At 42.9% G+C, this 71,812-nt stretch overlaps 5 protein-coding genes across 7 annotated transcripts; 3 read left to right on the top strand and 2 right to left on the bottom strand.

The window, feature by feature from the left end:
- Positions 1-15,455: 15,455 nt before the first annotated feature.
- LOC121600902 lies at positions 15,456-21,054 on the top strand. Its single transcript, XM_041929673.1, has 3 exons — positions 15,456-15,777; positions 17,040-17,716; positions 17,857-21,054. Exons 1-3 carry the CDS (start codon positions 15,456-15,458, stop codon positions 21,052-21,054), a joined length of 4,197 nt encoding a protein of 1,398 aa, XP_041785607.1.
- Positions 21,055-24,686: 3,632 nt separating this feature from the next.
- LOC121589978 (uncharacterized protein K02A2.6-like) lies at positions 24,687-42,570 on the bottom strand. Of its 2 annotated transcripts, XM_041909284.1 has the most exons (3): positions 42,123-42,570; positions 41,624-42,050; positions 38,025-41,500 (listed from the first exon to the last, which is right to left on the bottom strand). In XM_041909284.1, the coding sequence occupies exon 3, from the start codon at positions 40,809-40,811 to the stop codon at positions 39,594-39,596; it is 1,218 nt and encodes a 405-aa protein (XP_041765218.1). In that variant the 5' UTR covers positions 40,812-41,500; positions 41,624-42,050; positions 42,123-42,570; the 3' UTR covers positions 38,025-39,593. The 2 variants fall into 2 exon arrangements, with proteins under 2 accessions (XP_041765219.1, XP_041765218.1); XM_041909285.1 differs by lacking the exons at positions 38,025-41,500; positions 41,624-42,050 and adding an exon at positions 24,687-26,014.
- A 5,200-nt stretch (positions 42,571-47,770) lies between these two features.
- LOC121589754 lies at positions 47,771-48,570 on the top strand. The gene is made up of 2 exons (XM_041908868.1): positions 47,771-47,793; positions 47,888-48,570. Exon 2 carries the CDS (start codon positions 47,934-47,936, stop codon positions 48,462-48,464), a length of 531 nt encoding a protein of 176 aa, XP_041764802.1. The 5' UTR covers positions 47,771-47,793; positions 47,888-47,933; the 3' UTR covers positions 48,465-48,570.
- Positions 48,571-52,083: 3,513 nt separating this feature from the next.
- LOC121588961 lies at positions 52,084-53,152 on the bottom strand. Of its 2 annotated transcripts, none has more exons than XM_041907442.1 (3): positions 52,797-53,152; positions 52,298-52,724; positions 52,084-52,174 (listed from the first exon to the last, which is right to left on the bottom strand). In XM_041907442.1, exons 1-2 carry the CDS (start codon positions 52,975-52,977, stop codon positions 52,354-52,356), a joined length of 552 nt encoding a protein of 183 aa, XP_041763376.1. In that variant the 5' UTR covers positions 52,978-53,152; the 3' UTR covers positions 52,084-52,174; positions 52,298-52,353. The 2 variants fall into 2 exon arrangements, with proteins under 2 accessions (XP_041763376.1, XP_041763377.1); XM_041907443.1 differs by having other exon boundaries at positions 52,298-52,721.
- A 3,322-nt stretch (positions 53,153-56,474) lies between these two features.
- LOC121589698 lies at positions 56,475-57,462 on the top strand. Its single transcript, XM_041908788.1, has 2 exons — positions 56,475-56,497; positions 56,592-57,462. The coding sequence occupies exon 2, from the start codon at positions 56,638-56,640 to the stop codon at positions 57,166-57,168; it is 531 nt and encodes a 176-aa protein (XP_041764722.1). The 5' UTR covers positions 56,475-56,497; positions 56,592-56,637; the 3' UTR covers positions 57,169-57,462.
- The last annotated feature ends 14,350 nt before the right edge of the window (positions 57,463-71,812 follow it).

Raw genomic sequence — 71,812 nt, 5'->3', positions numbered from 1 at the left:
AAACTCTATCCGTAATATATGCGTTGAAAAGGTTCCACTCGTACGTCCATGAATTACCCTTAAAGATAACCACGGATTGCAATTCTCTTGTACAAACGCTGAAAAATCGTAACGCTTCTGCGAAGATTGCCCGGGGGTCCCTATTCCTCGAAAATTATGACTATACTATTCAGCACCGCTCAGGTTCCTCTATGGCGTGGATGCTCTGAGCCGGACTGAAGCAATTGGTGCTATAAGCGAACTTGATATTGACTTCCAACTACAGCTAGCCCAATCTCGTGATCCTACTATTGAAGGCATTAAGTCCCAACTAGAACTGGAAAATTTACCTGGATATGTTTTGCAAGATGGTTTCGTTAATCATGAGTCACCCTCAAAAGAGCTTCAGTTTTATGTCCCCCGCGAGATGGTAGAAAATATCATCCGCCACACACATGAGAAAATAGGTCATTTATCGGTTGACAAAACAATTTCAGAAATTAGCTGTCATTGGGGCCCTTCACGATTCTAGTCAGTTTTTTGTATGGAGTTTGACAGTTGGAGGCTGAAATGATGTAAACACTCCATACAAAACCACACAAAAAACTAGCCTGCAACTTTCAGTCTAGAAAATTCTAGCCTCAAAGCTAGAATTAGATTCGAGTACCTGCTCGAAAACATGGTGTTGTTTACATTTACCCCAGGGTGCACTAAAGAGATTACGTGGTGGAATCTAGAATCAAAGTGTATGTAGTCCAGGTGGTCTCATAGTATGTTTTTTAAAACCAAATTTGAATATCACTTTTTGACAGGATGGGTGAAAACTTTTGTTCAAACAAGCTTTCTTGAGGCTTGACGAATACTCAAAACACTCTTAATATTTTCATTCAGAAGCAGAAGCGATAAAAATCAGCCTTCTAAATTCATACACCTTGGGATAAGTCCATCTGTATATTATACTCACTTAGATAGCTGCTCAAAAACTGCTATACAATGCAAACAGCTGAGGCTGCGCTCTGGCACCAATCGAACACGACATCCGACTCGAACAAACCCATATAATCATATGGAGGTGCACTATCAGACACAAACGAACAAACAAGACAAACATGTCAAATCCCATACATTTTTCATGTTCGATGTCGTGTTCGATTGGTGCTAGAGCGCCGGGTGACAGCCTGAAATTTCAGCCTTCGAACTTGTCATAACCAGCACTTACAGCAAGTTATCGTATGAGCCAACCTGACAGGAGATAGCTGTCAAGAACCGTCAAACGGGGGAATGGGAGAAAAGTGCGCCAAGAAAAGCAGCGTCACTTTGCACACACGAAGAACGTTTGTAAGCAGAATACCACGGAAATAAAAGTTTATACATCATAATTACGATAAATTGGCGACGAGGAAGAACGAGCATTACGCGTGCTACATTGCTCATAGAACAAAGCCGTACAAATCGAAACTGTACTGTGTTTGTATTCATGGCATCTCCACCAAGGGAAGCTGGTTCTGCTGCTTATTCAATCATCACCCGCTCCGCTGCAAAGGCTGTTGATGCTGATAACTCTACAGAAACTCTTCCGCCGATAAATCCAGCGGGCATTGGTTGTTCTTTTGCTGCTGCTGCGGCTGCTGCTGTTGCTACTGCTACTGTTGATCCTTCTAATACTGGTCTTACAAGATCCGACAATACTGCTGAAATTACAACTGCTACTGCTACAAAGAAGATGTCGGGAATGTTCGTGTTTGAACCATTCGACCCAACAAACTGCAAAATCCAAAGATGGCTAGAAAGACTACAGATTGCTTTCAAAATTCATCGTGTTCCCGAAGAAGACAAACGCGATTACCTCCTCCATTACATGGGTAGTACGACGTACGATGTATTGTGCAACAAGCTAAAGAATGATGAACCGCAAACAAAAACGTTCGAAGAAATTGTTGCCATCCTCAAAGAGCATTTTAATCCAAATCCATTGGAAATTTTGGAAAATTTCAAGTTTGCAAACCGAAAACAACGCGAAAATGAATCACTGAGCACATATTTGATGGAATTAGAAAAGCTTGCTCAAACTTGTAGTTTTGGCGATTACCTTGACAGAGCCTTGCGAAATCAATTCGTGTTCGGACTTCAAAACCGTGCGATACAATCGCGGCTGCTCGAGATACGTGACCTGACATTGGCTAAAGCAAAGGGCATAGCTTTCGGCATGGAAATGTCTAACCGAGGTACAGATGAGATACAAGGCACCGTTACTCCATATCCAGTTCAGCACATCATTGCTGCGAATAAAAAGAAAAGCAAGCCGGCGTCAACTCAACGGAAAGTAACTTGCTATCGGTGTGGGGATGGAGACCATCTTGCGGACAAGTGCCGACACTTGAAGACAATTTGCAATCATTGCAATAAGATGGGGCATCTTGCAAAAGTATGCCGGACAAAAGTAAATCGTTCGAGTGTACACACACTAGAATGCAGCTCTGAGCTTCCCGCAGACGATGACGCCAACATCGTGGACGTGTTCAACATGAGAACAATACAAAATATGGCTGGTAAGTTTTTGCTAGAAATGGAGATTTCCGACAGAAAACTTATTTTTGAGGTGGACACTGGCTCTCCAGTATCCCTTATTAGTAACAGGGATAGATTAAATTATTTTCCTAACATAATAACAAAAAAAAGTAACGTCAAATTGAAAAGTTATTGTGATGGTGTGATAAATGTGCTAGGTGAAATCAAGGTAAAGGCTATAATTAATAGTGTAGAAACTTTTTTTACCACTACTTGTTACGGAATCAGAAAGGAATCCTCTGCTTGGGCGTAACTGGATAAAGACTATAAATTTAAACCTAAACGAATTTCTAAAAACCAACTATGAAGTATCCTATTGCTCCTCGGAAAAATCTACTACAAGCTCAAATTTAGAAAACCTATTCAACAAATATCCCAAAGTCTTTAGTTCAGGATTAGGAAAAATTGAAAATTTACAAGCTTCATTAGCTCTACGTCAAGATGCAAAGCCAGTTTTCTTCAAGGCTAGGCCTGTCGCATTTGCGGTGCGGGATGCTGTGAGCAAAGAAATTGATAAACTAGTTTCAGAAAATGTCCTGGAAAAAGTGGATCATTCCGAATGGGCTACTCCTATTGTCCCAGTAAAAAAATCGGGAGGGAATGTTAGATTATGCGGGGATTATAAAATCACAGTAAACCCAAATTTAATAATTGACGAACACCCGCTTCCGACTGTAGAAGAATTATTTGCAAATGTGGCCGGGGGAGACAAATTTTCAAAAATAGATCTCTCCCAAGCTTATCTTCAATTGGAGGTAAACCCTTGTTGTCGCGAAATATTAACATTATCGACACATAAAGGACTATTTCGCCCCACTAGATTGATGTATGGAGTAGCATCGGCTCCAGCAATATTTCAAAGGTTGATTGAGCAAATCCTCCAAGGCATACCAGGGTGACTGCATTCATTGATGATATTCGGATTACAGGCCCAAATGACGAAATGCATTTACAAAGATTGGAAGAAGTTGTGAAAAGATTGGAAAAATACAATTTAAGAGTAAATAAATCAAAATGTTGCTTTTTCGAAGACCAGATAGAATATTGCGGATATGTAGTAGATAAGCATGGCATACATAAACTGAATACGAAAATTAAAGCCATACAAGATATGCCTATCCCAAGAAACAAAGATCAGTTACGTTCATTCCTGGGATTAATTAACTATTATGGTCGTTTCTTCCCACATTTAAGTACAGTTATTTATCCTCTGAATAATCTCTTAAAGGATGAAATACCTTATGTTTGGGACGAGCATTGCAATAAAGCATTTACCCATGTGAAAAAGGAAATGCAAACTGAAAGAGTGTTAGTTCATTATAACCCTGATCTTCCTATCGTATTAGCTACAGATGCATCACCTTATGGAGTGGGTGCTGTGTTAAGCCATCAATTCCCTGATGGATCTGAAAGACCCTTGCAATACGCTTCCCAAACCTTAAATAAAACACAACAACGTTATTCACAAATTGATAAAGAGGCATACGCAATCATGTTTGGAGTCCGTAAATTTCACCAATACTTATATGGATGGAAATTTACACTCATAACCGACAACAAGCCGTTGGCACAAATCTTTGCAGAAAATAAAGGATTGCCAACGATGTCAGCAATGAGAATGCAGCATTACGCAGTTTTTTTGCAAGGATTCGAATACAATATTCGCCATCGTAAATCAGCAAACCACTACAACGCAGATGCGTTTTCAAGGCTGCCCTTACCATTAGTGGACTCGGACACCAAAATAGAAGAGTCTGATGTAGTGGAGATAAACACTATTCAAACATTACCACTTACAGTGCTCGAATTAGGAAAGGCTACGACAACCGATGCAGAAGTTGAAGAGCTATTACGAGCTCTCAGAACGGGAAAAACCATCCTTCCAAAGTATTGTTTTGGCATTGATCAAAAAGAATTTTCCTTACAGAGCGACTGTATAATGCGAGGCAGTAGAGTGTATATACCCCCCATTTTAAGGGAGAAAGTATTACAGGAACTTCATTTCTCTCATTTTGGAATATCGAGAATAAAGTCATTAGCAAGAAGTTATTGCTGGTGGCCTAATATAGATAAGGACATAGAAAATATGGTTATCAACTGCCAATCTTGTCAAGAAACAAGAGCAAACCCACCCAAAGTACCGATCCATTGTTGGGAGAAAGCTGAAGGTCCTTTTCAAAGAGTGCATGTAGATTATGCAGGTCCTTTCATGGGAAGCTATTTTTTTATACTAGTAGACGCATTTTCAAAATGGCCTGAAGTCCGAATAGTAAATAACATCACAACCGAAACCACGATTAATACATGCAGGGACATATTTAGTACTTTCGGAGTTCCTATAATTTTGGTGAGTGATAATGGCACTCAATTTTCATCAACAGAATTTGCTCACTTCTTAAAGTTTAACGGCGTAATTCATAAATTTAGCGCCCCATACCATCCCGCCACAAATGGACAAGCCGAGCGATTCATTCAAACATTTAAAGCAAAGCTGAAAGCTATGAAGTGTAGTCGTTTAGAAATTCCAGAAGTATTGAGCAATATTTTAATGTCTTATCGAAAAATGATACACCCAAGTACGGGATTCTCACCGTCCATGTTAGTTTTTGGACGGCAAATACGAAGTCGTATCGACTTGATGATTCCATCAACGAGTACAACTTCCAAAGAAGTGACCTTAAAAATCAAAGAATTTCAAAATGGTCAAAGGGTAGCAGCCAGAGAGTACATTAAAGATAATAAGTGGGAATTTGGTAAAGTAAAGAAAGGTTAGGCAAATTACACTACTTGATAGAATTAGATGATGGAAGAACTTGGAAACGTCACATTGATCAAATGCGATCCGTAGGTAATAACCCAAACAGTACCAATGATTTGTATATTTTTGGCAAAGGTAAAGATTCACATAATTTGCTATCGGAAAAAGCTATCAAACAAAACAACATTTCACAAAAAGTAACTAAAGATTCATCATCTAGGTCAATAGAAAAATCACTATCCAACCCAACACCTCCAAGTTTTCGGTCGGAGCCTCCATGTCTAGCAGAAATAATACCAGATGCAGAGTTGCGGCGATCTACGAGGACGATAAAACCAGTAAAACGTCTAGATATATAGAGTGATTAATAAAAACTATTTTCGGGGGGAAGAGCTGTCATAACCAGCACTTACAGCAAGTTATCGTATGAGCCAACCTGACAGGAGATAGCTGTCAAGAACCGTCAAACGGGGGAATGGGAGAAAAGTGCGCCAAGAAAAGCAGCGTCACTTTGCACACACGAAGAACGTTTGTAAGCAGAATACCACGGAAATAAAAGTTCATACATCATAATTACGATAGAACTTATAACGGAAAGGGCCCCATTATTGGTTTCCTTCTATGCGCAATAGAGTTGAGTCTTTCATCAAGAATTGTTTGAAATGTATCATATTTTCAGCTCCCACTAGAACTAGTAATCAGAACATCCACAGTATACCGAAAGCTCCCCAACCTTTTGACACACTTCACATTGATCACCTGGGACCACTACCTCTGACTGTTGGGAGCCACCCTGTACAAGCCTTGACAGAGTTCGTCATGCGCCCGATGTTAGGCGACCGTGTGCGTGAAAGCACGATCGACGCGCTTCGGGATAAAGAGATCGTTCTCTTCTCTCCCGACCGGCTAAGGCAAAGAACGTATCGTATGGTCCGTGTATACAATATTATTTAATATTAATAAAAGCTATTGTTATAGATCCAAGATACAAAAGTAGCGACGAGAATAATTCTGGCGAGCTGTTTTCCGTGATTTATCGATTTAATTTGCATTTTACCCGTTTTCTGTGTAAACGGAGGATCCGTGTCTTTGACCTGATGGAACGAAATGGTGAACCATCGCCATCGCGGAGCCTTCGAATGCCTTCATCCAAGACATATTTAAGCAGCAGCAGGAAATTCTCCATCAGCAACAACAGTCCTTCTTGCAACAACAGGAGCAGCTAATTACTAAAGTATTAGCTACAATTGGATCGCGACATCCAGTGGGAAATGAACATATTATTGATGCCCTAGCAAAACACATACAAGAGTTCCACTATGATCCGGAGGATGCTGTTACATTCAGTGCTTGGTTTGCGCGATACGAAGATCTCTTCGAAAGGGATGCGGAACGTTTGGACGATGCCGCGCGAGTGCGTCTTTTGTTGCGGAAGCTGGGTGCAGCGGAACACGAGCGATATGTAAGTCACATTCTTCCAGCTAAACTAAATGATTTCGATTTTAGATCGACGACTGGCAAGCTGATAAAACTATTCGGTTCTCCTGAATCCGTCATCGCCAAACGGTACCGATGCTTGCAGATGTGTAAATTAAAGGAAGAAGACTACATGACTTACTCGTGCCGCGTGAACAAGGCTGTTATAGAATCCGAGCTGGGAAAGTTATCGGAAGAGGAACTAAAATGTCTAATTTTTGTATGTGGTCTGAAAGACGACAATTATTCCGAGATTCGCATAAGGCTCCTAAATCGACTAGAGGAGAAAAGCGATAAAACGGTAACGGATATGGCAGAAGAGTTTAAACGGATGGTGAACTTGAAGCGTGATACGGCAATGATAGGCGAGGGAGAGAAGAGTGTGAGCATCGTTCGTGGATCCCGTGAGAAATACCATAAGAAGGAGCACCAAGCGTGGAAACAGTCGAATAAGCCAAATGCAATAAAATGCTGGCTGTGTGGCGAAGGGCACCATGCGCGAAAGTGTTTCCACAAGTCCTATAAGTGCAATAATTGCCATAGATACGGACACAAGGAAGGGTACTGCGAGTCAGCTTTGAGATGGGCCAATGGAAAGAAGCGATGCGTGAAATCGGTGATCGTTAACAGGGTGAATAGTGCTAGCCGTGGCCGTGTAAATTTGTTTTAGAATAACACCCAGATCCCGATGATGGTAGATACCGGAGCCGATATAAGCATAATTTCGAGCAAGCAGTGGCACGCGATCGGTAGCCCTGCATTAATTCCTGCAAGCGTGAAAGCGAGGACGGCGTCTGGTGATCCTTTACACATTTTGGGCGAGTTCCAATGTGATATAACAATTGGCCAGCAGTGCAAGTGTTGTACAACACGGGTGACAGAAGCTCATCTAATGTTGCTGGGAGCGGATTTAATGGACACATTTGGCCTTTGGAATGTTCCTTTGGCATCGGTATGCAGTGGGATAAGTGTCGTAGAAGCAAGCGAGAATACGAAGACCCTGCAAAAAGCTTTCCTCTCTGATGCATTTTTACAGGTAGAGGTGGATGAAGAGCATCGCGGACTTTCAACGGTCAACACGCATCGAGGTTTATTCCGATATAACCGTTTACCACCCGGAGTCAAGGCAGCGCCGGGAGCGTTCCAGCAGTTAATCGACACAATGCTAGCTAGCTTGGATGGTGTCGCAGCATATATGGACGACATCGTAGTTGGAGGCAAGGACATGGCAACCCATAATAGCAACCTGCGAGCGGTTTTGGAGAAGCTACAAGAGTATGGATTTACCATACGCGCAAGTAAGTGCACTTTTTACAAATCCCAGATTAAATACTTGGGCCATCTATTAGATGCAAAAGGGTTACGTCCAGATCCGGACAAGATTAAGGCCATTACAAAGTTGCTACCCCCTACTGATGTGCCGGGAGTGCGGTCATTCCTAGGAGCCATAAATTTTTACGGCAAATTTGTCCATAATATGCGAATGCTGCGACATCCTCTTGATGAGTTGCTCAAGGAAGGAAAGGTTTTTTGCTGGACGCCACAATGTCAGCATGCCTTTGAGCAATTTAAGAAGATTTTATCTTCAGATTTGTTACTAACGCGGGGGGTGGGTTATAATCCACGTCTCGACATAATTGTTTCGGCAGACGCTTCATCGATAGAAGTAGGAGCTACTATATCGCATAGGTGGCCGGATGGAAAAATAAAAGTAGTCCAACACGCATCGCGAGCACTTACAGCAGCTGAGCAGCGTTATAACCAACCTGATCGTGAAGGGCTAGCGATTATTTTTGCCCTTACTAAATTTCACCGTATGCTGTTTGGGCGACATTTTCTACTCCAAACAGACCATCAACCATTGCTCCGAATCTTTGGCTCGAAAAAGGGTATACCTATATACACCGCAAACCGTCTACAGCGTTTCGCTTTGACATTACTGCTTTACGATTTTGAAATAGAGTACGTACCTACTGAGAAGTTCGGAAATGCAGATGTGCTGTCCCGGTTGATGGATAAACACGAGAAACCGGAACAAGATTTTATAATTGCCAGTATTGATCTAGATAATGATGTCAGAGCCCTTGTGAAAAATGCAGCGAAGAGTTTACCGCTGGCATTTGAAGATGTAGCGCGCGAGTCGCATAAAGACCCTTTGCTTCAGGTCGTGTATAACTACATACAAAAGGGGTGTCCAAAGAATATAGCTAATGTGGAATTGAAATACTTCTACGCGAGGCGAGAGTCCCTTTCAACAATTGAGAATTGTATTTGTTTTGGAGAGCGGTTAGTGATTCCTGCGTCGCAGCGTCGGCGGGTGCTAGACATGATGCACCGTGGTCATCCAGGAATCGATCGTATGAAAGCTATAGCACGAAGTTATGTTTATTGGCCAATGATAGACGCGGATGTTGAGAAACTTGTGAAGTCATGCAAATCGTGTGCTTTAGCAGCTAAATCGCCAATTCATAGCTCTCCAATATCATGGCCGAAAACTGATGCACCTTGGCAGCGTGTTCATATAGATTACGCTGCACCTATAAATGGTGTCTACTTTCTTCTGGTGATTGATTCCTTTTCTAAGTGGCCTGAAATTATTTCGACTTCAAGTATATCCGCTACTGCAACCGTCACTATGTTGAGAGGATTATGTGTTAGATTTGGCATGCCTAACACGATAGTGAGTGACAATGGTAGGCAGTTTACCAGTACAATTTTTGCCGATTTTTGCAACACTAATGGAATCGAGCATATTAAGACTGCCCCATATCGCCCTCAGTCGAATGGGCAAGCAGAATGGTTTGTTGATTCCTTTAAAAGAGCACTCAAAAAGATTATGGTGGGGAAGGTGTCATTACAGGAAGCCTTAGACACGTTTCTCCTGACCTACAGAAGTACACCGAACAAGCAGCTAGAAGGAATGCGTACTCCACCAGAGGTCATGTTAGAACGAAAAATCCGTACTTGCTTGGAACTGCTGCGTCCCCCAGTACAAGTTTAACCAACTAGCAGGCAGATGCCACCCAGAATGTTCAACGTTTGTGAAACGGTTTATGCTAAGGAGTATCGTAATAATTCCTGGAGTTGGGTACCTGGTGAGATCACCAAACGGCGTGGAAACGTGATGTATGAAGTACAGAACGCAGCCGGAAAGAAGTGGCGTTCACACATCAACCAGCTACGACCACGACTGAATATTGGTAAACATACCGTCCAGCTAGACGCTACAGAAACTTCGATGGCTTTGGACATTTTATTGGATGAATGTCGAACCACTGTTAGTGACAGCTTTACCTCGGCGGTGTTACCTCCTGTGATTTCTGTGCCAGCGTCATCGTCATCGTCTTCATCACCGTCGTATTCGTCTTCGACGTCGTCTCCGTCGTCTTCATCGTCATCCCCGTCACTGTCACCTTTTATGTCTGAATCGTCTCCGTCCCTTTTGTTATCTTCAAATAATACGGATGTTCTAAGTTCTCCAGATTTCGCTACAGCTGACAGTGTATCATCGCCTTCACCGGTGTAGCCCCTACGTCGTTCTACGCGGACTCGAAGATCGCCACAGTGGATGCGGTCGTACCAAAGAAATTGAAGAGGAGGGATGTTGGGAGCCACCCTGTACAAGCCTTGACAGAGTTCGTCATGCGTCCGATGTTAGGCGACCGTGTGCGTGAAAGCACTATCGACGCGCTTCGGGATAAAGAGATCGTTCTCTTCTCTCCCGACCGGCTAAGGCAAAGGACGTATCGTATGGTCCGTGTATACAATATTATTTAATATTAATAAAAGCAATTGTTATAGATCCAAGATACAAAACTTACGATATCCAAAAAGAAGTATATATTAGTTGTGATAGACGCATTTACGAAATTTACTAAGCTATACGCGACTCGTTCCACTGGAAGTCAGGAACTATGCAATGCTCTCAAACAATACATTTCTTATTACAGCCGACCCAAACGGATAATTAGTGACCGAGGCACCTGCTTCACGTCCAACCAGTTCGAAAATTTCCTTAGATCAAATGAGGTACAGCATGTACTCAACGCTACTGGTTCACCACAAGCAAACGGACAAGTCGAAAGGGTTAACCGCGTACTTCGACCCATCCTCAGCAAACTTTCGGACTTTTATGATCACGATGATTGGAATTTGCATTTACTGGATGCTGAATATGCGATGTATAATTCAAAGCACGCCAGTACGAAGTTTTCACCCTCAGTTCTCCTGTTTGGTATTGAACAACGGGGTCATTTAATTGATGAACTAACGGAGTTTTTAGACGAGCGTCGTGGAAGTACACTAAATGATTTAAGCAACATTCGCGCTGAAGCATCGGCAAATATAATTAAATCTCAGCTTACCAGTGAGGCATATTTTTGTATAAATCATAAACCAGTAGCTAAATATGAAGTTGGAGATTATGTAGTAATGCGAAACATTTATAGCAGCACTGAGCAGAATAACAAGTTGATTCCTAAATATAAAGGTCCGTACATTGTCCATAAGGTATTGCCTAACGATCGCTATGTCATAAGGGACATTGAGGGCTGTCCAATAACTCAGATGCCATATTAGATTCAAACAAGTTGAAGAAATGGAGTGAGCCGTATGAAACCGTTCACGAAATTTGAATTACTAATATATTTACACATAAATTGAGGTCAATTTGTTGGTTAGGATGGCCGAGCTGTAGTATCCTGGAGATTTGATCCCTAATTAGACCATAGTGCCGGATCGGAATATGACCATCACCGCGACAACTGTGCGATAATCTGAATGTCAAAAATAAAGATCATTCGTTTAAGGATCGTTAAAGGACCGTAAAGATATCACACCAGCAGCACCAGTGTAAAAATTCAGGCTCACCCGAGTGTCATCTGAGCCCTCACTGTGAGCGTGGAGTGAGTGTGGAAAAACAGTCCAAATTGACATTCATAACGACGGGCGGGGGAGCGCTTGCTGTCAAAAATGTGGGTGAAAGAAGCCCTATTTGACTGTGGATCGTTTGGCGAAAAAAAAGTAGGTGATATTGTCCCCCAACACTTGTGTGCCATTTCATTTCGTGTTGTTGTGTGCTCCCGTTGTGTGCCACTGCGTGTTGTGTGTATTGGTGTGCCATCGTGTACTTTCTTACTCTTTTGATACTTGGCCTGTGTGAGAGAAGATAAGAGAGTGGTTAGATTTTTTTTTAATTAATTTTACCGTGCACTGCTGGTACTCGATTCATCGACGATATCAAGTAGGGCCTTTCGCTACAGTCGGCGTTCTCATTGGTCTGGATCAAATACGAGTGTGTTACGTTGCTACATATACAAATTAATATTGTGTTTACCACTTTCATGATGTGATGGTAATGTTTCATTTTTGTTCACAGATATGGTAAGCGACCCTTAAGCATGCTAAGAAGTTTTGAAGAAGAAGAAACAACACTTGGTATGTATTTCAATGTTATAGTTCGATGGACCGGTCTGGTGGTACAGTCGTCAACTCGTACGACTTAACAACACGCCCGTCATGGGTTCAAGCCCCGAATAGACCGTGCCCCCGTACGTAGGACTGACTATCCTGCTATGGTAACAATAAGTCACTGAAAGCCAAGCTCACTTCACTAGTGGGTTCAAGCAGGCCTTGACCGACAGCGGTTGTTGTGCCAAACAAGAAGAAGTTCGATTTTCATCATTCTTAAACTTTGTACTTAATTTATATTATGTTGCTTGGATGTTGCTTTTATACTAGTGATGCGCGTTGCGTTCCGAACCTGGCAGGTGCGATCCGTTCCAGCATGCAAGCATCCGGACCGCGATCCTCATTTTTAAGCCAAGCAGGTTCAAACTGAACCTGTAGCTCCCACCGTTCTTAGCGATCCGACCTGAACCGACTGTTATGAACGATCTTATCGATCCGATCTGAACCGGCTGCTCTCAGCGTTCTCGGCGATCTGTGCTGGGCCAGTTGCTCTCAGTGCTTATTGCGATCCGGCCTAGAACGCACGACATTCTACTCTCTTTGTATTGATGAGCCGGTTTGCTGTAAACAAATCATCCAGGTTCAATTTAAACTGGTTTCTCTCAGCATTCTTTTCGATCCAGTCTGGAACGCACGATCATCTGCTCTCTTTTAACCGATGGGCCGATTTGGTACGTACAAAGGAAGCAGGTAAAATCTGAACCTGTTTCTCTCAGCGTTCTTTTCGTTCTGGTTAAGAACGGCGTTCTCTTCTCTTTTGCTTCTTTCAAGTATGAACACACACACATTCTGTCTATGTGAGTGATAACAGCGCAAGCCATACTCTCTCAGTCAAAGAGATAACGGTACAACACCTGAGCCATGAAGCCAAAAAAGGATAGAGATTTGTGATTGGTGGGAAGTTAATTACCAAAATTTAAAGAGACAATCCTGCACTAGCGGACAATTAAAGTGCACTATCAGACACTTTCGCACCGGTAGTTCACCGTACAGTATAATGGCAACCCTACAGAAACAACTTAACAATCTAGGTATTTTATATAAACCAATGTTATTCGATGCTATCTGCTTCTATTAAGAAATATTAATTAAATCAGTGTAGTGTAATTTAATCCATACGAAATTTAAAAAGCCGATTAAACTTGTAAGCTTTTTGATTTTGCATCAAAATTTCATCTGCGTTGCAACAAATTTCTGATTTATTTCTTTATTTAGAAGTATAGGGAAAAGGGAATAATGATTAAGTTTAGTAAAAACTAAAACAACAATATGGCTTAACCTGTTAATGAAAAAGGAACTGTATAGCGGGCTACTTCAGTTAGGCGTTTATATTTTAGTAGAAGAATAGTTTTACACATTCGGTAAACTATTATTTAGCTTTGTTTTAATTGAAACTGTGTGATTACTGAACAAAAAATATAATACACAATATTCAATAAATACTTTCAAGTTAACCATATATAAAGAGAGCAACTGAAAAAAGCGTAACCATGGCAGGTCATCTTGAACCTGCGTTCCGCGTTCCGTTCTTTATCTACAGATTGGCAGGTTCGTTCCGTTCCTCGATTTTCGGAACTATTCTCATCACTATTTTATACAGATTCTGGAAACGCTAAAAAGCAGCAACAAGAGCAACCATCTGGGACAGTTAATAATTATATTGTTTTTCCAAATGGACAACAATTAGAAATTCGTGGCACTATTTGTGGTGAGTGTAATTGAGAATTCGTTAGTTCAAGATCCTTTATGTTACTTCGTTATTCACAGTACTTTTTTTCTTACAGGCTCCACACAAACACAGCAAACTATTTTTTTAAAGACTGCTGGAGCTACTCCAAGTGAGGTACATGAACACCCTTCCCTCAACCTTTTTAATAATCATTATCTTTTTTGCAGGTACTAGAAAACCTGTACAACAGCTATTAAATGTTAAAAGGTCTGCTGGAAAACCAAATCCTATCACACAAACACAGTAAACTATGTTTTTAAATACCGCTAGAGCTACGCCGAGTAAGTTTTATTTTAACCAATTTCGTACGCTTTGTAATGACCATATTCTTCCTGCATAGGTCATAGTAAATCAATCCAGCAAACGGGTAAGCCTTACTCCGGGTAAGCCAATTGAAACATGGTTTAATTATAATTGAGATAATCTATCTCATTTTATAGATCCGAGCAAACCGAGTCTGCAAATGGTTATACCGAACTATCTGGTGGTTTGATTGGTGAGTGAAAGTGAATTAAAATTTATTTCATAGACCTAAGCAACTTGTTGTACAGCAGCCAATACAACTCATTATGAGCAAACATTTTCAGAGCGTGGAAACGAAAAACCAAATAAAGCATGTGTTATATATGTTTGGTTTATTTTTTATATTTGGTTTGTTCTTTCATCTTTATTTCAGATTCCGACGATACTTCATTCTTAATCACCAAGAACATAATACGACAGCTTATTCGTGGTACTTATATGGGTCCGAAGGGTGACTTGAATATATGGTAATTTGTTTTTTATTTGTGATTTTAGATGAAGTTACTTGCATATTCCAGGAATAAAGGGATAGTTTCATGGAACCAATCTTTCGACGCATGGCCGGAATGGAAGCGACTTTTGCTTCACTGTATAATCAAATCTCGTCACAGACCAGTCAAACGAATGTTGATCCAAAAGTGTTGGAAAATTTCGAGTTTGATACCATCGACAGTGGCGAAGCATTGACTGAACTTGACGAGCGACTTAAAAACGATGATCAGTACAAATATACGTTTGTTGCATGGGTTCAAAAGTACATTAATGTTCCAATAAATACAAAAAGGATGTCGAAACTGCTTGTTCGAGCAGCTACGCGAATCGTGCAGATTTGAACTGCGGATCGTATCACATCCGCGCCCGTTGATGTACACATCTCTATCGATGTTAAATTAATAAATAGAGGGCGAAAAGGCTTTTTCTCTCTCTTCATCACCAGCAATTTCTTACAACGGCTTCGGTAATTATTAGCAGCAAAAACCAAAGAAAGAAAAGGAAACTTTATCCGAAAACTATTCGCGACGAAACATTGGTGCCGTGACCAGGATTGTGCCGATATCCTGAATATTCGCAATGTTTTCGATAAAGTGCTAAACGCCCTTGCCTTTCACTGCCCGACCGTTACACTGCACTTTACACTACACTCACGTACACCATAATCGCAGTTTTAGTAAGATGCCAGCTCAACCGCTTATTTTGTCGTCGAGACGAACGATTTTGATTGCCATTTTGGCCCGTTACGAAGAGTTTCTTCAAAACTACCAGCCCGATAGGGATTCTATCGAGGTGGAAACTCGTATGGCCAAATTTGACCAAATATGCAAGGATTTGGAGAGCCTTCAACAGCAGCTGGAGGACAGTGCAACCACTGCTGAAGAGATGACACACAATGCCGCCCTTAGGGAGGATTTTGAACGGCGCTTGATTCGCGTTCAATCGGCATTGAAAGCGAAATATAGAGAAATTCCGCGCAGCGAAGTGTCGCAGCAAGGAGCTGGTAGGAACCCGCTACAAGGCATAAAACTGCCCACCATCGCTCTGCCGGAGTTTGACGGCGATTATATGCAATGGCTGACCTTTAGGGATACCTTTGAGTGTTTGATTCACGATAATGTTGATTTGCCGCCAATTCAAAAATTCCATTATCTACGCGCAGCCCTAAAAGGTGAAGCAGCGCAAGTGATCGAGGCGATTACAATAAGCGCCTCCAGCTATGAATTAGCTTGGAAAACACTCGCTGAGCGATATTCGAATGAATATCTGCTGAAAAAGCGCCACTTGCAAGCGATGTTCGGCATCACACCAGCGAAGAGGGAAAGTGCGACAACCCTGCACCAGTTAGTGGACGAGTTCGAGCGTCACAAAAAACCCTAAATCACTTGGGAGAGAAAACTGACGGCTGGAGCAGCATATTAAAGCATTTACTTTGCACAAAATTGCCCTCTAACACATTGCGCGATTGGGAAGAATTTGCTTCGACCAATGACAATCCGAGCTACGATTCGTTGATTGCCTTTTTGCACCGCCGTATGCGCGTACTCGAGACGCTATTGGTAAACAAACCCGAACCATCACCTATAGAAGCACCGATACCACCAAGACGCACTAATTTTCCGCGCACTGCTAGTTTTGCTACCACTGACCGCGATGTTATTAAATGCCCGTTGTGGAATATGCCGCACACCATAACAAAATGCCAGCGATTTAATGCCATGAATCCTGCCCAGCGGTACCGTAAGGTACTTGATGCTCGCTTGTGTTTGAATTGTCTGCGAGACAATCACCGTGCTCGCGATTGCTCCTCACAGTACAAGTGTCGTCATTGCAACTTGGCGCATCACACAATGATTCACACTGAAAGCACTCCAGGCACATCTTCCACTACATTTCCAATGCTAGCTGCGCAAGATGAACCTTCACACACACCACACGCCACTGATGATCACACGGCTAACATACAACGCAGCTACGCAGCTGCAATAAAACAAGCACCTTCACAAATATTACTACAAACTGCACTTCTAAATGTAACCGATGCACACGGCATCCTGCATCCTGTGCGTGCACTCTTAGACAGCGCATCACAGCCCAATTTGATGAGCAATCGCCTTGCTCAGAGGTTGGCTTTGAAAGGTAGCTCGGTTAACATAACCCTCAAAGGAGCAGGACTATCCACCAGAACGGTGAGGAGGTCTGTTCGAACTCAAATTGCTTCACGTGTTGAACATTTTGACTTGGATGTCGATTTTCTGATAGTAGACAAGGTGATCGCTGATCTGCCGGCGCATGATGTTTCCACTCGTGGCTGGAACATTCCTTCGGAATTTGTTTTGGCTGACCCGCAGTTCGATAAATCAGCCCCGATTGATATCATCCTTGGTGCTCGTCATTACGCTTCCTTCTTTACGAACGTAAAATCGCACGAGCTTGCTCCGAACCTTCCAACTATGCTGAACAGCGTCTTTGGGTGGGTCATGATTGGTCCCACCTTTCCTCAGAATCCTGCATCTACGACCGATTGCACCGCCGCGTCCACAATCGTCTGCATGGCATCCCTGGAGGAGTCTCTCGAACGCTTTTGGAAGCTGGAAGAGTTAAGCGTCAATGATTCGTACTCACCTGATGAGCGGCGATGCGAAACATTGTATAAAGAAACCACTCAGCGCGACGAATCGGGTCGCTATATTGTACGATTGCCCAAACAGACCGACTTCACGGAAAAGCTTGGCCTGTCTAAAACTACTGCTTTGAGACGCTTCGAGCTGCTGGAGAGGAGGCTAGAACGCAACCCACAGCTCAAGGAAGACTATCATGCCTTCATGAAGGAGTATTTGGAGCTGGGGCACATGTCGCTCATGAACAAAGATAGTGGGGATGAACAGGCGTACTACCTACCGCACCATCCCGTATTTAAAGCCTCCAGTACCACCACGAAAGTAAGGGTCGTGTTCGACGGATCTGCAAAAACAAGCACCGGTTATTCCTTGAATGACATTCTATGTGTTGGTCCAATCGTGCAGGACGAGCTGCTTGATATTGTGTTGCGATTCCGCACCTACCAAATAGCACTTAACAGACCGACTTCACGGAAAAGCTTGGCCTGTCTAAAACTACTGCTTTGAGACGCTTCGAGCTGCTGGAGAGGAGGCTAGAACGCAACCCACAGCTCAAGGAAGACTATCATGCCTTCATGAAGGAGTATTTGGAGCTGGGGCACATGTCGCTCATGAACAAAGATAGTGGGGATGAACAGGCGTACTACCTACCGCACCATCCCGTATTTAAAGCCTCCAGTACCACCACGAAAGTAAGGGTCGTGTTCGACGGATCTGCAAAAACAAGCACCGGTTATTCCTTGAATGACATTCTATGTGTTGGTCCAATCGTGCAGGACGAGCTGCTTGATATTGTGTTGCGATTCCGCACCTACCAAATAGCACTTGTGGGAGATATAGCTAAAATGTACCGACAAATATTGCTGCATTCTGATGATCGTCGATTGGTGCGCATATTCTTTCGATTTTCGCTGCAAGCTCCGATCCAAGTATATGAGCTCAACACCGTTACATACGGACTAGCACCTTCCTCGTTTCTGGCTACACGCACACTTATCCAACTAGCAGATGATGAAGAGACTGAGTATGCGCTTGCACCTGCGGCCCTGAAACGAAACTTTTACGTGGACGACTTCATTGGTGGTGCAATTAACGTTCGCGAAGCTGTTCAGCTGCGTAAGGAGTTATCAGCGCTACTTGCCAAAGGTGGGTTTGAGTTGCGCAAGTGGACATCAAACAATCTGAGCGTGCTCTCCGGCTTAAGCACCGAGTATATCGGCACACACTCATCGCTGCATTTTATACCCAACGAGACGGTCAAAGCACTCGGCATCTCGTGGAAGCCGGAATCGAATGAGCTGTGTTTTGAATCCAACACTGAGGCTGATGAAGCCACGTCGACCAAGCGATCTATTTTGTCGAGCATTGCCAAAATGTACGATCCGCTCGGATTGATAGCACCGGTGATCGTGCGTGCTAAGATGCTGATGCAGGAGCTATGGCTACTCAAATCCGGCTGGGATGAACCTGTTCCTAATCACATCTGTAAAAAATGGAAGGCGATTCAGAGCGACTGGAAAACGTTATCCGAGTATAGGACTAACCGTTACGCTCTGTTACCAGATGCAACAGTAGAATTTCACACATTTACCGATGCTTCTGAGGCCGCCTACGGAGCATGTGTCTACGCTCGTTGTGAAAACGCGGCGGGAGAAGTCCGCATCAGCCTATTAGCTTCGAAGTCTCGAGTGGCACCACTGAAGCGCGTCACGTTGCCGAGGCTTGAACTAAGCGCAGCTGTCCTGGGCGCCCATCTGCATCATCGCGTCAAGGAGGCAATGCAGATCGTGTGCGCCGAATCGTTTTTCTGGTCCGACTCAACTGTTACGCTAAAATGGATTGCGTCACCTCCCAACTCCTGGAAGACGTTCGTGGCAAATCGCGTAGCTGAGGTGCAACACTACTCTCATCCAAGGCAATGGAGGCACGTTCCTGGCACATCCAATCCTGCTGACTTGGTTTCCCGAGGCATGTCGGCAGCACACTTCACGCAGAATCAGCTTTGGAATAACGGTCCAGATTGGCTTGTGCAACCTTCGTCCCATTGGCCCAGCTCAGATCCAGAACCAAGCGATGAGGCGGACCTAGAAACACGCCAGGTGAGTGCCGCTTTAGTTTGTACACAAACTCATCCATGGTTTGGCATTTCTTCATCCTTCACTAGAATGGTACGCATCATTGCATACTGCATACGGTTTGTGCGCAACACCAAGCAGAAGGCGCGATCACAGCGACCGATACCGCACACCAATGCATCCAAAACGATCACGCCCAAGTACGTGGATGCTGCAAAAACTGTGCTTTGCAGACTAGCCCAGCAAGATGCATTTTCCGCGGAAATCAAGCAGCTAAAAAAGGGAGAAGCATTGATGAAACAATCACCTTTACGAAAACTTACCTCATTCCTGGATACAGAAGAGGTAATACGGGTGGGAGGACGATTGAACTTGTCGCAACTACCGTATCAGTCCAAGCATCCAGCTGTTCTACCGAAGAACCACAAATTCACTCGTCTACTTGCGGAAGATTATCATGAAGAGATGAAACATGCTAGTGGAAGGCTATTGCTATCCCGCATTAGAGAGCTGTATTGGCCATTGGACGGACGTCGCTTGGTAAAAAGCATCGCAAGGAACTGCTTCCGCTGTATTCGGCAAGATCCCATACTCGCCCGGCAGCCGGTTGGCCAGCTTCCACCATCCCGCATCACACCGAGCCGACCTTTTTCTGTAACCGGAGTGGACTACGCCGGTCCATTCTACTTGAAGCCAGCGCACCGGAAGGCAGCAGCTACTATGAGCTATCTGTGCGTTTTCGTGTGTTTCGCTACGAAAACTGTGCACTTGGAACTCGTAGGAGACCTTAGCATCTCGGGATTCTTAGCAGCGCTACGCCGATTCACATCACGACGCGGAGTGCCAGCCCACATCCATTCTGATAATGGGAAAAACTTCGAAGGCGCAGAACGTGAACTGAAGGAGCTTTTTGAGCTGTTCAACGACGAACAACACCGCAACACCGTGGCTACCAGATGCGCTGACCGGGGAATCACTTGCCATTTTAACCCACCAAAGGCTCCACACTTCGGCGGATTATGGGAAGCAGCAGTAAAAACGGCGAAGCGACACCTCTATCGTCACCTGGGCAATACGCGGCTGTCGTACGAAGGCTACTGCACTGTGCTCCACCAAATCGAAGCAGCGATGAATTCCCGTCCGCTGTTGCCTTTGTCCGACGATCCCAACGAGCTAGCTGCACTCACACCGGCACACTTCCTTATTGGCACATCGATGTTCGCCGTGCCTGAACCGGACTACACCCAGCTGAAATCCTGCACGCTGGATGATCTTCAGAAGTGGCAGCTTTTGGTTCAGCGTTTTTGGAAGCATTGGGCCACTGAGTATCTACAAGAAATGCAAAAAAGTTATGCAAGTGGTGGCAGCAACAACAGCAACATACTTCCCGGCAGGTTAGTGATCCTCATGGACGAATCGTTACCCACCACTCGTTGGCCTCTCGCGCGTATCGTTGAAATCCATCCCGGTGAAGACAAGATAGTACGCGTCGTTACGCTTAAGACAGTTAAGGGAATAATTACGCGACCGATCACGAAAATATGCGTTTTACCGCTCAGAACTGATAGCGAAAACCACGTGTAGTCTAGAATGCAACTTTTTGTTGACATTCGTCAAGGTGGGGAGGATGTTCGAGCAGCTACGCGAATCGTGCAGATTTGAACTGCGGATCGTATCACATCCGCGCCCGTTGATGTACACATCTCTATCGATGTTAAATTAATAAATAGAGGGCGAAAAGGCTTTTTCTCTCTCTTCATCACCAGCAATTTCTTACAACGGCTTCGGTAATTATTAGCAGCAAAAACCAAAGAAAGAAAAGGAAACTTTATCCGAAAACTATTCGCGACGAAACACTGCTCAAAGCGTTATTTACACCCAAATTTCTTTGCCTTTTGACATAGAGTAGAAGAGGAAAAAGAGCAATGTACACTCTGTCAAATTATAAAGGAATAATACTTACTTACTTACTTACTTATCCGGCACTACAACCGCTTTGCGGTCTTGGCCTGCCTAAGGAGTGTCCGAAACCGCTCACGGTCTCGCGCCTTCGTTTGCCAGTCCGTTATCCCGGCCGTAATGGCGGACGCCTCCACGCCATCTTGCCACCTCAATTTGGGCCTACCACGCCTCCTCTGTCCTTGTGGACGGCCTAAAAAGACTTAACGGGCTGGGTCGTCCGTTTCCATGCGTATAACATGGCCAGCCCACCGGAGCCTAGCGAGCTTTATACGCTGTACGACAGTGAGGTCGCCATACATCTCGTATACCTCGTCATTATAGCGGCTCCTCCATTGTACTTCCACACATACGGGGCCAAGTATCCTTCTGAGCATCTTCCTCTCGAACGCGGCTAAGAGGGTTTCGTCAGATTTGGACAGTGTCCATGTCTCAGAGGCGTATGTGAGTACTGGTACTATATAGGTACTATATAGTCCCAGCTTCGTCCGTCGCGACAGGTTCTTTGAGGTGAACTGATTTTTCAGGCTGTAGAATGACCGGTTCACAGCCAGCATCCTTGCGCGCAACTCAGCTTCCATGCTGTTGTCGTTGCTAACCTTTGACCCCAGATAGGTGAATTCTGGGACGACTTCAAAGGTGCGTTCACCTATCTGCACGTCACGCCTACGTAGATTCTGATTATTTATTGGTAGGCTTGTTGATGTTGCCACCATCAGTTTGGTCTTTCCCTCGTTTATCTGCAATCCGAGGTTCTCTGCCGCCTGCTCGATCCCTTGGTAGGCTTCTGCTACATAGGAGAGCCGCAGACCAATGATGTCTATATCATCAGCGTATGCCAGGATCTGGGTTGACTTATAGAAGATGGTTCCCTTAGTCTCCACCCTCGAGTCACGGATGGCCCCCTCTAGCGCCAGGTTGAATAAGAGACAAGCAAGCCCGTCCCCCTGGCGCAGACCCTTGGTGGTAGCAAAAGGTCCTGAGAGTTTTCCATCCACCCTCACCTGGCATGTGACGTTGGTCATAGTCATTCTAACTAGCCTTATCAGTTTGGCCGGGATTCCAAATGAGCTCATAGCGTCATACAGTTTTACCCTGGCTATGCTATCGTATGCGGCTTTGAAGTCTATGAAGAGATGGTATGTGTCGTTTCTGTATTCAGCCATCTTCTCCAAGATCTGCCGCATGGTGAAGATCTGGTCAGTGGTTGATTTTACGTTTCGGAATCCTCTTTGATAGTTTCCGACTATCTCTTCGACGTGCGGGACAAGGCGATCCTGAAGGATCAGGGAGAATATTTTATAGGCGGTATTCAACACCGTAATACCCCTGTAGTTGTTGCAGTCCAACCTGTCTCCCTTCTTGTATATGGGGTAGATGATGCCGAGATTCCAATCACAAGGCATCGATTCGCTATCCCACACCTCAGTAACAATTTGATGAATCTCGTTTTCTAGTCGTGCACCTCCATTCTCGACCAGTTCAGCTGTAATTCCGTCGGTTCCGGGTGCCTTGTTATTTTTCAGCCGACGGATAGCCTTTCGTGTTTCTTCTATGCTAGGTGGCCGTAGCATGTCACCATCTGCTAGTGGCGCTTCTAGCTGTTCGTTAAACTGGTCTTTGAGTAATTCATCAAAATACTGAGCCCACCGCGAAAGGACCTCTGGCTGGTTACTAACCAGATCTCCATCCTTGTTGCGACAGCAGGTTACCTTAGGTACAACGTTGTTTCGGTGACCTGCTATCGCTTGGTAAAACTTTCGTGTCGGTTCTTACGCCTCTCTGGTTTGCTCGAGTTCCCGCATGTTTTGCTCTTCCAAAGCATGCTTCTTGGAGCGGTGAACTCTTTTCTCTTCGCGTCTGAGCCTTGAATATTCCTCTGCGCATGCCCGCGTTCTATGCCGTTGTTGCATTGCTCGGTATGCAGTATTCTTACGTTCGGTCACTTGTCTGCATTCATCGTCGAACCAGCCAGATTTGGTGTTGCCACGACGTGGTGAGAGTATATTTCTTGCACATTTTATTATTTTTGTTTTTAGAGCGTTCCACCTCTCGCTCGTAGTTTCATGTCTGTTTTCTGGTAGTAGAGACTCGTCTAAAGCGGCTTTGAATTCCTGTTGGACAGTAATGTCCCTTAGAGAGTCCGTGTTGAGCCGAGGCTGCGTGTTTTCTCCACCCCCATTGTCGCGGGGGCGGGCGATTCTACAACGTATCACTAAGCCAACCAAGTAGTGATCGGAATCGATATTGGCTCCTCGATATGTTCTGACATTTAACAGACTCGACTGTCGTCGGCGGCTTATTAACACGTGGTCGATCTGGTTGAAGAATTCCGGGTGCGCCCACGTCATTTTGTGGATGTCCCTCCGCGCAAATTTGGTACTTCCTACAACCAGATTGTTCGCTGCGGCGAACTGGACCAATCTACTACCATTATCGTTACTGTGCTCATGCAGACTGTGACAGCCAGTGTATTGGCGGTACATTGGCTCCCTACCGACTTTTGCGTTGAAGTCCCCCAGGATGATTTTGAGGTCATGCCTGGGGCACGCATCTACGATTCTACGATAGCGAGGCGGTCGTAAAAAAGGTCCTTCTCTTCTTCCTCTTTATCTTCGGTAGGGGCGTGGACGTTTATGAGGCTTATATTGAAGAATTTGCCTCGCATGCGTAGGGTGCATAGCCTATCGTTTATAGAATTGAAATCCATGATTACGGGTTTCAACCGGGGACCTACGGCGAAACCCGTTCCGAGCACGCGGTGGCGGTCGTGGCAGCTGTAGTAAATGTCTTAGCAATGCTTACCACGCCTGTTCTGCACACCGTCCCCTAGCCACCGAATCTCTTGTAGAGCTACGAGGTCCATGCTCAGTGTGGCTAGGGCGTCATCAAGTTTTTTCAAGGCTCCGGCTTCGCTTAGAGTCGCTTAGAGTTAGAGTAAAGGAATAATAGACTTGTTTAAAACTATAGGAAGTACTGAACTATCCAAAGTAGGGACCGTGAAGTTGCAGATTTCTTCATACTTAAATTGAGATACGCTACATACTGTCTAAGCCGGCAGGAATGCAACCAAACAAATAGTTGATTTAAGAATCTTTAAGTTTAATTGAGGTTTAAAAGCTTTTGACTTAAAACTTCATTGACTTTCGCCTCTTAATTCATGTGATATCTTAGAACTCTTATATACAATACAATGCAGTACAAAATAAATGAAATCGATATTTTGTTAACAAGTTACAATGGTTTTTATTATTCACTTATCAAGTTATTTTGTATTGGTCATTAAGTGTATTTAATAATGGAAATAATACCATATCTCCTTCAGCTTCTTATATAGTTCTAGCAAATTTATGTTTGACATCGGAGCATTCTAATACAACCTCGTCATTTTTCAAATCATCTTTATAAACAGAGTATATATGTAGCTTTGTGGAAGAAATGTGCTCGTCAAAATATTCGAAAATACGGGGAAACATTTTTCCAAATATCATCAACTTGTCTTCCTCTTGTCTTACTGTAACAAATTTGAAAATTACGTTTTTGGTGGTCATAAACATATCGTTGGCATCATCATTTCGCAGCTTTAAATTTTTCCTTACATTCATAGTAATAGTTTGCCCTCTTTGCGTATAAAACGGCTGACGAAATGGTTGATCGTTTTGTTGAGCTCCTGTAAAATTTTCAATTTCCGATATTCTACGAATTTCCTGTTCTAAACATCTACAATTAGTTCTAATGAGCCTGTTTTTTATATTTCCTAGCTTGCGTTCATATGCATATGTTGAGTGATAGTCAACAGGACCAAACCACTCTACTTCTTCTTCGAGGAGGATTAGACTATGTACATTGGACGTAACAGCTTTTTTATGATATACATCGGCAAATGTTTCTACAAAAGTTTTTAGCATAGTACCAGCAGCTTTCCAGTTTTCTTTATGTTCGGTTGATGAAAGTATCGTTATAGCACAGAAATGAAGCATAAAATGCTTATATTCCTACTCACTCAACAATCCTTCCAATACTACGGGAGCCGCGTAATGGAGAAACGTTTTGCAATCTGATCCTTTCTAATAAATTCGACACAAGCCGGAATTTTGGTAGTTCTTGTTTAGTTCTATTTCGTCTCAAGCGTTGTTCCCGAATCATCGTTCAGTGGCCAAACGTCACATGAATCGCGCCCCGCATTGGCGTGCCATAAGCCCCCTATACACTGTTGTGCATATCTGTCATAACCCTTGTGACAAGATGATGGAATGTGACATCTCCCTGGTTTAAGACAGCACGTAGGGCTGGAATCGCGCTGGTAGGCGAATTGTGCGACCATGTGATGACCGTTGTCGTACTGGAATCTGACTCGGTGCCGGTTGAGCTGCCGTAACCCCTGTTGCCGGTCGTTGGGAAGTAGCCTCCGAATCAGCTTGAGTGTCAGGGCCTCGATCCAGTTTGGGAAGGTTGAACTCATCGAGTAGAACATCCAGTGATAGTTGATCTTGACGTCCTTCATCGATATCACCTTCGTCTGATGTAGATTCGTGTCGAGCTCGAAGTTGGTTTAGGTGCGATCTGATGAGTATTCCTTTTTGATCTAAAAATACATTGTAATTAACTGTACCAACCCGTTCAATTACTCGACCCGATTCCCAATGCCAGGAGTTCCCCTTGTATACTTTTGTGTATACATTGTCGTTGGGACAAAATTGTCGCTTCTGCTTGTTGTGCTGCGGTTTGTCTGTTTCAGGACTCTTGTAAGGACGCAGTAGGTCGAGTGTAGTCCGCATGTTCCAAGAAAACATCATTTCACTTGGTGTTCTTTGTCCTATTGTAGCGTTTGGTGTCGACCGATACGATGCCAAGAATGTGTCCAATGTTTCCTGCATAGGCTATCCCTTGTTAATTTTCTTTAGGGCTCTCTTCATGGTGTCTACAAACCGTTCCACTTGTCCATTGGATTGTGGATGATAGGGAGCGGTTCGTATGTGAATGATGCCGTTGGACTTGCAGAAATTATTGAATTCATCTCCCGTGAATGCCCTCGCATTGTCGGAGACAATCACATTCGGTAATCCAAACCGCGCAAAGCAGCTTCTAAGGAATTGTATTGTGACCGTCGCTGTTGTGGTTGATGTTGCGAAGATTTCTGGCCAACGAGAATAAGCATCAACTACGAGGAAAAAGTATTGACCTGTTGGCCAAGACTCTGGTGGAGCGTGCGGTGGAGATTTTGAAGCTGATGCACAACTCTTACACTGTTTTACTTCATCCTCAATCTGCTTGTCAATGTTGGGCCAGTAAACAATACTTCTTGTGAGACTTTTCATTCTTACAATGCCTGGATGCCCTTGATGTAGCATTTTCAGAACACGCTTTTGGAAGACTGATGGTATGACCACGCGTTCTCCAAACAGAATGCATCCTTGAGTTAGAGTCAGCCCTTCTTTGCGTAGATAGAAAGATGAATCTCCTGGATGTTCGCATTCTTTTGCGCTAGTTGGCCAACCATTGAGTATGTATTCAATGATACGGTTTAACATTTCATCGTGTTGTGTGGCTTTAGCGATCATATTTGATGTGATTGGCATTTTGTCGGCCGAATCTTGCAGAACAGCTGTCATCTCCTCTTCCAATTGCACTGATGCAATTATGTACTCCTCTTCTACCTTGTTTGCTGTATTGATGAGTCTGGAGAGGAAATCAGCATAGCCAAATTTTGTTGTTGAAATGTATCGCAGTTCGAAATCATAACACATTAGTGTTAATCCAAACCGCGGCAATCTGTTCGATGTGTGTGTTGGGATGCCTTTATGCCAGGGTGGCCACTCAACCGGGAAAACCGGGAAAACCGGGAATCAGCCGGGAATTTTATTTATCCGGGAAAAACCGGGAAAAACCGGGAATTTCGCTAAAAAAAACGGGAATATATCACAGCTCTCGTGTACCAAGTGTATTTTCAGCCACCTGCTTTCTTATGTGTTTTTTTCCCAACCTACCGCGGGCTTACCTACATCGTCGCACCAATGTCTATGGAAAACACAGTCTGTTTCATCGTCATATGGTACGAATTGATTGTACTTCTCATTCGCACTGGTGCAAACTTTACGTTCGCCGAATCGGGTACACGCTATTCCGTGCGTCTGTATTTTGTTCAACACACCGTAGGTTGTGGCAGTGGCGGATTTAACGGTGGGTGGAGTGGGCGATCCACATTACGCCCCGTATTTGTCCAGGCGATATGTATTATTTTTTGGGAACTTGTTATCCTCCCTCCCCCTTAAACAATTTCAACGTACCAACCACATTGGAATTTTACGTTTCGGTTTGGATGGTCTTTACCATCATTCCGCCCGATTGTGTGGAGTCCCAGAAATCGTGCGCGCACGTTGATCTGCCTTTTCTCCCACAGTCCAATTGTTGCTCTTTTGTTTTCACGGGGTTTTGCTCTAGCCTATGCAGAATGGGTGCTCTAGTAGTATGGATGAGTCTTGCGTCGTTTCCGTTCCCGAGAATCGAAGAACAACCGTTTCGATAGCGCAGCCGTGATCGTGTAATGGTATGTGTATAGAATGAAATCAAAAGCTTAAGCTGCAACAGAATAAATGATGGAGTAAGTAAGAGTGGGTGGGGGGGGGGGGTTCGAATCGCTGGCTAGTTGGAGGCTTCGATTGTCGTGGTTGTGGACACTTTTAGTTCATTTTGCGGTTTGAGTTGAACAGAACAGCATCGAATGTGATGTGATAAGATTTAAAATTGGATTCTCAAAGTGCAAGTGCAAATCACGGTATCGTTTGAATTGGTTGATATTCAGTTTATTGAAGTGTGTTTTTCAAATTACTTAATTTGCTATCAGGTAAGTTTTATACAGCACTGGCTGCAAATTGGTTGATTTATTAATTATTAATAATAGTCTCCCATAGATTGTCTGCTATGCCTACCACATACAATCCAAACTATGAAAATTCATTTCCATGGTGTTCTCCTGACCCGAAGGACGTATATGCAGCGGTTTGCAAATGGTGTAACAAAAAAATAAAAATCAACACTATGGGTAGAGTGGCTTTGTTAAGTCATGAAAAAAGCAAAGCACATCATCATCAAGTGTTGGTTCGAAAAACTAACCTTCCAATCAGCCATTTTTTACCAAGTAAGTAAATAACCGTTTGGCGGTAGTTACATTTTTAATGTTTGGTTTTTGGTATGTGTAAAAGTTATAACCTGTTTATAATTTTAAAGTAGCAAAGTTAGGATGGTGTTCTATACAGAAGTATTAAAAAGAGTGTTTGTAGTAGATTAACCCTTTCCGACCGATGCTGATTTTTATTAACTTTCCGTTCCGCTGGCATCACCAACGCAAGCAGTTGATTTTGAACCAAATATGCTGCAGCAAAATTGAGTTTTTTTTTGTATTACGATTTAAACTCTTCAAAGTACATCAATACTGTTATGTGTGCGATGAGATTTTGGCCAACCGCAATAATTCTTAGAAAAACATTCTTTGATCTGCGCTTCGCTGCTATTCTTGTGAGTAGAGTACAGTTGTTGACGATGATTGTTGTTACTCCCGCAAAACGCTAATGCCGGTCACCAAGGAAAGGACCACCAGTAATCATTTCCGTATGCCGTTGGCATTCTTGGAAGTTTTGATTGTTTTGAGAATACAAACCAAAATGTGCAAAAAGGTTTTCAAAAATTATTTAAAAACTGCCTTACCCATAAAGTGAATATAGATTCAAAGCTAATCCGATCAGACAAAAGCTAGATCAGATTACAAAAACCTCAACAACGTAATGATTTTAATCATAACCTGATTTTTTTTTTCATCTCACTACCCACTTCATCTAGACCGCTATTAAGACGCCCACAGCCGGCCGTGTTTAAAGTTTCTTTGTGTATTAACAATGTATTTTATGAGTATAAATAATAGCTGGATGTTGGTGATATTTTATTTACAAGTATTAATAAAGTATTTGTGATATTGGTTGTAGTACTGATATGCGGCATAAAATATTCTGCAAATCATATAGTTACAGCAGTGCTCTCTAACTATTTTAGCATCGCTGACCACTTGGCTTTGGAAATATATTTCATAACTATATATATATATATATATATATATATATATATATATATATATATATATATATATATATATATATATATATATATATATATATATATATATATATATATATATATATATATATATATATATATATATATATATATATATATATATATATATATATATATATATATATATATATATATATATATATATATATATATATATATATATATATATATATATATATATATATATATATATATTCATATAACTATATTTCATTTAATATTCATGAGAATATGGCCTATCACACTCCAAAAGAAAGAATATTCAATTCCCCAACTTTTTCGACTGTTAAATATTCAAATGTAGAATTAAATACATTTCGTTATGATTCTCCGCTGACCATTATTGTTTCACCGTGAACAAATCTGGGAGTTACAATGAAAAGCATTAGATTATTAATTCAATATGATTTCTAGTCTAGATACTTGGGGAATTTAATTTCCTTTCTTTTGGTGTAGAATAAGCCATATTCTAATAAAAAAATTATGCAATATAGTCGAAAACCCCAAAATTTCACGTTCAATTTCACTTTATTCTATACGTAACTGTTGTAAATTTTATCTTGATGATGTGAAAACAATTGAACTATGTGTATGGTAATAAGCAATTCTTAGAAAAACATTTTTTTTTCGCGAACCGTTAATGCAGCGGATCACAGGTTGGAGATCACTAATTTACAGTTATGGTAGTTGGTGTATTACCCGATAACTAGCAATTAATTTACACTTTCACGAATTCTGTAACTTCAGCTTAATGATTAAATTTATGTAGTGTTATATAATGGTAGTGCTATGCACGCAAAAATATGGTTATTGATTTTTAAGAGAGTTCCTTTCTTCTTTTTTACAGATCAAATCGTTGGTAATAACCTGTTGTCGTCATCTCCGTCACTTTCTTCAATTTCCACTGCAATGGCTACCCAAATCTCAGCTTCAGATTCTTCCACGAACACTGATAATCAACACTCTAAGGCTTCCAACGTCTTGAATAGATTCATGCTAAACGAGCAAGTTACAAGTGCTGAAATTGTGTGGGCTCTGGAAACTATTGCCACTCATAACTCCTATCGCAGTGCTGGGGCTAACACTAATTTGTTCAAAACTATGTTTCCGGACAGCCAAATTGCCGCCAAGCTCGAGATGGGACGCACAAAACTTGCGTATCTAATAACTTTTGGTCTGGCACCTTATTTCACAAACGAAATATTTAAGCAACTTGATGTATGTTCCGAAATAGTAATTGGTTTCGATGAAACATTGAACAAAGTTTCACAACGCCAACAGATGGATGTTAGTGTGAGATTTTGGAATGAAAATAAGGAACAGGTAGAATGTCGATACATTGGATCAGCGTTTTTAGATTCTTCTCGTGCAGTTGATCTCCTTAACGGATTGAAACAGTGCACAGAAAGAAAGCCTGCTCTACTGAATAACGTGATTCAGCTAAGCATGGACGGACCGAATGTAAATTGGCGTTTAATGAAGGACTTATGCGAAGAACTTCGAAATCTGCGTGGGGTACCATCTTTTGATTTATTAAACATAGGTAGTTGCGGCTTACATGCTATTCATAATGCTTTTAAAAATGGTATGAAGCACACTGAATGGAACATTGACGAGTTTTTGACATCCCTCTATTATTTGTTCAAAGACTTTCCGTTGCGCCGTGCAGATTATAAAGAAACTACCGGATCCAATTTATTCCCACTGAAATTTTGTCCTATTCGATGGGTTGAAAATTTGAATGTGGCTGAGCGTGCATCTAAAATGATTCCTTATTTGAAAGTCTATGTGGCTGCGGTCAAAAACCAACGTGACAAAAAACTCAAGGAAGGTCACCATTCTTTCAAAAGGAGTTTTGCTGCAGTTGCTCAGTCTAGGCCATTCGCTTTAATAGAAAAGACCATTTCTGATGAAATGTTGAGCCCAAAACTTGCCTTTTTTATTTCCTCAGCTGGATGTGTGGAACCCTTTTTGCGAGAATTTCAATGTGATGCTCCTATGGCGCCATTTTTGTTTGATGAGTTAACTTCAATTACCCATTCTATAATGAGTAAGGTTTTAAAATCGGAATGCTTAAATGTAAAAGCTAAAGCGATTACCAATATTGAGCTCAAAGATAACAACACACTACCGACATCGCAAGTTGATATAGGCTTTGGAGTCAAAGCGGCAATTAAAACAATAATGACAAGTGGAAAAATATCTGAAAAGGTGATCCTTCAGTTTAAGAACGATTGTAAAGCTTATTATATCGCATTTTTAACAAAAATTTGTGACCGTTCTCCACTGTCACACAGTTTTACACGATATATCTCATGTATCAATCCAGAGACCATCACAAAATCGCTTGATATTGCCTTGAAAAGGTTGGAGTACTGCCTAGATTACATGGTCCAAAGAGACCATTTAGGGGGTAATGTAGCGGACAAAGTTCGTCAGGAATTCACAAATGCGGTAGAAATTTCTAGCATAAAGTCATCTCTAGCTGCCTACAAGCGACATGAATGTCGACTAGATAATTTTTGGTTTAAAGTTCTTGCGGATTCGAGAAAAGAATTCTCAAACTTAAGAATTTTTTTAAAAAAATTTTAATTCTATCACATGGCAATGCAACACTAGAGCGAGGATTTTCTATAAACAAAGAGTGTCTGATAGTTAATTTAATCGACGAAAGCTTAGTGGCGCAGCGAATAGTATACGACGCTATTTTGAACGCCGGTGGTGTTTTAGGGGTAGACATAAATAAATCACTCATCCAGTACGCCCGAAACGCGCATGGACGATACGTCGAGAGCCTGGAGCAAAAGAAGAAGGAAAGGGCACAAAAGGACGATGCCAGTGCTAGAAAAAAGACAACGAATCAAGCACTTAAGGAATTAGAATTAGTTAAATCCAAAATTCTCGCAGATGCTCAGAAAGAAGTAGCCTTGATCGAAGAGAAAATGAGTAATTTGAATAAATAAGCTGTTTCAGCAATCTTATAAAAAACGTTTATAATGCTTAATAGTTTTATTTTTAAATAATAGTTTAAGGTTATTTTATTTAATTCTTGTTACATCGATAACATGCAGCTTTGCACTGTCATACTAATTATAGACGAAGTTATAAATACTATTAGAGTTACCTATAACATTGTCAAAAAAATGCTTTGAAATTTTAGTATCGCATAAGGCAATCAACTACGGGCAAATGAAGTGTAATAAACCGGGAAAACCCCTAAAAAATCCGGGAAAAACCGGGAAAAAACCGGGAATTTCAAATCCTGATTCGAGTGGCCACCCTGCTTTATGCGAGCCGAAAATGCGAAGTAGCGGTTGGTGATCTGTTTCCAACACAAACCGTCTGCCAAGAATCATGCGGTGAAATTTAGTCACTGCATAAACCAGAGCCAATGCTTCTTTGTCAATTTGACCATATTTTTGTTCCGCTGGTGTTAATGATCGTGATGCGTGCTGAATGATCTTTTCACTGTTGTCAGGGAACCTGTGTCTAATTGTAGCACCGATACCACTGTTGGATGCGTCTGCGGCTACAATTATTTCTAGCTCTGGATTGAAGTGTGTAAGCATAAGGTCTGACTGTAGAAGCTCTTTGAATCGATCAAACGATTTTTGGCAGTTGTCGTTCCAGTTCCATGCTACATTTTGTTTCAGCAGTTCATCTAGTGGTTTGCGCAATGTGTGCATTTCCCGAATGAATCTTGCATAGTAATTCACTGCTCCTAGAAATGATTGTAGCTCTGATATATTCTTCGGAACTGGCATCTTTGCTATGGATGCTACTTTCTCCGGATCTGTAGACACACCTTTCCCGCTGATAATATGGCCTAGGTATTTGACTTGTGTCATTCGAAATTTGCATTTCTCTGCCTTCAATTTGAACCCGTACTCTTGGATTTTTGTTAGTGTTTGTTCCAAGTTTCTGTCATGCTCTATACGTGTTCGTCCAAATACCAAAATATCATCAAGGAAGGATTGGGCACCTTCTAAGTCGCTGAGCATGTTGTCAACTACCTTTTGGAAGGCCCCTGGAGCTGATTTTACGCCTGGTGGGAGACGCTTGTACTTGAACAGTCCTTTGTGTGTGTTTATTGTGAGGACTTTTTGTGATTGTTCTTCCACCTCGATCTGCAAATAGGCGTCGGATAAGTCAATTGTACTGAAATATTGACTTCCTGCTAGTTTAGCAATGATCTCATCTGGTGTGGGTAGCGGATATTTGTTTGCTTCTAGCCTTTCATTCAACCCTGTCGAATAGTCTGCACATATGCGTACTACAGGATCGCCGTCAGCATCTGTTTGAGCCTTTCGCACAACCACGATTGGTGCAGCCCAGTCTGAATATTCGATTGGCTCGATTACATTCAAACGTTGAAGTCTTAGCAACTCCTTCTCTACCAGTCTTTGTGAGTGATACGGAACTGGTCGCTTGGGTTTGAAAACAGGAGTCGCTCCGTCTACCAAAAACAGTTTCACCTTTGTTTTGATGCTTCGTCCCAATCCATCTTCAAATAAAGTTGGAAATTTTCCTACCAGGTTGTTAATGGTGGTAGTTTCTGATGGTCCGGTAACTTGTTTACAATATTCATTGATTGGAATATCAAATAGACCGAACGCTTCCATCAGTTCGCTACCTAATACATTGAATCCAACCACGATTCAATGTACCTAATACATTGAATCCATCCTCTTCTGCCTTGCTTTTATGTGCCTTTGTGATACGTTCAACGTTTAATTCAAATTGAAAGAAATACGAGGTTTTACAAATTGCAGGCGGTCCCCGAGATACACGGTACCTCTTATACGCGGATTCGGAGATACGCGGTTTTCCAAATTTGACAGTTCTTTGAGCAAATTGTACTGATTTGACACATCCATTGTGAAATACCAAATAATTTCCGTATTAAATTAATGTAAAATACTATTTAAAAAGGTTTAAAATTGTTCAATTAAGTAGAAACATATCAAATAATTAATTTGCTGACAAAAACCACCCCCTACTTGCAAAATTGCACGAAAATTAGAGATATTTTGGCTGGAAATCCCGAGATTCGACTTACGCGGAAATTCGAGATACGCGGTATTTTGCGGTCGTTTTCGGTCCCCATTAACCGTGTATCTCGGGGACCGCCTGTATTTGTCTTGAAAATATAATTCCAAGTTTTATATTCTCAAATTCATATCTGATTATATTTTTGGAAATTCATGAAAAAGCATAATTTATCTATAAAAATATAATCTAAGACTAGAGAAAATATATAATAATCAAGATAAAGCAACAACCACAAACATACAATAACCACAAACATGTTCCAATGTTCCAACAACCAATTTCCAAGTAACAAACCATAACCGCTCTGAATATGAAATTGTTTTCATTTTTGAGCAAACGTCAAATTTTGTCACTTTTTGTCAACTTTTGTCAACTTTTTTTCCTGGCTGCTACAGGGTACAAAATTTGGACAAAAGCTCAAAAAAGTGACAAGAGCTCACATTTTGAAAAATTTGTCAGCATTTTGTCACTCCCATGGCCTTTCGCTTTGAATAGATATTGGAAGATGCGGAGAAATGTTGCCCAGCGCTTTGTATGAGTGACGATTTGTCCAGCAACAATTAACGGCCTACTTTGTTGCAATTTATGGGGGTTTATCAACATTTCAAACGGCATACAAGTAGCCGAAACTTGATGATACACCAAGTATGAATAATGTTGACACATACACAGTGCTGCAAAATGTCACTATCAATGTCATAAAAAATATGACTGAAACAAAATCCATATCAGCGTCACGTACCCAATTGTGATAATCAGAAGTAATACTCAGAACGGTTGGTGTGACCAAAACATGCTTATGACATGTTTGCGACCATCGCTGGGTCAGTCACTATGTCACGGCTTTTTTTTGCTGTGATCAGTTTTGGGAAATGTCACTGACATAGTCATGACAAATTCCGGCTGAAACTAAATCATCTCAGCGTTACGAGCTCTACTGTAATGATCAGAGGCGAGTTTCAAACAGTTGGTGCGACCATCACATGCTTGGTGACATTGTGTGCAACCAACTCTTGGTCAGTCGCTTGGTCGCGACATTTTCAGTCGGTGATCATCGCGATGGTCATGCGAGATATGCGATGCGTGATAGTGGTTCCAAGAAACAAAATGAGCAAGTTTTCTCGCTGTTTGACCTAACAGATAATCAAAGCAGGCAGAGGGAGAAAGCATGCTTATTTTGTTGTTAGAGCCCACGCCAAGTATATTCCGAGAATGTCCTGATTATCGCCGACAACAATGTGCCGACAACAGTGAGTGACCAAGAGTAGGGTGTTAGTCAAAATGTCACCAAGCATATGATTGATCCTCGAACTGTTTGAGTATAGTCACTGATCATCTCAGTTGTGTACGTGATCTGATTTTTTCGTTTCGTTTCAGTCATGAGTGTTTATGACTGAAAAAGTGGCATTTAACACCACTGTTCACAGCCAGAAAAAAATCATGATTATGCTTGCGCCGGCATTAAGCTAAGCTTGTCAGTCAGAGTTGGACTCAAGAACTCGCATGTCGTGTTCAGCATGTCATGACAAACTTTTATTGATTATCAGTGTGGTGTTTGGCAGCCCTGCACTTCAATCAGTGACGTGCAGGTTCAGACAGCTCCGACAACGCTAATCTGTCAAAGCGACAAACCGCATGGAGGAGAAATAAACGGGCATTAGACAGAAGACAACCAAACGGCGTGGTTATCATTTCTATATCACAATCCAAGGTGTGTTTATTTAGAAGGTGAATTATTAGCGCGTTTGCCGGGCGCCATCGTTGAGTATTGTTATGTCAAATCGCATACAATTTTCTATACCCCCCTCGAGCCCTTCCCGATTTTAATACCGGAGCACGCAGTATTGTTATGTCAAGTCGTGAAATGTCAATTTGCTCTGAAGCACTTCACCTCCTAATATCCATACACCTTGATCACAATCAGCAATGAGCATCAAGCTACCACGGATATGTTCATTGTTTTCGTTGGTGAAAATCTCGTGATACTCATGACATTTTGCAGCACTGCACATAAATTATACCGACATCTAGCATGCACTGGTCGTCGCCAACTGCGCTAGTGCAAATTAAAAATACACTAGCGAGTACGGACAATGTCCCCCGGCCTTTCTACAGTCTGTCGCTGGCGGTTACAATAATTAGCTTACTAGTTCGTGACAGCCATCCGCTCGATCAAATGATCGAAGACGGTTTGGCTACGCTAGCTCGAAAATAAATAAATAAAATAATAATAAACAATGCTGCGAGCACGCGCACGATCAGTGGTCGATCGCATGTTGTCAACGCAGCATTTTAGCGAGTAAGAACAATTAGCATGTAACCGCTTAGCTAAAAATTGGCAAATTTTATGGTAATACAGGTGTTGATAGAAGCGAACTGTCATTGTAGGTTAGTTGGGTCGAACTGTCATTTGACAGATGTTGGATATTGTCCAACCCGAAAGCATGAACTATTGTGTACACTTGTAAATAAACTCTCACTCTATTATCTGAACTCGAACCATCCAGACGTGTCCCAACTAACAAAATCGACATGCTTTCTCGTTCTACAAAATAGATCGGTAAACTTGAGAGAGTGAGAAAGTATGTTGATTTTGTCGCTTGGGGTGTTTCCAATAGGTTATGGGCCCAGACCCAACGCAGTAAAACAAAATGGCTACTAGTTCTGCAAATAATTTACCGTCGATTGAAAGGCTTGTTGGTCGCGAAAATTGGCCAACGTGGAAGTTTGCTGTAGAAACTTTCCTTGAGCTGGAGGACCTGTGGCAGGCGGTAAAACTGGAAGATGAGACGAAAGTGGACAAGCAGAAGTGCCGGAAAGCGAGAGCAAAAATTATTTTACTGTTGGACCCGATCAATTACGTCCATGTTAAAGATGCGGAAACTGCGCGGGACGTGTGGAAGAAGCTGGAAGCAGCGTTCGAGGATACGGGACTAACGCGTCGTGTAGGACTTCTAAGGAAATTCGTCAACACAACGTTAGCATCGTGTGCGTCTATGGAAAGTTTCGTGAACGACATAGTGGGTACAGCACACCAGTTGCGTGGTATTGGTTTCGACATCAGTGAAGAGTGGATCGGCACGTTACTTCTCGCCGGGTTACCTGATGAGTACAAGCCGATGATCATGGCGCTAGAAAATTCTGGAACGGCGATAACTTGCGATATCATAAAAGCTAAGTAGCTGCAGGAATACAAATCGAGTGCGTCATCTGAAAAGGCGGTCTTTCTTGGAACGACGAAGCATCAATGGCAGCCGAGAAATCAACAAGGTGCACCATCGAAGCAGACAAAGGGACCGAAGTGCAGGCGTTGTGGTAAGTTCGGCCATATTTCCCGAAACTGTACAGTGAATGCGTCTTCGTTAAGCATGGTGCTGGGAACAGTGGGAACAATGAGTGGTGCGAATAACGATACGTGGTAGGGGAAAGCGGGGCAAAATGGGCATGTTCGAAATCATAACACATTAGTGTTAATCCAAACCGCGGCAATCTGTTCGATGTGTGTGTTGGGATGCCTTTATGCGAGCCGAAAATGCGAAGTAGCGGTTGGTGATCTGTTTCCAACACAAACCGTCTGCCAAGAATCATGCGGTGAAATTTAGTCACTGCATAAACCAGAGCCAATGCTTCTTTGTCAATTTGACCATATTTTTGTTCCGCTGGTGTTAATGATCGTGATGCGTGCTGAATGATCTTTTCACTGTTGTCAGGGAACCTGTGTCTAATTGTAGCACCGATACCACTGTTGGATGCGTCTGCGGCTACAATTATTTCTAGCTCTGGATTGAAGTGTGTAAGCATAAGGTCTGACTGTAGAAGCTCTTTGAATCGATCAAACGATTTTTGGCAGTTGTCGTTCCAGTTCCATGCTACATTTTGTTTCAGCAGTTCATCTAGTGGTTTGCGCAATGTGTGCATTTCCCGAATGAATCTTGCATAGTAATTCACTGCTCCTAGAAATGATTGTAGCTCTGATATATTCTTCGGAACTGGCATCTTTGCTATGGATGCTACTTTCTCCGGATCTGTAGACACACCTTTCCCGCTGATAATATGGCCTAGGTATTTGACTTGTGTCATTCGAAATTTGCATTTCTCTGCCTTCAATTTGAACCCGTACTCTTGGATTTTTGTTAGTATTTGTTCCAAGTTTCTGTCATGCTCTATACGTGTTCGTCCAAATACCAAAATATCATCAAGGAAGGATTGGGCACCTTCTAAGTCGCTGAGCATGTTGTCAACTACCTTTTGGAAGGCCCCTGGAGCTGATTTTACGCCTGGTGGGAGACGCTTGTACTTGAACAGTCCTTTGTGTGTGTTTATTGTGAGGACTTTTTGTGATTGTTCTTCCACCTCGATCTGCAAATAGGCGTCGGATAAGTCAATTGTACTGAAATATTGACTTCCTGCTAGTTTAGCAATGATCTCATCTGGTGTGGGTAGCGGATATTTGTTTGCTTCTAGCCTTTCATTCAACCCTGTCGAATAGTCTGCACATATGCGTACTACAGGATCGCCGTCAGCATCTGTTTGAGCCTTTCGCACAACCACGATTGGTGCAGCCCAGTCTGAATATTCGATTGGCTCGATTACATTCAAACGTTGAAGTCTTAGCAACTCCTTCTCTACCAGTCTTTGTGAGTGATACGGAACTGGTCGCTTGGGTTTGAAAACAGGAGTCGCTCCGTCTACCAAAAACAGTTTCACCTTTGTTTTGATGCTTCGTCCCAATCCATCTTCAAATAAAGTTGGAAATTTTCCTACCAGGTTGTTAATGGTGGTAGTTTCTGATGGTCCGGTAACTTGTTTACAATATTCATTGATTGGAATATCAAATAGACCGAACGCTTCCATTAGTTCGCTACCTAATACATTGAATCCAACCACCGGCGTTACGTAACATGTACCGGTTACCGTTATGTCTCGAAAAGAGATATCGCAGGAAAATTCGAGAAGTATGTCTCGGAAAGAGATAACGCAGGACACTAAGGGGAGAGATTTACCTGATTTACCTTACCTGCGGTTTTGACTTGCAATGCCGTTGCATGTATTTCGGGGTTGCCAAGAAGGGTTAGTGTGTCCTTTGATACAATTGTGTAATCTGAACCACAATCTAGCTGCAGTTCGATACTATTGTTGTTGATGTGAACTTCCACGTATTTGCGTCTAGCAACAACGCCTTCTTTGTTTACCGCAAAAACTCCTCTCTGCTGTCCCTCTTTTTTAGCTTTGTTTTTGTTGAAAGGTTTCTTACCGTTTTGTGTAGCTGACTGTGATGATGACGGTGTGGAATTTGTGTTGTCACCTGCGTTGGATTGTTTTGAAAAACAGGCACAATAGCCCTCCTTGTGTCCTACACGATTGCATTGTTGACACTGATGTTTTGAAAATGGACAATCGCGAATGTAGTGCATCTGACCGCATTGCCAGCAAGGAGTACGGGGTGTTTTCTGATCCGGCTTCGGGAAGTGTTGTTGACGATTGTTTACCTTAGAAGTAACTGCGTACACCGATGGTTTCGAGTTTGACTGGTGCTCGATTATGGAAGTGTCTGTTTTCAGATTAACGAGTCGCTGGTACTCATCAATCAGATTCTGCAAGGTGATGGGTGCGTCTGCTGATTCGTTCTCGATCCGGGAGAGCAGCCTAGCTCGAACATCCGCGTAGCTATGACCCTTGAGACCGCAAATTAAAACTAAGCATTTGAATTGGTCGATTTTCATGTTTTTAAAATCAAAATCTTCGCAAGCACGGTTTACTTTCCCTCCGTATGTGATGATATCCTCTGCGTCTGATTTGATAAGCTGCAAGCATTGGTATCTTTTGTTGAAGATGGAAGTCTGCTCACCGAAGATTTTACCAAGTGTTGCAATGGTGTCCGTGAAGTTGATGTCCTTAGGAAGTTTTGGTAAAATGTAATTTGCATACCGGGTGTGCGATGATGTGTCCAGCTTCCTCATGAGCAAGCGCACTTTGGCCGCATCGTCCAAGCTTCCTGCGTCTGAATCGAAAAGGTCTGTGTATCTGGAAAACCACTTTTCGAATGTAATGCCTTTATCCGGGTCGAACGAAAACTCGCTTATGTTAGTTGCCAAAGCTTCAAGAGTCTTCTCCGGGTTGGAAGGTGCTGGAGTTGGTTGCGCAAGCTGCTGCAAAATTTGCGTCATTTGAAGAATCGCTTGCTGGATACTTTTTTGTGCCATTTTCCTTCCTTTAGTTTAATCCTCGTCGCCACTAATAAATTCGACACAAGCCGGAATTTTGGTAGTTCTTGTTTAGTTCTATTTCGTCTCAAGCGTTGTTCCCGAATCATCGTTCAGTGGCCAAACGTCACATGAATCGCGCCCCGCATTGGCGTGCCATAAGCCCCCTATACACTGTTGTGCATATCTGTCATAACCCTTGTGACAAGATGATGGAATGTGACACTTTCCAATATGCTAGGTCGTCAATCGGGCGCATTTTTTGGCTCGTTTCAAAGGGGAATTTTTTTTAGGAGTCTTTGTTTAAATTCTTCACGTTGCTGGCGATTCCATCTTTTCCATTCTTGTAACACTCCCATGTACCAAATGTGAAGTAAGTTTTTTGTAACACCAATGTCTATTTGATGGAGATGATCAACAACAATCATATCCAGAATGATGTCAAATTCGTCCAAATCAATCAACGGCGTGGACCCCGTACAATGCAGAATATAATCTCCATCTAAAAATCCTTTGTGAGTGCGCTTTGGCGCAGACGTATCCAAAAAGACCATTCGTTGTGACACCGATTCGGCTGGTCAACAACCTTCAACAAAATTGGCCAGAACTGTGTTTAAGATCGCGTATTAAGAGGAAGGCCATCGATGTTAAGATCGTACTGAAGCGTCTGTGGCACTGCGGTATGTTTTCTTTTAAAAGAGAAGGTTATTTAAATTATTACTTAGTATTCTAACATCAGCTTTTCGGGAGCCATATACTTTCTAAACAAATACATATATTCGTCTTTCATAAGCAATGATAGATTAACTTACCGCATTTCACTTGTCAAGCAGTGGCGTATTCCATTATACAAAAAATTGGCCATTGCCTATAGACGAAATTCGTCGATTCGAGGATTTCGTCGTGTCCGCAGCAATGTCTTTGGATCTTTAGGCACACGGAGATCTATGTTGGCTCGAAGATACTTTAGCAAACTTTTTAAAGATGCGTGGGATTCTGATCGAGCTAGCACCCAATACCGTAAGCCCTCTTCGCTTGTCATTTTGGTGTAGTCAGGATCGTTTTCATCGTCCTCAGATCTTATGTTCTGATCTTCGTCGTCCATCGATGCTTCATCTTCCGATTCACTTAGGTTCAGTTCCAAATCCTGAGTTTCTTGAAAAAGCATGTGTTCGGGATCAACTGATGATGCCATATCGGTATTCTTGCCATCGAACAGCTCCGGTGAAGTCGACGCTGCTACAACGCAGCCAACAAGAAATGCTAATTGAACAACTGTAAACTTAATAGCTGTTACATTAGAATACTTACCTTGTAGTTCTGATGGTGATACCACTTTCACAATATCTTCCACCGATTCTTTATACTGCTTCAACAGTTTTGCGGCTCTTCGGTATAAAACGCCAGACTTACGCAGAGCCTGCAAATGGCGATTTTTGCCACACAATTTGTTTATAACCGAGACTTTTTTCTCATTTGAGTCCTTTTTCATGTAGAAAACTAACTTAAATATCAATACAAATGCGTATAAGGGTGCTAAAATGCTGCGAAAGACGTCACGAAGCTGCGAACCACAAAGCTGCAAAAGACGCTACAAAAAATGTTTTGATTTTTTCCTTCTTCTTTTCCAAACATATTCTCCCTCTTCCCTTGCTGTCAAGTTTCTTTGTAGCGTAACCTATCGGACTTTGCACAAAGCTCTAAAAAGTGTATGATTTTGTTGGATTTCAACACTGTTTCAGACAGAAAGGCTCACAAATTTGTGTTTTGACAGCTTCGGTGCTGCTGGTGCAGGTCAAGTTATAAGCTCGTTTTGACAGCTAGGTGGAAGAAGAATCGACGAAGAAAACTGACAGTTAGTTTTCCGCGTTTGGCGAACGCTTCAAGTTCTCGAAGGAAAATTTCCATTTTAAATCACGGGCTGTGTTCTAATAAACTAAAATATTCACCCTAATTGATGTTCACCAAATATTGACCATGCAAAACGTAAACAATCCATCAAAACATATACAAGCGGAAAACCATCTGTCAGAATCGGAGCCCAGGGGGGGGATCGCCAAAAGCGCTATAACTACACCTCATTATACATTCCACCTTGGGATCGTTGTACTGACAACACCTTCAGCCTTCGGTTTACTCTTCTGCCTTGCTTTTATGTGCCTTTGTGATACGTTCAACGTTTAATTCAAATTGAAAGAAATACGAGGTTTTACAAATTGCAGGCGGTCCCCGAGATACACGGTACCTCTTATACGCGGATTCGGAGATACGCGGTTTTCCAAATTTGACAGTTCTTTGAGCAAATTGTACTGATTTGACACATCCATTGTGAAATACCAAATAATTTCCGTATTAAATTAATGTAAAATACTATTTAAAAAGGTTTAAAATTGTTCAATTAAGTAGAAACTGTTGTGGGCAGCCGTGCCGACCCCTGGACTTGCCGTGGCAGTTGCGCTGCCACCGGTCAACGTCCAGGAGGACGACAGTGTGTCACACACACTGTCGCACACACTAAGCAGCGCAAGGCTTAGTGTGTGCCGAGCGCACAGTTAGAGTGTGTTAGCGAGCCGATCGAGCAGGAGCTCTCGGCAGGGGCGCTCGGTGCGGCTGGTGCGCGGCCACCGCAATTGTACGTTTTAAAGTGTTTTACGTTTTTATTATTATTTATTATGTAATGTTTTAATATGTGTGAATAAAATAATAAGTGCAAAGAGCAGTTCACAACAGTGGCGACGAGGATGGGATCCTCCTGCGTAAGGGGGATCCAACAAGAACCCGCGGACGCCATCGCGATCGGGCCCATCTCGTTTTTGCTGCATCATCGCAGCGGCCATCGCGTTGGCACCGGTCCCCGTGCTTGCGGGACACCGCGAACGGTTTGGGTCGCCACCGCCGCCAACACCGAGGCCCCCGGCTGCCGTCCCATCATTGGCGACCACATGGGCAGCCGAGCACACACTCTCGGCGACAAGGAAGGTCGTCGGGCTGCAGCCCCAGCAACGCCAGCAGCACCACAGGCGAGGTAGCTTTCCGCCTTGCTGCTGGAACATTCGGATGGGCGTCACATCCGCCCATGCTGCAGCCCAAGGTTTCACGGGTGAGGACGCATTCCACCCAGCTGCAGCAGCAGCAGTGCAATGATCCATCGGCGACGAGCAATACCGCCCGGCTCGAGCTCAGCTCATCATCGGCGAGGCACAAATTCCGCCGCGGCTCGAGCCCTGCCTCACATAACGGCGACGTAACATTCCGCCTCGGCAGCACAACAAGGATCCATCGGCGACGAGCAATACCGCCCCGGCTCGAGCTCAGCACATCATCGGCGAGGCAGCAATTCCGCCGCGGCTCGAGCCCTGCCTCTCACCACGGCGACGTGACATTCCGCCTCGGCAGCACAACAGGATCGGCAACGCACAAGTTGCATCGGCTGCAACACAGCAGCCCACATCAGTGCGAACGTTTTCACCCTGGCTGTAGTCGAACAGGCGTCGCCAATTGCGCCTCGGCTACAGCCACAATGTCCAGATGGGACGAGGTTGCATGCCGTCCCGGCTGCAGTCGAACGGGCGTCGTCAATTGCGCCCCGACTGCAGCCACAGCAAAAAGAAGGGCGATGAGCCAACGCATCGTAGGAGGGCGAGGAACAATGCCGCCCGAGTATTTTCATCTCTGCCGCCCGTCATCGAAAAAAAAAAATACATCGCTGCTGCCCTGGGGCAAGGATCATCATCATCATCGTCATCATTATCGCGGCATCATCATCATCGCGGCACCTTCATCATCGCGGCATCATCATCATCATCGTTATCATCATCGTCATCATCATCGCCGTCACACCATCGCCGCCGTCCCAGGGAGCGGCACAGCAGCAGCATTACCGCCGCGTTATCGCCATCGCGGTGTGGGTCGAGAGCAGCAGCAAGCTGCTCAGCGCGACAACATCGGGGTCCCCACATCTTGGCAGCATCGGTCGGAAGGGTTCACCACGCCGGTATTCCCTTAGTGGAATACCCCCGCGTCGGTTCGAGCCCTTCGGTATTAAAAGGGGGAGATGTTGTGGGCAGCCGTGCCGACCCCTGGACTTGCCGTGGCAGTTGCGCTGCCACCGGTCAACGTCCAGGAGGACGACAGTGTGTCACACACACTGTCGCACACACTAAGCAGCGCAAGGCTTAGTGTGTGCCGAGCGCACAGTTAGAGTGTGTTAGCGAGCCGATCGAGCAGGAGCTCTCGGCAGGGGCGCTCGGTGCGGCTGGTGCGCGGCCACCGCAATTGTACGTTTTAAAGTGTTTTACGTTTTTATTATTATTTATTATGTAATGTTTTAATATGTGTGAATAAAATAATAAGTGCAAAGAGCAGTTCACAACAGAAACATATCAAATAATTAATTTGCTGACAAAAACCACCCCCTACTTGCAAAATTGCACGAAAATTAGAGATATTTTGGCTGGAAATCCCGAGATTCGACTTACGCGGAAATTCGAGATACGCGGTATTTTGCGGTCGTTTTCGGTCCCCATTAACCGTGTATCTCGGGGACCGCCTGTATTTGTCTTGAAAATATAATTCCAAGTTTTATATTCTCAAATTCATATCTGATTATATTTTTGGAAATTCATGAAAAAGCATAATTTATCTATAAAAATATAATCTAAGACTAGAGAAAATATATAATAATCAAGATAAAGCAACAACCACAAACATACAATAACCACAAACATGTTCCAATGTTCCAACAACCAATTTCCAAGTAACAAACCATAACCGCTCTGAATATGAAATTGTTTTCATTTTTGAGCAAACGTCAAATTTTGTCACTTTTTGTCAACTTTTGTCAACTTTTTTTCCTGGCTGCTCCAGGGTACAAAATTTGGACAAAAGCTCAAAAAAGTGACAAGAGCTCACATTTTGAAAAATTTGTCAGCATTTTGTCACTCCCATGGCCTTTCGCTTTGAATAGATATTGGAAGATGCGGAGAAATGTTGCCCAGCGCTTTGTATGAGTGACGATTTGTCCAGCAACAATTAACGGCCTACTTTGTTGCAATTTATGGGGGTTTATCAACATTTCAAACGGCATACAAGTAGCCGAAACTTGATGATACACCAAGTATGAATAATGTTGACACATACACAGTGCTGCAAAATGTCACTATCAATGTCATAAAAAATATGACTGAAACAAAATCCATATCAGCGTCACGTACCCAATTGTGATAATCAGAGGTAATACTCAGAACGGTTGGTGTGACCAAAACATGCTTATGACATGTTTGCGACCATCGCTGGGTCAGTCACTATGTCACGGCTTTTTTTTGCTGTGATCAGTTTTGGGAAATGTCACTGACATAGTCATGACAAATTCCGGCTGAAACTAAATCATCTCAGCGTTACGAGCTCTACTGTAATGATCAGAGGCGAGTTTCAAACAGTTGGTGCGACCATCACATGCTTGGTGACATTGTGTGCAACCAACTCTTGGTCAGTCGCTTGGTCGCGACATTTTCAGTCGGTGATCATCGCGATGGTCATGCGAGATATGCGATGCGTGATAGTGGTTCCAAGAAACAAAATGAGCAAGTTTTCTCGCTGTTTGACCTAACAGATAATCAAAGCAGGCAGAGGGAGAAAGCATGCTTATTTTGTTGTTAGAGCCCACGCCAAGTATATTCCGAGAATGTCCTGATTATCGCCGACAACAATGTGCCGACAACAGTGAGTGACCAAGAGTAGGGTGTTAGTCAAAATGTCACCAAGCATATGATTGATCCTCGAACTGTTTGAGTATAGTCACTGATCATCTCAGTTGTGTACGTGATCTGATTTTTTCGTTTCGTTTCAGTCATGAGTGTTTATGACTGAAAAAGTGGCATTTAACACCACTGTTCACAGCCAGAAAAAAATCATGATTATGCTTGCGCCGGCATTAAGCTAAGCTTGTCAGTCAGAGTTGGACTCAAGAACTCGCATGTCGTGTTCAGCATGTCATGACAAACTTTTATTGATTATCAGTGTGGTGTTTGGCAGCCCTGCACTTCAATCAGTGACGTGCAGGTTCAGACAGCTCCGACAACGCTAATCTGTCAAAGCGACAAACCGCATGGAGGAGAAATAAACGGGCATTAGACAGAAGACAACCAAACGGCGTGGTTATCATTTCTATATCACAATCCAAGGTGTGTTTATTTAGAAGGTGAATTATTAGCGCGTTTGCCGGGCGCCATCGTTGAGTATTGTTATGTCAAATCGCATACAATTTTCTATACCCCCCTCGAGCCCTTCCCGATTTTAATACCGGAGCACGCAGTATTGTTATGTCAAGTCGTGAAATGTCAATTTGCTCTGAAGCACTTCACCTCCTAATATCCATACACCTTGATCACAATCAGCAATGAGCATCAAGCTACCACGGATATGTTCATTGTTTTCGTTGGTGAAAATCTCGTGATACTCATGACATTTTGCAGCACTGCACATAAATTATACCGACATCTAGCATGCACTGGTCGTCGCCAACTGCGCTAGTGCAAATTAAAAATACACTAGCGAGTACGGACAATGTCCCCCGGCCTTTCTACAGTCTGTCGCTGGCGGTTACAATAATTAGCTTACTAGTTCGTGACAGCCATCCGCTCGATCAAATGATCGAAGACGGTTTGGCTACGCTAGCTCGAAAATAAATAAATAAAATAATAATAAACAATGCTGCGAGCACGCGCACGATCAGTGGTCGATCGCATGTTGTCAACGCAGCATTTTAGCGAGTAAGAACAATTAGCATGTAACCGCTTAGCTAAAAATTGGCAAATTTTATGGTAATACAGGTGTTGATAGAAGCGAACTGTCATTGTAGGTTAGTTGGGTCGAACTGTCATTTGACAGATGTTGGATATTGTCCAACCCGAAAGCATGAACTATTGTGTACACTTGTAAATAAACTCTCACTCTATTATCTGAACTCGAACCATCCAGACGTGTCCCAACTAACAAAATCGACATGCTTTCTCGTTCTACAAAATAGATCGGTAAACTTGAGAGAGTGAGAAAGTATGTTGATTTTGTCGCTTGGGGTGTTTCCAATAGGTTATGGGCCCAGACCCAACGCAGTAAAACAAAATGGCTACTAGTTCTGCAAATAATTTACCGTCGATTGAAAGGCTTGTTGGTCGCGAAAATTGGCCAACGTGGAAGTTTGCTGTAGAAACTTTCCTTGAGCTGGAGGACCTGTGGCAGGCGGTAAAACTGGAAGATGAGACGAAAGTGGACAAGCAGAAGTGCCGGAAAGCGAGAGCAAAAATTATTTTACTGTTGGACCCGATCAATTACGTCCATGTTAAAGATGCGGAAACTGCGCGGGACGTGTGGAAGAAGCTGGAAGCAGCGTTCGAGGATACGGGACTAACGCGTCGTGTAGGACTTCTAAGGAAATTCGTCAACACAACGTTAGCATCGTGTGCGTCTATGGAAAGTTTCGTGAACGACATAGTGGGTACAGCACACCAGTTGCGTGGTATTGGTTTCGACATCAGTGAAGAGTGGATCGGCACGTTACTTCTCGCCGGGTTACCTGATGAGTACAAGCCGATGATCATGGCGCTAGAAAATTCTGGAACGGCGATAACTTGCGATATCATAAAAGCTAAGTAGCTGCAGGAATACAAATCGAGTGCGTCATCTGAAAAGGCGGTCTTTCTTGGAACGACGAAGCATCAATGGCAGCCGAGAAATCAACAAGGTGCACCATCGAAGCAGACAAAGGGACCGAAATGCAGGCGTTGTGGTAAGTTCGGCCATATTTCCCGAAACTGTACAGTGAATGCGTCTTCGTTAAGCATGGTGCTGGGAACAGTGGGAACAATGAGTGGTGCGAATAACGATACGTGGTAGGGGAAAGCGGGGCAAAATGGGCATGTTCGAAATCATAACACATTAGTGTTAATCCAAACCGCGGCAATCTGTTCGATGTGTGTGTTGGGATGCCTTTATGCGAGCCGAAAATGCGAAGTAGCGGTTGGTGATCTGTTTCCAACACAAACCGTCTGCCAAGAATCATGCGGTGAAATTTAGTCACTGCATAAACCAGAGCCAATGCTTCTTTGTCAATTTGACCATATTTTTGTTCCGCTGGTGTTAATGATCGTGATGCGTGCTGAATGATCTTTTCACTGTTGTCAGGGAACCTGTGTCTAATTGTAGCACCGATACCACTGTTGGATGCGTCTGCGGCTACAATTATTTCTAGCTCTGGATTGAAGTGTGTAAGCATAAGGTCTGACTGTAGAAGCTCTTTGAATCGATCAAACGATTTTTGGCAGTTGTCGTTCCAGTTCCATGCTACATTTTGTTTCAGCAGTTCATCTAGTGGTTTGCGCAATGTGTGCATTTCCCGAATGAATCTTGCATAGTAATTCACTGCTCCTAGAAATGATTGTAGCTCTGATATATTCTTCGGAACTGGCATCTTTGCTATGGATGCTACTTTCTCCGGATCTGTAGACACACCTTTCCCGCTGATAATATGGCCTAGGTATTTGACTTGTGTCATTCGAAATTTGCATTTCTCTGCCTTCAATTTGAACCCGTACTCTTGGATTTTTGTTAGTGTTTGTTCCAAGTTTCTGTCATGCTCTATACGTGTTCGTCCAAATACCAAAATATCATCAAGGAAGGATTGGGCACCTTCTAAGTCGCTGAGCATGTTGTCAACTACCTTTTGGAAGGCCCCTGGAGCTGATTTTACGCCTGGTGGGAGACGCTTGTACTTGAACAGTCCTTTGTGTGTGTTTATTGTGAGGACTTTTTGTGATTGTTCTTCCACCTCGATCTGCAAATAGGCGTCGGATAAGTCAATTGTACTGAAATATTGACTTCCTGCTAGTTTAGCAATGATCTCATCTGGTGTGGGTAGCGGATATTTGTTTGCTTCTAGCCTTTCATTCAACCCTGTCGAATAGTCTGCACATATGCGTACTACAGGATCGCCGTCAGCATCTGTTTGAGCCTTTCGCACAACCACGATTGGTGCAGCCCAGTCTGAATATTCGATTGGCTCGATTACATTCAAACGTTGAAGTCTTAGCAACTCCTTCTCTACCAGTCTTTGTGAGTGATACGGAACTGGTCGCTTGGGTTTGAAAACAGGAGTCGCTCCGTCTACCAAAAACAGTTTCACCTTTGTTTTGATGCTTCGTCCCAATCCATCTTCAAATAAAGTTGGAAATTTTCCTACCAGGTTGTTAATGGTGGTAGTTTCTGATGGTCCGGTAACTTGTTTACAATATTCATTGATTGGAATATCAAATAGACCGAACGCTTCCATTAGTTCGCTACCTAATACATTGAATCCAACCACCGGCGTTACGTAACATGTACCGGTTACCGTTATGTCTCGAAAAGAGATATCGCAGGAAAATTCGAGAAGTATGTCTCGAAAAGAGATAACGCAGGACACTAAGGGGAGAGATTTACCTGATTTACCTTACCTGCGGTTTTGACTTGCAATGCCGTTGCATGTATTTCGGGGTTGCCAAGAAGGGTTAGTGTGTCCTTTGATACAATTGTGTAATCTGAACCACAATCTAGCTGCAGTTCGATACTATTGTTGTTGATGTGAACTTCCACGTATTTGCGTCTAGCAACAACGCCTTCTTTGTTTACCGCAAAAACTCCTCTCTGCTGTCCCTCTTTTTTAGCTTTGTTTTTGTTGAAAGGTTTCTTACCGTTTTGTGTAGCTGACTGTGATGATGACGGTGTGGAATTTGTGTTGTCACCTGCGTTGGATTGTTTTGAAAAACAGGCACAATAGCCCTCCTTGTGTCCTACACGATTGCATTGTTGACACTGATGTTTTGAAAATGGACAATCGCGAATGTAGTGCATCTGACCGCATTGCCAGCAAGGAGTACGGGGTGTTTTCTGATCCGGCTTCGGGAAGTGTTGTTGACGATTGTTTACCTTAGAAGTAACTGCGTACACCGATGGTTTCGAGTTTGACTGGTGCTCGATTATGGAAGTGTCTGTTTTCAGATTAACGAGTCGCTGGTACTCATCAATCAGATTCTGCAAGGTGATGGGTGCGTCTGCTGATTCGTTCTCGATCCGGGAGAGCAGCCTAGCTCGAACATCCGCGTAGCTATGACCCTTGAGACCGCAAATAAAAACTAAGCATTTGAATTGGTCGATTTTCATGTTTTTAAAATCAAAATCTTCGCAAGCACGGTTTACTTTCCCTCCGTATGTGATGATATCCTCTGCGTCTGATTTGATAAGCTGCAAGCATTGGTATCTTTTGTTGAAGATGGAAGTCTGCTCACCGAAGATTTTACCAAGTGTTGCAATGGTGTCCGTGAAGTTGATGTCCTTAGGAAGTTTTGGTAAAATGTAATTTGCATACCGGGTGTGCGATGATGTGTCCAGCTTCCTCATGAGCAAGCGCACTTTGGCCGCATCGTCCAAGCTTCCTGCGTCTGAATCGAAAAGGTCTGTGTATCTGGAAAACCACTTTTCGAATGTAATGCCTTTATCCGGGTCGAACGAAAACTCGCTTATGTTAGTTGCCAAAGCTTCAAGAGTCTTCTCCGGGTTGGAAGGTGCTGGAGTTGGTTGCGCAAGCTGCTGCAAAATTTGCGTCATTTGAAGAATCGCTTGCTGGATACTTTTTTGTGCCATTTTCCTTCCTTTAGTTTAATCCTCGTCGCCACTAATAAATTCGACACAAGCCGGAATTTTGGTAGTTCTTGTTTAGTTCTATTCCGTCTCAAGCGTTGTTCCCGAATCATCGTTCAGTGGCCAAACGTCACATGAATCGCGCCCCGCATTGGCGTGCCATAAGCCCCCTATACACTGTTGTGCATATCTGTCATAACCCTTGTGACAAGATGATGGAATGTGACACTTTCCAATATGCTAGGTCGTCAATCGGGCGCATTTTTTGGCTCGTTTCAAAGGGGAATTTTTTTTAGGAGTCTTTGTTTAAATTCTTCACGTTGCTGGCGATTCCATCTTTTCCATTCTTGTAACACTCCCATGTACCAAATGTGAAGTAAGTTTTTTGTAACACCAATGTCTATTTGATGGAGATGATCAACAACAATCATATCCAGAATGATGTCAAATTCGTCCAAATCAATCAACGGCGTGGACCCCGTACAATGCAGAATATAATCTCCATCTAAAAATCCTTTGTGAGTGCGCTTTGGCGCAGACGTATCCAAAAAGACCATTCGTTGTGACACCGATTCGGCTGGTCAACAACCTTCAACAAAATTGGCCAGAACTGTGTTTAAGATCGCGTATTAAGAGGAAGGCCATCGATGTTAAGATCGTACTGAAGCGTCTGTGGCACTGCGGTATGTTTTCTTTTAAAAGAGAAGGTTATTTAAATTATTACTTAGTATTCTAACATCAGCTTTTCGGGAGCCATATACTTTCTAAACAAATACATATATTCGTCTTTCATAAGCAATGATAGATTAACTTACCGCATTTCACTTGTCAAGCAGTGGCGTATTCCATTATACAAAAAATTGGCCATTTCCTATAGACGAAATTCGTCGATTCGAGGATTTCGTCGTGTCCGCAGCAATGTCTTTGGATCTTTAGGCACACGGAGATCTATGTTGGCTCGAAGATACTTTAGCAAACTTTTTAAAGATGCGTGGGATTCTGATCGAGCTAGCACCCAATACCGTAAGCCCTCTTCGCTTGTCATTTTGGTGTAGTCAGGATCGTTTTCATCGTCCTCAGATCTTATGTTCTGATCTTCGTCGTCCATCGATGCTTCATCTTCCGATTCACTTAGGTTCAGTTCCAAATCCTGAGTTTCTTGAAAAAGCATGTGTTCGGGATCAACTGATGATGCCATATCGGTATTCTTGCCATCGAACAGCTCCGGTGAAGTCGACGCTGCTACAACGCAGCCAACAAGAAATGCTAATTGTAGAACTGTAAACTTAATAGCTGTTACATTAGAATACTTACCTTGTAGTTCTGATGGTGATACCACTTTCACAATATCTTCCACCGATTCTTTATACTGCTTCAACAGTTTTGCGGCTCTTCGGTATAAAACGCCAGACTTACGCAGAGCCTGCAAATGGCGATTTTTGCCACACAATTTGTTTATAACCGAGACTTTTTTCTCATTTGAGTCCTTTTTCATGTAGAAAACTAACTTAAATATCAATACAAATGCGTATAAGGGTGCTAAAATGCTGCGAAAGACGTCACGAAGCTGCGAACCACAAAGCTGCAAAAGACGCTACAAAAAATGTTTTGATTTTTTCCTTCTTCTTTTCCAAACATATTCTCCCTCTTCCCTTGCTGTCAAGTTTCTTTGTAGCGTAACCTATCGGAATTTGCACAAAGCTCTAAAAAGTGTATGATTTTGTTGGATTTCAACACTGTTTCAGACAGAAAGGCTCACAAATTTGTGTTTTGACAGCTTCGGTGCTGCTGGTGCAGGTCAAGTTATAAGCTCGTTTTGACAGCTAGGTGGAAGAAGAATCGACGAAGAAAACTGACAGTTAGTTTTCCGCGTTTGGCGAACGCTTCAAGTTCTCGAAGGAAAATTTCCATTTTAAATCACGGGCTGTGTTCTAATAAACTAAAATATTCACCCTAATTGATGTTCACCAAATATTGACCATGCAAAACGTAAACAATCCATCAAAACATATACAAGCGGAAAACCATCTGTCAGAATCGGAGCCCAGGGGGGGATCGCCAAAAGCGCTATAACTACACCTCATTATACATTCCACCTTGGGATCGTTGTACTGACAACACCTTCAGCCTTCGGTTTACTCTTCTGCCTTGCTTTTATGTGCCTTTGTGATACGTTCAACGTTTAATTCAAATTGAAAGAAATACGAGGTTTTACAAATTGCAGGCGGTCCCCGAGATACACGGTACCTCTTATACGCGGATTCGGAGATACGCGGTTTTCCAAATTTGACAGTTCTTTGAGCAAATTGTACTGATTTGACACATCCATTGTGAAATACCAAATAATTTCCGTATTAAATTAATGTAAAATACTATTTAAAAAGGTTTAAAATTGTTCAATTAAGTAGAAACATATCAAATAATTAATTTGCTGACAAAAACCACCCCCTACTTGCAAAATTGCACGAAACTTAGAGATATTTTGGCTGGAAATCCCGAGATTCGACTTACGCGGAAATTCGAGATACGCGGTATTTTGCGGTCGTTTTCGGTCCCCATTAACCGTGTATCTCGGGGACCGCCTGTATTTGTCTTGAAAATATAATTCCAAGTTTTATATTCTCAAATTCATATCTGATTATATTTTTGGAAATTCATGAAAAAGCATAATTTATCTATAAAAATATAATCTAAGACTAGAGAAAATATATAATAATCAAGATAAAGCAACAACCACAAACATACAATAACCACAAACATGTTCCAATGTTCCAACAACCAATTTCCAAGTAACAAACCATAACCGCTCTGAATATGAAATTGTTTTCATTTTTGAGCAAACGTCAAATTTTGCCACTTTTTGTCAACTTTTGTCAACTTTTTTTCCTGGCTGCTCCAGGGTACAAAATTTGGACAAAAGCTCAAAAAAGTGACAAGAGCTCACATTTTGAAAAATTTGTCAGCATTTTGTCACTCCCATGGCCTTTCGCTTTGAATAGATATTGGAAGATGCGGAGAAATGTTGCCCAGCGCTTTGTATGAGTGACGATTTGTCCAGCAACAATTAACGGCCTACTTTGTTGCAATTTATGGGGGTTTATCAACATTTCAAACGGCATACAAGTAGCCGAAACTTGATGATACACCAAGTATGAATAATGTTGACACATACACAGTGCTGCAAAATGTCACTGTCAATGTCATAAAAAATTTGACTGAAACAAAATCCATATCAGCGTCACGTACCCAATTGTGATAATCAGAGGTAATACTCAGAACGGTTGGTGTGACCAAAACATGCTTATGACATGTTTGCGACCATCGCTGGGTCAGTCACTATGTCACGGCTTTTTTTTGCTGTGATCAGTTTTGGGAAATGTCACTGACATAGTCATGACAAATTCCGGCTGAAACTAAATCATCTCAGCGTTACGAGCTCTACTGTAATGATCAGAGGCGAGTTTCAAACAGTTGGTGCGACCATCACATGCTTGGTGACATTGTGTGCAACCAACTCTTGGTCAGTCGCTTGGTCGCGACATTTTCAGTCGGTGATCATCGCGATGGTCATGCGAGATATGCGATGCGTGATAGTGGTTCCAAGAAACAAAATGAGCAAGTTTTCTCGCTGTTTGACCTAACAGATAATCAAAGCAGGCAGAGGGAGAAAGCATGCTTATTTTGTTGTTAGAGCCCACGCCAAGTATATTCCGAGAATGTCCTGATTATCGCCGACAACAATGTGCCGACAACAGTGAGTGACCAAGAGTAGGGTGTTAGTCAAAATGTCACCAAGCATATGATTGATCCTCGAACTGTTTGAGTATAGTCACTGATCATCTCAGTTGTGTACGTGATCTGATTTTTTCGTTTCGTTTCAGTCATGAGTGTTTATGACTGAAAAAGTGGCATTTAACACCACTGTTCACAGCCAGAAAAAAATCATGATTATGCTTGCGCCGGCATTAAGCTAAGCTTGTCAGTCAGAGTTGGACTCAAGAACTCGCATGTCGTGTTCAGCATGTCATGACAAACTTTTATTGATTATCAGTGTGGTGTTTGGCAGCCCTGCACTTCAATCAGTGACGTGCAGGTTCAGACAGCTCCGACAACGCTAATCTGTCAAAGCGACAAACCGCATGGAGGAGAAATAAACGGGCATTAGACAGAAGACAACCAAACGGCGTGGTTATCATTTCTATATCACAATCCAAGGTGTGTTTATTTAGAAGGTGAATTATTAGCGCGTTTGCCGGGCGCCATCGTTGAGTATTGTTATGTCAAATCGCATACAATTTTCTATACCCCCCTCGAGCCCTTCCCGATTTTAATACCGGAGCACGCAGTATTGTTATGTCAAGTCGTGAAATGTCAATTTGCTCTGAAGCACTTCACCTCCTAATATCCATACACCTTGATCACAATCAGCAATGAGCATCAAGCTACCACGGATATGTTCATTGTTTTCGTTGGTGAAAATCTCGTGATACTCATGACATTTTGCAGCATTGCACATAAATTATACCGACATCTAGCATGCACTGGTCGTCGCCAACTGCGCTAGTGCAAATTAAAAATACACTAGCGAGTACGGACAATGTCCCCCGGCCTTTCTACAGTCTGTCGCTGGCGGTTACAATAATTAGCTTACTAGTTCGTGACAGCCATCCGCTCGATCAAATGATCGAAGACGGTTTGGCTACGCTAGCTCGAAAATAAATAAATAAAATAATAATAAACAATGCTGCGAGCACGCGCACGATCAGTGGTCGATCGCATGTTGTCAACGCAGCATTTTAGCGAGTAAGAACAATTAGCATGTAACCGATTAGCTAAAAATTGGCAAATTTTATGGTAATACAGGTGTTGATAGAAGCGAACTGTCATTGTAGGTTAGTTGGGTCGAACTGTCATTTGACAGATGTTGGATATTGTCCAACCCGAAAGCATGAACTATTGTGTACACTTGTAAATAAACTCTCACTCTATTATCTGAACTCGAACCATCCAGACGTGTCCCAACTAACAAAATCGACATGCTTTCTCGTTCTACAAAATAGATCGGTAAACTTGAGAGAGTGAGAAAGTATGTTGATTTTGTCGCTTGGGGTGTTTCCAATAGGTTATGGGCCCAGACCCAACGCAGTAAAACAAAATGGCTACTAGTTCTGCAAATAATTTACCGTCGATTGAAAGGCTTGTTGGTCGCGAAAATTGGCCAACGTGGAAGTTTGCTGTAGAAACTTTCCTTGAGCTGGAGGACCTGTGGCAGGCGGTAAAACTGGAAGATGAGACGAAAGTGGACAAGCAGAAGTGCCGGAAAGCGAGAGCAAAAATTATTTTACTGTTGGACCCGATCAATTACGTCCATGTTAAAGATGCGGAAACTGCGCGGGACGTGTGGAAGAAGCTGGAAGCAGCGTTCGAGGATACGGGACTAACGCGTCGTGTAGGACTTCTAAGGAAATTCGTCAACACAACGTTAGCATCGTGTGCGTCTATGGAAAGTTTCGTGAACGACATAGTGGGTACAGCACACCAGTTGCGTGGTATTGGTTTCGACATCAGTGAAGAGTGGATCGGCACGTTACTTCTCGCCGGGTTACCTGATGAGTACAAGCCGATGATCATGGCGCTAGAAAATTCTGGAACGGCGATAACTTGCGATATCATAAAAGCTAAGTAGCTGCAGGAATACAAATCGAGTGCGTCATCTGAAAAGGCGGTCTTTCTTGGAACGACGAAGCATCAATGGCAGCCGAGAAATCAACAAGGTGCACCATCGAAGCAGACAAAGGGACCGAAGTGCAGGCGTTGTGGTAAGTTCGGCCATATTTCCCGAAACTGTACAGTGAATGCGTCTTCGTTAAGCATGGTGCTGGGAACAGTGGGAACAATGAGTGGTGCGAATAACGATACGTGGTAGGGGAAAGCGGGGCAAAATGGGCATGTTAAGCAGTTTACTGAATATTCCTTTGAATATGCCACAAAACACAATTTTTCTTTCATTATTGTATGCCTCCACCCTTTATCTATGGATTACAATTGCCAATTAGAATGAAAACAACTTAATACCATGAAAACAGTGCAAAATAAAAATTGATGTTTTACGAGAAGCTATTTTGACACGCGGTGTAAAATGGCATAGCCCTGGGGCAAATTGGGCATATGTAAACAAACTGTGAAACGTCAAAACACTGGGGCAATATGGGCCACAACAACTGCGCTTAGGTAATGGTCTATGCTGTTGCATACGTTTCGTGAAATTTATTTTCGTTCTATCTTTTGTTTTGCTGGTCAGGAAAGCCCTTAAAATTCTTACAAAAATATGTTATCAAAATCAAAACATTTTTTACACGTTTAAATCTACAAAATCGAATCTTTTGAAGCTGTGTCTGTTATCATTATTGAGGCGACAAATACAACACCATAGCCTCACCAAGCACCGTATGTCAAAAGCATCTGTCCATTTTGCCCCAAGCGTAACTGCCCATTTTGCCCCACGTGAAGCATTTTTGTATTTTTTGTTATATTAGCAAAAATACGCATTCAATCGCCTTGCTTTCTTGAGACAAATTGTACAGAAATATCATATCTTCTAAAACATATCATGTAAAACTTCAACGCATCCCTGTGACATTGGTGTGAGCTTATTTTCGAAGTGGCAAAAATTACATCAATATGCTACGAAATCTTATTTTGCATTTTTCTTTGTTATTTGTTATGTAAGGGTTATGAAACTTACATGGTGTTCATAGAACACTCTAATAAATACATTTTGAGCATTGGAAAGTATCTTTGTAGTCAAATAATGCTTAAATAGAGGGTGCCCATTTTGCCCCACATGCCCATTTTGCCCCGCTTTCCCCTACTTTGATTCAGGTGCGTCTGAACATTTTACGAACAATCGTAATTTGTTAGAAAATGAGTGTACGGCAAGTGGTACTGTAAGAGCAGCGGATAAACAAGCGATGGAAGTTATTGCGAAAGGCTCTATCAGGTTTAACACTAAATGCATTCCAAAGGGCACAACCGTTAACGTAGAAAATGTGAAGTATGTCCCGGGAATATCAAACAATTTACTATCGATTAGCCAAATAGTTCGACAGGGCAAAGAAGTTTATTTTTCCAACAAAGGCGTAAAAGTGATTGGACCAAACGGCATTGTTATTGCAATCGGTAGTCACGACGTTACGAATGGCTTATTCCTGTTAGAAGAGAGAAAAGATAGTTTTGCGATGGCGGTTACATCTAAAGCGGTAGATTCAGCTACATGGCATAGAAGAATGGGACACCTTAATTATAGCAATTTAAAGATGTTAAAAGATGGATTAGCATCCGGTATAACGTTTAATGGGATTGAGTCTGAAAATTGCGTAATATGTGCGAAAGGAAAACAGTGTCGTCTCCCATTTCCTAAAATAGGCAGTCGAGCCGAGGATATATTAGAAATCGTTCATTCGGACAAATGCGGTCCAATGGAAGAAACGTCATTAGGAGGAAAGCGATATTTTATAACGTTCATAGACGTGTTGGCACGATATCGACCTCGTGCGAGATCTGTCAGGCGAATTTTGACATATATCGAGCTATCTTGATAATAGCTCGAATAAGTCACAATAAACCCCTCAGATGGCGCTATAACATACAGAGAAGGACGAAAATACGAGACAGCTAGATCTCCAACATTAGGGCCAATTAGGAGAAAGTTCATCTACGGTCAACTTTAGGGCAAACAAGGTCAAGGAGATCAGCTGATCGAGTAAACTGCCGCCATCGCAAAAGGGACAGTAGCAAAAGTCAAGCGAAAGAATAAAGACTATTTTTTGAACTGTGCAGCGAAAACCCTATACGCGAGAGCCAGTTGCAAGAAAGTCTGCAAAGCTACCGAAAATAAACGGATTGTTACCAGGCGTAACAACAGACCATAAAACAAGAAGAATTGCAGTATATTTCTTAAAACAAAAATCAGAAGCGGAAGTATTAGGAGCTTTTGAAGATTTTCGTACCAAAGCGGAAAGAGAGACCGGACGCAAACTAAAAATATTGCGTAGTGACAATGGAAAGGAATAATCGGACCAATTATTACAAAAAAGGTTAAAAGAACTAGGGTTCAAACATCAAACTTCAACCGAGTATACACCAGAACAAAATGACCTAGCGGAAAGGTTCAATAGAACAGTAGTAGAAAAAGCGCGTTGCATGCTGTTTGATGAAAATTTACCCAAACCCTTTTGGGCGGAAGCTGTTCTAACGGCCAAGTATCTCATTAACAAATCACCCACGAAGGGGCATAATCTAACTCCGGAAGAAGCTTGGAGTGGTCGCAAGCCTAACCTCACTCACATTCGTGTGTTTGGATCAAAAGCGATAGCACACATTCCAAAGCAAAAGCGATTGAAATGGGATAGGAAGTCTAAGGAGGTAATACTCGTAGGATATGACGAAACTGCTAAGGCATATAGGCTTTATGATCCTGAACGGAAAGACGTTATGAGAAGTCGCGACGTTATTTTCATAAACGAATGTAGTAGTCACAATCAAGAGATACTCCCAGACCACAAATAGGCCACAAAGAAGGATTTTGCAAAACGTACAACAATTATCGTCGGAACTATAACCAAGCGAATTTCAATCGTCAGCAAGCAAATACTAGAACGGTCTCAGTCAATGTGCACAGCGTTCAGGATAGAGGGAAGTATGTACCTCTCAGCATCAATGGCATTCACCTCCGGCTACAGCTCGACACCGCTTCTGACATATCAGTCATTGGCAAAAATACCTGAAAACTAATCTGAGCACCCCCCCTTTCCCCGCCAACAGTCGATGCAAAAACAGCATCGGGAGCAGTGTTGCCTATAATCGGCGAATTCAGTGCCAACATCACCATCAAAGAAGAGCAGCGTGTCGAGACGGTTTATGTTTCGCAAGCGGACTTAAAGCTGTTGGGAACCGACCTAATCGAGACTTTTTCCTTATGGTCAGTGCCTGTTGTCCAGATATGCAACGCCATTCAATCATCAACGAATAAGGAGCTACGACTACGTTATCCCAAGCTGTTTGGAGAGGGCATGGGCCTATGTACAAAGGGAAACGTTACTCTGCAGCTGAAAGAAAAGTGTCGTCCAGTTTTCTGCCCTAAACGTCCAGTTGCGTACGCTATGCTGGATGCAGTCGACAAGGAACTGGACCGGCTGGAGAAGCTAGGAGTCATCACACCGGCCGATTTCTCTGACTGGGCCGCACCAATTGTCGTCGTGCGGAAAGCAAACGGTCAGATAAGGATCTGCGGAGATTACTCGACCGCTCTCAATGGAGCCTTGCACCCCCAGGAGTACCCGCTTCCACTAGGTAATTGCACTCATTTTACACAAATAGATTTATCGGATGCTTTCCTTCAGGTCGAAATTGCTGAGCAGAGTCGGAAGTTTTTTTTAATGAGAAGCAAATACGGTATCTAGGGCACATAATCGATAATCAAGGCATCAGACCAGATACGGAAAAAGTTAAAGCTATAACCAATTTGCCAGCACCATCAGATGTCAGTGAAGTAAGGTCATTCCTCGGAGCAATCAATTATTATGGGCGTTTTATTCCAAATCTACAAAATTTGCGGTACCCACTGGATGCACTACTAAAAGAAGGGAGAGAATTTGCGTGGACTGCAGAATGCCAGAAAGCTTTTGAAAAATTCAAGTCAGTATTGTCTTCAAACCTATTATTAACCCACTATGATCCGCGACTTGAGATAGTGGTATCAGCTGATGCGTCTTCCGTTGGTCTGGGAGCAACTTTAAGTCACAAATTTTCTGATGGCAGCGAAAACCCTATACGCGAGAGCCAGTTGCAAGAAAGTCTGCAAAGCTACCGAAAATAAACGGATTGTTACCAGGCGTAACAACAGACCATAAAACAAGAAGAATTGCAGTATATTTCTTAAAACAAAAATCAGAAGCGGAAGTATTAGGAGCTTTTGAAGATTTTCGTACCAAAGCGGAAAGAGAGACCGGACGCAAACTAAAAATATTGCGTAGTGACAATGGAAAGGAATAATCGGACCAATTATTACAAAAAAGGTTAAAAGAACTAGGGTTCAAACATCAAACTTCAACCGAGTATACACCAGAACAAAATGGCCTAGCGGAAAGGTTCAATAGAACAGTAGTAGAAAAAGCGCGTTGCATGCTGTTTGATGAAAATTTACCCAAACCCTTTTGGGCGGAAGCTGTTCTAACGGCCAAGTATCTCATTAACAAATCACCCACGAAGGGGCATAATCTAACTCCGGAAGAAGCTTGGAGTGGTCGCAAGCCTAACCTCACTCACATTCGTGTGTTTGGATCAAAAGCGATAGCACACATTCCAAAGCAAAAGCGATTGAAATGGGATAGGAAGTCTAAGGAGGTAATACTCGTAGGATATGACGAAACTGCTAAGGCATATAGGCTTTATGATCCTGAACGGAAAGACGTTATGAGAAGTCGCGACGTTATTTTCATAAACGAATGTAGTAGTCACAATCAAGAGATACTCCCAGACCACAAATAGGCCACAAAGAAGGATTTTGCAAAACGTACAACAATTATCGTCGGAACTATAACCAAGCGAATTTCAATCGTCAGCAAGCAAATACTAGAACGGTCTCAGTCAATGTGCACAGCGTTCAGGATAGAGGGAAGTATGTACCTCTCAGCATCAATGGCATTCACCTCCGGCTACAGCTCGACACCGCTTCTGACATATCAGTCATTGGCAAAAATACCTGAAAACTAATCTGAGCACCCCCCCTTTCCCCGCCAACAGTCGATGCAAAAACAGCATCGGGAGCAGTGTTGCCTATAATCGGCGAATTCAGTGCCAACATCACCATCAAAGAAGAGCAGCGTGTCGAGACGGTTTATGTTTCGCAAGCGGACTTAAAGCTGTTGGGAACCGACCTAATCGAGACTTTTTCCTTATGGTCAGTGCCTGTTGTCCAGATATGCAACGCCATTCAATCATCAACGAATAAGGAGCTACGACTACGTTATCCCAAGCTGTTTGGAGAGGGCATGGGCCTATGTACAAAGGGAAACGTTACTCTGCAGCTGAAAGAAAAGTGTCGTCCAGTTTTCTGCCCTAAACGTCCAGTTGCGTACGCTATGCTGGATGCAGTCGACAAGGAACTGGACCGGCTGGAGAAGCTAGGAGTCATCACACCGGCCGATTTCTCTGACTGGGCCGCACCAATTGTCGTCGTGCGGAAAGCAAACGGTCAGATAAGGATCTGCGGAGATTACTCGACCGCTCTCAATGGAGCCTTGCACCCCCAGGAGTACCCGCTTCCACTAGGTAATTGCACTCATTTTACACAAATAGATTTATCGGATGCTTTCCTTCAGGTCGAAATTGCTGAGCAGAGTCGGAAGTTTTTTTTTATGAGAAGCAAATACGGTATCTAGGGCACATAATCGATAATCAAGGCATCAGACCAGATACGGAAAAAGTTAAAGCTATAACCAATTTGCCAGCACCATCAGATGTCAGTGAAGTAAGGTCATTCCTCGGAGCAATCAATTATTATGGGCGTTTTATTCCAAATCTACAAAATTTGCGGTACCCACTGGATGCACTACTAAAAGAAGGGAGAGAATTTGCGTGGACTGCAGAATGCCAGAAAGCTTTTGAAAAATTCAAGTCAGTATTGTCTTCAAACCTATTATTAACCCACTATGATCCGCGACTTGAGATAGTGGTATCAGCTGATGCGTCTTCCGTTGGTCTGGGAGCAACTTTAAGTCACAAATTTTCTGATGGCAGCGAAAACCCTATACGCGAGAGCCAGTTGCAAGAAAGTCTGCAAAGCTACCGAAAATAAACGGATTGTTACCAGGCGTAACAACAGACCATAAAACAAGAAGAATTGCAGTATATTTCTTAAAACAAAAATCAGAAGCGGAAGTATTAGGAGCTTTTGAAGATTTTCGTACCAAAGCGGAAAGAGAGACCGGACGCAAACTAAAAATATTGCGTAGTGACAATGGAAAGGAATAATCGGACCAATTATTACAAAAAAGGTTAAAAGAACTAGGGTTCAAACATCAAACTTCAACCGAGTATACACCAGAACAAAATGGCCTAGCGGAAAGGTTCAATAGAACAGTAGTAGAAAAAGCGCGTTGCATGCTGTTTGATGAAAATTTACCCAAACCCTTTTGGGCGGAAGCTGTTCTAACGGCCAAGTATCTCATTAACAAATCACCCACGAAGGGGCATAATCTAACTCCGGAAGAAGCTTGGAGTGGTCGCAAGCCTAACCTCACTCACATTCGTGTGTTTGGATCAAAAGCGATAGCACACATTCCAAAGCAAAAGCGATTGAAATGGGATAGGAAGTCTAAGGAGGTAATACTCGTAGGATATGACGAAACTGCTAAGGCATATAGGCTTTATGATCCTGAACGGAAAGACGTTATGAGAAGTCGCGACGTTATTTTCATAAACGAATGTAGTAGTCACAATCAAGAGATACTCCCAGACAGTGAACAAACCCGAAATACGTTTGTTAGTTTAGATTATGATCCTACACTTTCCGATAACCTGGTTGAAGCATCTCAAACGCAACATACAAAAACGTTAAGACGTAGTGAAAGGCCTCACAAGTTACCAACACGTTACAACGACTATGTAAGACCAGAAATAGCAGTTCGTTGAATTTCTGGTGTAGACCATGAAACTAAGACCCTTGTTGATCCTCCAGATTTACATGGATTAGTTGCGAATCATGCAACCAGCCAAGCCATAATGCATGATCCCCGTACTGTAAATGAAGCTTTACATAGTGAAGATGCTAGTAAGTGGCGAGAGGCAATGAATGAGGAATACCAATCACTCCTTGATAACAACACCTGGGACTTAGTCAAGTTACCAACCGATTCTAAACCAATAGGTTGTAAATGGGTTTTTAAAACCAAAGTAAATGAGTATAACAATACAACTCGTTACAAAGCTAGACTAGTTGCGCAGGGATTTACACAAAAATTCGGAACAGATTATGATGAGATATTTTCTCCAGTAATGAAACTGTTGTGGACGGAATCAACGTTGCGCAACATTGTGCTCTGGGCCGCTCGCTACGTGCGACGGTTTTCAGACGCTAGAGCTGTCAGCAACCACGTGCAGCTAAAGGGCGCAGCCATCGCGATCCTTCCGAGGACCGAGGTCGGGACGACGACCTCGGGGTGACCGTTGACATACACTTCACTGCAGGCCATCCGCGATAAGAGGTGCGAGCGCGAGCATTAGGGACTAGCGGGCGTATAGTTTTTTTGTATGTAAAGTGTTAATGCGTTGTACATCGTTATTGTAAAATATTGTTTTAAGTACTTTTTATCCTGGTGTTTGGATTGTTTATTTATGTGTTAAAGAACATAAAAGTGGCGACGGGAAATATTTTCCTCATCAGTGTGTAGAACCTGCGTTGTAAAAGAAAAAAAAAACTGCTCCTTCTCCAACTGAAAAAAAACGCGCAGTGCAGTGAAATTGTTTAATAATTAAACAAAAAAAACCCTATTCAGTGAGTGTAAAAGAAAAAAAAGTATATAAAAAGGATCATCAGAACGTGTGTAGTAGGATAGCTAAGCTCAGTAGCTTGATTGAAAAGTTCGTGTACAGTTCGGTTTTTTTTTTCTGTCGAGGACAATTTTTTTTCTGCAAATAATTATAAAATGAATACCAGTGGTGATGAAGAAAGGCGCTCTAGTGCGGGTTTTAATGTGCAACCGACGCACCAGTTACAAAATGGTTCTGGAGAACCATCAGTGCAGCAACCTCCATTACAAACGCCGCCATCGGTGTCGATGGATAGTTCGTCGATGATGCAGATCTTGAAATTAATGCAGCAGCAAATGGCGCAGCAGCAAATGGCGCAGCAGCAGAACATTTTGGCGCAGTTAATGCAGCAGCAAGGGTCAGGCCAAAGTTCATACACATCACCGGAACAAATCTTGGATTCGTTGTGCAGCCACATTAAAGAATTTAAATACGATGCTGAGGCTGGAACGACATTTGCCGCATGGTACAACCGCTATGAGGACCTGTTCGAAAGAGATGCTGCCCGGTTGAGCGACGAAGCAAAAGTGCGCCTTCTCATGCGCAAGCTAGGAACTCTTGAACATGACCGGTATGTAAATTTCATCTTGCCAAAGTTCTCACGAGATTTTTAATTACCAGAGACGGTCGCAAAGCTGACAGATTTGTTCCGAACTAAGGAGTCCCTGTTACATTGAAGGTTCAAATGCTTAAATACGGTGAAGGGGAAGACGGAAGATTATCTAGCGTACGCATGTCGCGTCAATCGGGGTGTAGTCAACTTTGAGCTAGGCAAGTTGACGGAGGAACAGCTTAAATGCCTTGTATTTGTTTGCGGGTTGAAAGATGATAAGGATGTAGAAATTCGTCAAAGACTGTTAGCGCGGATCGAGGAACGTCCTGAAACCCCCCTGGAGCATATTACAAACGAATGTCAACGCATTATCAACTTAAGACGCGACAGCGCAATGATCGAAAGAGAGAACACCGAACAAGTCTATGCAGTGAAGCATAAGGAAACACAGTTTCAGCATTATCGAAGCAACCTGCCAGAGAGGCCATACGATTCGAAACCCCCTAGCAGATCGTGTTGGCTATGTGGAGGACTACACTGGTCTCGAGACTGTACGTACCGTACTCACAAATGTACCGATTGTGGAAGAATAGGCCACAAAGAAGGATTTTGCAAAACGTACAACAATTATCGTCGGAACTATAACCAAGCGAATTTCAATCGTCAGCAAGCAAATACTAGAACGGTCTCAGTCAATGTGCACAGCGTTCAGGATAGAGGGAAGTATGTACCTCTCAGCATCAATGGCATTCACCTCCGGCTACAGCTCGACACCGCTTCTGACATATCAGTCATTGGCAAAAATACCTGAAAACTAATCTGAGCACCCCCCCTTTCCCCGCCAACAGTCGATGCAAAAACAGCATCGGGAGCAGTGTTGCCTATAATCGGCGAATTCAGTGCCAACATCACCATCAAAGAAGAGCAGCGTGTCGAGACGGTTTATGTTACGCAAGCGGACTTAAAGCTGTTGGGAACCGACCTAATCGAGACTTTTTCCTTATGGTCAGTGCCTGTTGTCCAGATATGCAACGCCATTCAATCATCAACGAATAAGGAGCTACGACTACGTTATCCCAAGCTGTTTGGAGAGGGCATGGGCCTATGTACAAAGGGAAACGTTACTCTGCAGCTGAAAGAAAAGTGTCGTCCAGTTTTCTGCCCTAAACGTCCAGTTGCGTACGCTATGCTGGATGCAGTCGACAAGGAACTGGACCGGCTGGAGAAGCTAGGAGTCATCACACCGGCCGATTTCTCTGACTGGGCCGCACCAATTGTCGTCGTGCGGAAAGCAAACGGTCAGATAAGGATCTGCGGAGATTACTCGACCGCTCTCAATGGAGCCTTGCACCCCCAGGAGTACCCGCTTCCACTAGGTAATTGCACTCATTTTACACAAATAGATTTATCGGATGCTTTCCTTCAGGTCGAAATTGCTGAGCAGAGTCGGAAGTTTTTTTTAATGAGAAGCAAATACGGTATCTAGGGCACATAATCGATAATCAAGGCATCAGACCAGATACGGAAAAAGTTAAAGCTATAACCAATTTGCCAGCACCATCAGATGTCAGTGAAGTAAGGTCATTCCTCGGAGCAATCAATTATTATGGGCGTTTTATTCCAAATCTACAAAATTTGCGGTACCCACTGGATGCACTACTAAAAGAAGGGAGAGAATTTGCGTGGACTGCAGAATGCCAGAAAGCTTTTGAAAAATTCAAGTCAGTATTGTCTTCAAACCTATTATTAACCCACTATGATCCGCGACTTGAGATAGTGGTATCAGCTGATGCGTCTTCCGTTGGTCTGGGAGCAACTTTAAGTCACAAATTTTCTGATGGCAGTATGAAGGTTGTACAACATGCATCACGATCTCTTACAAAAGCCGAGCAAAGATACAGTCAAATCGACCGGGAAGGGCTAGCTATTATTTTCGCAGTGACCAAATTTCATAAGATGATATTTGGTCGGCATTTCCGTCTTCAGACAGATCACAGGCCTCTTCTAAGAATATTTGGAAACAAGAAAGGTATTCCTGTTAACACTGCAAACAGGTTACAGCGTTTTGCCCTTACGCTTTTAATGTACGATTTTGAAATCGAATATATAACCACGGAGAAATTTGGAAATACCGACATCCTATCAAGATTGATAAGCGAGCACAGCAAGCCAGATGAAGACTATATAATCGCCAATTTGGAGCTAGAGAAGGATGTAAAATCAGTAGTCATCAGCAACATCTCATCCCTACCAATCAATTTTACGGAAGTAGCCAAACAAACGGGAAAAGATTCAATTTTATCAAAGGTACTACATTTTACACAAAACGGTTGGCCACATAATACTATTTATACAGGAGAATTAGCAAGTTTTTATGCAAGAAGGGAAGCGTTATCAGCAGTGGATGAGTGTCTATTATTTAGCGAGAGAGTCATAATTCCAAACAGCGCTCAGGAACGATGCCTCCGACAGTTCCATCGTGGCCATCCTGGCATTCAAAGGATGAAATCGTTAGCTCGTAGCTACGTATATTGGCCATCCATCGATAAAGACATAAGCGAATGCGTAGCCTCTTGTGAGAGGTGTCAAGCTGTTTCAAAGTCACCTGCTCATTCAACTCCTATTCCTTGGCCTAAACCTTCATCACCATGGCAGCGTGTGCATATCGATTACGCTGGCCCTCTGGAAGGGGACTATTTTTTAATTGTCGTGGATGCATACTCAAAATGGCCAGAGATTGTAAAAACATCAAGCATTACGGCATCGGCGACTATAGCAATTCTACGAGGAATATTTTCACGTTTTGGAAATCCAGTCACGCTTGTAAGTGACAATGGCACGCAGGTTACTAGCGAGATTTTTGCTGATTTTTGCGCTCACAATGGTATAGAACATCTGAGAACAGCACCATTTCATCCTCAGTCAAATGGCCAGGCTGAGAGGTTTGTAGACACGTTCAAGAGATCGATGAAAAAGATTAGTGCAGAAGATACATCACTTCCGGAGGCATTGGACATATTTTTACAAACCTATCGAGTGACTCCAAATCCGTCCACAGAAGAAAAGAAATCACCAGCTGAGCTAATGTTAGGTCTTAAAATGCGAACAACTTTGTATCTGCTTCGTCCTACCTTAAATCCATTTAAACACAGTGTACCTGAGAAGGTGAGAGAGTTGTCCTGCGGAGAGTTAGTGTACGTCAAGACGTACAGCAGAAACATTTGGAAATGGGAGCCAGCAGTCATAACCGGAAGATGTGGCAACGTTATGTATGAAGTTGTAACCGGTGATCAACGTACACTTCGAAGGCATGTAAATCAAATGCGTAGGCGTAACGGAAATCGTCATCAGCAGAGCCGCTCTTCGAAACCCTTAGCTCAGGATGTATTTCTGGATTCATGGAATGCAATGCACGAGCCACCACCGTTGCTTGACGATCAGTGCACTCCATCACCTGTTCAGGCGCCACCGTTATCGTTATCATTGGCTCCAACAACGTCTCTTCCATCACCGAGTTGTTTGTCACCATCGTCATCGTCGACTCCACCATCGTCTACAATACCGCCTGAGTCTGCTATCACATCATCTGCGTCCTCGCCATCGCCATCGTCCAATTCGGGTTCAGTCTACACTTCCTGTTCACCTACATCACCTGAAGAGTCTCCAACAGATGAACTAGATGACCACAAGGAAGAAGAACAGCTGGTACAAGTACCACGTAGGTCTTCTAGAAATATAAGACCCTCACGTTGGTTGCAGCAGTACCAGCTATATTAACAGGGGGAGATGTTGTGGACGGAATCAAAGTTGTGCAACATTGTGCTCTGGGCCGCTCGCTACGTGCGACGGTTTTCAGACGCTAGAGCTGTCAGCAACCACGTGCAGCTAAAGGGCGCAGCCATCGCGATCCTTCCGAGGACCGAGGTCGGGACGACGACCTCGGGGTGACCGTTGACATACACTTCACTGCAGGCCATCCGCGATAAGAGGTGCGAGCGCGAGCATTAGGGACTAGCGGGCGTATAGTTTTTTTGTATGTAAAGTTTTAATGCGTTGTACATCGTTATTGTAATATAGTGTTTTCAGTACTTTTTATCCTGGTGTTCGGATTGTTTATTTATGTGTTAAAGAACATAAAAGTGGCGACGAGAAATATTTTCCTCATCAGTGTGTAGAACCTGCGTTGTAAAAAAAAACTGCTCCTTCTCTAACTGAAAAAAAACGCGCAGTGCAGTGAAATTGTTTAATAATTAAACAAAAAAAAACCCTATTCAGTGAGTGTAAAAGAAAAAAAAAGTATATAAAAAGGATCATCAGAACGTGTGTAGTAGGATAGCTAAGCTCAGTAGCTTGATTGAAAAGTTCGTGTACAGTTCGGTTTTATTTTTTTTCTGTCGAGGACAATATTTTTCTCTCTCTGCAAATAATTATAAAATGAATACCAGTGGTGATGAAGAAAGGCACGTTTTAATGTGCAACCGACGCACCAGCTACAAAATGGTTCTGGAGAACCATCAGTGCAGCAACCTCCATTACAAACGCCGCCATCGGTGTCGATGGATAGTTCGTCGATGATGCAGATCTTGAAATTAATGCAGCAGCAAATGGCGCAGCAGCAAATGGCGCAGCAGCAGAACATTTTGGCGCAGTTAATGCAGCAGCAAGGGTCAGGCCAAAGTTAATCCACATCACCGGAACAAATCTTGGATTCGTTGTGCAGCCACATTAAAGAATTTAAATACGATGCTGAGGCTGGAACGACATTTGCCGCATGGTACAACCGCTATGAGGACCTGTTCGAAAGAGATGTTGCCCGGTTGAGCGACGAAGCAAAAGTGCGCCTTCTCATGCGCAAGCTAGGAACTCTTGAACATGACCGGTATGTAAATTTCATCTTGCCAAAGTTCTCACGAGATTTTTAATTACCAGAGACGGTCGCAAAGCTGACAGATTTGTTCCGAACTAAGGAGTCCCTGTTACATTGAAGGTTCAAATGCTTAAATACGGTGAAGGGGAAGACGGAAGATTATCTAGCGTACGCATGTCGCGTCAACCGGGGTGTAGTCAACTTTGAGCTAGGCAAGTTGACCGAGGAACAGCTTAAATGCCTTGTATTTGTTTGCGGGTTGAAAGATGATAAGGATGTAGAAATTCGTCAAAGACTGTTAGCGCGGATCGAGGAACGTCCTGAAACCCCCCTGGAGCATATTACAAACGAATGTCAACGCATTATCAACTTAAGACACGACAGCGCAATGATCGAAAGAGAGAACACCGAACAAGTCTATGCAGTGAAGCATAAGGAAACACAGTTTCAGCATTATCGAAGCAACCTGCCAGAGAGGCCATACGATTCGAAACCCCCTAGCAGATCGTGTTGGCTATGTGGAGGACTACACTGGTCTCGAGACTGTACGTACCGTACTCACAAATGTACCGATTGTGGAAGAATAGGCCACAAAGAAGGATTTTGCAAAACGTACAACAATTATCGTCGGAACTATAACCAAGCGAATTTCAATCGTCAGCAAGCAAATACTAGAACGGTCTCAGTCAATGTGCACAGCGTTCAGGATAGAGGGAAGTATGTACCTCTCAGCATCAATGGCATTCACCTCCGGCTACAGCTCGACACCGCTTCTGACATATCAGTCATTGGCAAAAATACCTGAAAACTAATCTGAGCACCCCCCCTTTCCCCGCCAACAGTCGATGCAAAAACAGCATCGGGAGCAGTGTTGCCTATAATCGGCGAATTCAGTGCCAACATCACCATCAAAGAAGAGCAGCGTGTCGAGACGGTTTATGTTTCGCAAGCGGACTTAAAGCTGTTGGGAACCGACCTAATCGAGGCTTTTTCCTTATGGTCAGTGCCTGTTGTCCAGATATGCAACGCCATTCAATCATCAACGAATAAGGAGCTACGACTACGTTATCCCAAGCTGTTTGGAGAGGGCATGGGCCTATGTACAAAGGGAAACGTTACTCTGCAGCTGAAAGAAAAGTGTCGTCCAGTTTTCTGCCCTAAACGTCCAGTTGCGTACGCTATGCTGGATGCAGTCGACAAGGAACTGGACCGGCTGGAGAAGCTAGGAGTCATCACACCGGCCGATTTCTCTGACTGGGCCGCACCAATTGTCGTCGTGCGGAAAGCAAACGGTCAGATAAGGATCTGCGGAGATTACTC

The sequence above is a fragment of the Anopheles merus genome, chromosome 2R (assembly GCF_017562075.2).
Source record: "Anopheles merus strain MAF chromosome 2R, AmerM5.1, whole genome shotgun sequence".
In the NCBI taxonomy this organism is placed as follows: domain Eukaryota; kingdom Metazoa; phylum Arthropoda; class Insecta; order Diptera; family Culicidae; genus Anopheles; species Anopheles merus.
Note: the sequence above shows the minus strand (reverse complement) of the source record. Positions and strands in the feature narration are given on the sequence as shown.

Coding starts and splice junctions, on each gene's coding strand:
- LOC121600902 (XM_041929673.1), top strand. CDS start 15,456: ATGCCAGCTCAACCGCTTATTTTGTCGTCGAGACGAACGATTTTGATT. Junction 15,778..17,039: donor AGTGTCGCAGCAAGGAGCTG/GTAGGAACCCGC, acceptor TTCTGATAGTAG/ACAAGGTGATCGCTGATCTG. Junction 17,717..17,856: donor CCTCCAGTACCACCACGAAA/GTAAGGGTCGTG, acceptor AGCACTTAACAG/ACCGACTTCACGGAAAAGCT.
- LOC121589754 (XM_041908868.1), top strand. CDS start 47,934: ATGGCTACTAGTTCTGCAAATAATTTACCGTCGATTGAAAGGCTTGTT.
- LOC121588961 (XM_041907442.1), bottom strand. CDS start 52,977: ATGAAAAAGGACTCAAATGAGAAAAAAGTCTCGGTTATAAACAAATTG. Junction 52,725..52,796: donor ATCACCATCAGAACTACAAG/GTAAGTATTCTA, acceptor GCTGCGTTGTAG/CAGCGTCGACTTCACCGGAG.
- LOC121589978 (XM_041909284.1), bottom strand. CDS start 40,811: ATGGCACAAAAAAGTATCCAGCAAGCGATTCTTCAAATGACGCAAATT.
- LOC121589698 (XM_041908788.1), top strand. CDS start 56,638: ATGGCTACTAGTTCTGCAAATAATTTACCGTCGATTGAAAGGCTTGTT.